Below are 71,892 nucleotides of genomic sequence, written 5' to 3'. Positions count from 1 at the left end.
TGCATCAGCCAGAGCTGTGCTCCTGTGCTGCTGGGTGCGCAGGCAGTGGGGCTGTGAACACTCATTCTCTCTGATTGCTTCAGAAGGGAAAGAAGCAGATGAAGCTCCCAGGGACTGGTTTATGAGTTGGCTGGTGCTCAGAGAAGTGTGTTGCTTATAGTCTGAGCATGTGCTCTGCCTTGCAAAGGGAATCAGCTTTACTCTGCTTGGGAACATCGACTTTCTTGGAAGAAGGAAACAGTGAGATACATCAAGAGCTCCACTAAGACCCTACAGACTCACAACAGAGAGGTCATCTTGGAAAGAAGTGAAAGAAGTCCTGCAAAGAAGGCCAGGGATAGCACACACTGATCAGTTTTCTGAGTGAGGAATCTCTGACACATCTTAAAGTTTGTCAGTGCTACAGTCTGGGAGAAGGTATCTGACATGTGGGCTGAAACTACTGCACTAATTGATAGAACAATCTGTCAGCTCAACATCAGCTTGCTAATGTGTCTGGACTCCTGTGGTCCTCTGTCTCAAAATTATGGCAAAATGAGCAGAACAGTCACTTGATCACCTCACATGTCAGGAAATGGAGGAGCAGATGGAGGAACCGATTTTCTTTCTTTTAGCACACTGGGAAGTTAAAAAGCATTGTGTGCGTTTTAGTTGAGGGGGTTCAATAGAAGACAGGCCAGAGAAGATGATACTGATATTTGGCTTTGATGAGTGGATAGCCACTACACACCAGTGTAGAGCATCTGTGCAGATCCCTGTATGGCCTTCTAACTCATGAGAACTACCCCAAAATAAGAGAATCCAGGAGGTCTGCTCTGAGGGTAAGAAGTGAGCAATGGTAGAGTCAGAGCCTGCAGGAGGGCAAAGCCTCAGCTCTAGCAGTGTGTTCTGTTAAAGGTAGGTTAGAATAGAATACATAGGTTTGTCTTTGGAAAAATCAGGCCAATTTGGGCAGGTAGTTCTATCAGGAGATGGCATTGCTCTGCTTTGGTTATTGGTTACAGATTAGTGCCATTGCCCTTAATGAAGAAGAAGGTGCTCTTGGTTTCATGCAGAGCTAGATGAGGAACTGGCTCTCCAACAGCACAATGGAAAGCCTGCAAACTTTCTTCCTCTGAGACTTTATAGTCTAAGTCTTGTGTTCTCCTTGCTCTGAAGAAGGGCTTACTAGTGCAGGCATCAGCCATATGGGACAATTGGTCCCTAAAAATCTGCTGAAAATTGTGTCATTGCCTTCTTTCTGTTCTTCATCAGCTGAGCCATCTCTGAAGTCATAAACTTTGGTAAGAATCTAGCTTGCAGTAACTGATGAATTGAAGAAGGGCTTGTTTGCTGTTCTTACCTAAAAATGTAAGCTTTGAAAGCTTCCTTGGCATTTGTTGAGGTGTGACTGGTCAGTTGAGTGAGGGGTATTTTTCAGTTCCTGTAGCATGGAGCAGGCATTTCTGTGGGAGCACAAGAGCATTCCTGATGAATGTGCCAGTACTGCAACACGCATGTGAACTCTGACTTCAATACCTGTCTGGATTTTTTTTTCCTTTACAATTTAGACAGCCACTTTCACAAGTCTTTTAACTACCTAATCATTCTAATATCCTCCAAAACAAGAACGAAGTGTTTGTGAGTATTGTTGAAACAAAGCAGTTTCACAAACACAAATGTACCCAACATTTGCTTTGTATTATCCTCACTGTCCTCGCATTTTCCTCTTTACAAGTTCAATTTTAGCAGCTCTGACCTTGTGGAACCTTTTCTCAGCCACAAGTGTCAGCAATCAACTTCTAGGCTGTCTCAAAAAAGCTGTACAATGTAGTCTGTCTTTCCTGCCAAGCATCATAAAGTGCATTGATACCTTCTGCTGTTCCATCCTCTAGGCAACCACACCTCATCTGCATTTATTGCTGCAGAGAGAGTGGGGTGATGTGACCAACACTTTCTGCAGGCTGGATGGGATCTACAGCTAAGGATTTGTGCAAGTACCAGAAGTGCAGAACTTTCTGCCTCCCTTTTGCAGACTCAACTGAACAATCACTTTTTCATTTTTTTTTTTTTTTTTTTTTTTTTTTTTTTTTTTTTTTCCTTGTGAAGAAAAGTAAATCTTTTTAACGATTTGCCAATCCTCCAAATAAGAAACTTTGAAACTCCAAAATTAAGTAAAGGCAAGTTTTGAGATATTTAACAGCTACTCTTAGCAATTGTAAGCTGCCAAAGATTGAAATTCCTTCTACCAGACAGGTTGGATATAATGAAAACAGAGAGTGATAAGAAGGAAACTGTTATCTAGTCAGTGCAAACTGTTAACTAAATCAATAAATGACAGACTTGGGAACTTCTATAGGCTAAATTATTGCTGAATTACTTCTCTGGAGAACTACCTCCAATTTTAAAGTTCATTTACTTTTACAAGATATTGGGTAGGAGTCTGCAAGGAGAATGGAGCCACTTCATATATAACTGAAGGAAGTTATAATGCTGAAAAGAAAAATTATGAGTAGTAGAAGTGCTGAGCAGTATCCACACTTCTTACAATGTGCAATTCCCAGTGTGAGTGCAAAAGTCATGACTTACAGAAGTGATTTGTGTTTCTGGGATGCTCCTTGGAATTACCTTACAAATCCTCACTTTCGGAAAGCACTGAATGAAACTTCTGAACAATTAAGCTCCCACACCAGATGTCACAATGAACAGTCAGTGCCACTAGTCATGTCTGTGACCTCAGCCTTGCTATTGCCAGTAAGTGTGAGATCAGTTCAAATTCCCCACCCACTTTCCAACTGGAGGATTATATGGAGTGAATGAAATAGTTCTTTGCTGCCAACTTGATTTTAATTATACATGTCCTAACCTTTAGAAAATGTTTTTAGATTTTAAAATAATAGTCTGGGGGAGAGTGACACAGGAAATATATGCATGAGCTTACTAAAAGACAAAAGACATTTTCTCCAAGTGATTAACAGATGTGAAAAGGACAATAATACACATGAGCTCTTGGAACAAAAGAATCATCCAGATGAAGAATATTACATTTCTGCAGTAGTTTAATCCTGTATTCCTTAGGTGAAGTTTTGATTACAGATTAATATGATATCAGTGAGGCCTTTATCACTTGTGGTGCTGAGATAAGATTAAGTGACCTGCTCACAGTCATGGCAAATCTCTGGTAAGACTGAACCTGACCCCATACTTGCTTCCTGACTCTTTGTTTTTGTAAAATTTCAGGTAACAGCTTTTGCCTTTGTCTCAGTCAAAGGGCCATGAAAGGAAGGTGAGAGTGAAAGGACCCTGAGGAGAAGGAAAGAATTATTTACATCCAAGTGGAACAGGGTTGGGGGATGCAAATAGGAAACCTGCAACCTCTTGCTCCCTAGGTGTCACGATCAAATCCCTTCCTTGTGTGGAGCAGAGATTTCCAGATCACAGCATGCACTCAGATGAAGCTTGTACACAACTGAAAATACTTACACTGTGTCTGCAAAAGGGGAGAAGTTGCTTTAGGTCATTGTGGCATTTCACCTTGAACACCAGCAATTCAACATTGACAAAATTGGTATCCAATTTGAAATGTTTTGCAAACACCTTGTATTTTCATAATTTTTATTTCCTATCCTTTCTGTGCATCCATATCGACAAAGACTCCACATGGGGTGCTCTAAAGCCAAGTTATTTGCAACCAAGAGAAACAGGTTCAGTCCCTGAAGCAGGAGGTGAAGAGCAGGCAGAAAAGCCAGCTTGAGCATTTGAATCCATGGCCATCACTTTTTCCATTCTTGCTCCCACCTCTTAGCCCAGTGGTGATTCACAGCATGCATGCTGAATCAGGATTCCCACTGGTACCCACAGCCTCTCACATCTGAGAGTATTTCTCTCCTCTTGACTCTAAGTATGGAGATCTCTCTCCCTTCTCATCTTAGCTGGTAAAGTGCACCATGTGGCCCTGACGTGGAATCAGGACAGCAGCTGTTGACTTAGAATCACAGAACCATTGGGTTGGAAGAGAACTTAAAGATCATCTAGTTCCAACATCCTGCCATGGGCAGAGACACCTTCCACTAGACCAGGTTGCCCCATCCAGCCTTGCCTTGAACACTTCCAGGGTTGGGCCATCCACAACTTCTCTGGGCCACAAAGAGACAGAAGATTTTTAAATGCTGCTCTCGAATGCATACAGTATCAGAAATCTGTAGTACATCTGGATGGTCAACTCCCATCCTTCAGCCACAAAAAAATGAATGTATAGCTGATGGAATTGCTAGATCCCAAACACCAGATGCTGAGGAAATACGGCTGCCTGCTTGCAACATCTGTATCCTCTTCCTTCTGTGTCTGGCTGCCCTGGAGGACTCAGGGACTGATGGGGGACACAGCTCTGATGTGACCTGGCAAAGCCATTCCTCAGTCCTGCTTTGAAACCACTCTTGTAAAACTTACAAAATCATCATTCTTTTTAAGGGAAAGCAGATCTTCAAACTGGGATTGGAGGACAAGCCCAACAAATGTGAATGCTGTTTGAAGCTGGATCCAACCACTCCAGCCAGCTGCCTTCAGATTTCGAAAGTGACTGACTTTGTTTTATGTGACAGATATGAGGCAATCAAGAGCTGGTCTAATTGCAGATTTCCATATGGCAAAAGTCTTTCTTTGAAAAGGGCATCAAAAGGAAAATATTAAAACATTCAGAATCATGTGGAAGGAAAAGGAAACAATTATTTGGAGCAGATCTGGCTTCAGGGAAGCAGCAAGGCTGAGCCCTAGCCTGGCACTGGCTGAGGATTTTGTCCCAGATCCCTTCACCTTGCACCCATTCCCTGTGCTCTCCAAGCAGCTTTGTTTGTTTGCTATCATCCCCACACTTTTTTGTGGTTGTTTTGCTCTTTTTCATCACTCCAAGATGGTTTTCTGATGGCACTGAGGAGCATCTTGATATAAATGTGAAGCCAGAAGTTTCCATATATGCTAGCTGAATGAAAGCTGAATCAGTAAGAAGAAAGAAATGTGAGACAGAAGAGCTCCATCACATTTCAAAATTTGATTTTTATCATCCTCTGATAGATGAGATTTTCCTTTGGCTTCTCCTAGAAATCTCTGGCACTAAGTATATCAGAATGGTCACCAAAGGTTCAGCTAATGCAGGATTTTTTCTCAAAAAGTGGCTGAGGGTGGGTGCCAGATAAGCAGTAAGATGGAGTCAGGTATGCATTGATAATCTTCCAACCTCCAGAGAACTAAAGCCCTGTGAGGTACAGTCCCCTGCCTGCTGTGCCCCAACACCTGCCTTCAAGAGATGATCAATCCATTCTTTTGGAGACTCTCACAGAAGCACAGAAACAGTCCCCATAGAACCCAAGGACAGCATCCTCATCTTCATTATTGCTAGTTCATTGTAAGAAATACCCATCCCTTGGCTGAGTAATATAAAAGAATCATGGAATTGTTTAGGTTGGAAAAGACCTCCAATATCATCAAGTCCAACTGTTAACTCAGCACTGCCATGTTCACCACTAAACCATGTCACCAAGTGCCAGATGTACATGATTTTTAAACACCACCAGGGGTGGTGACTCCATTTGCCTGGGGAACCTGTTTCATTGTCCTCAAAACCACTGTAAGGGATCTTACTGCTCCTAAAGCTCTCCAGGGGTGGCATTCATCTGCTGAGTTCCCTCACTGAAGTGGAACGGGGCAATTTTTGTGGGGTGTTTATAAGGGTCAAAGCACATAATGCCAGATGTAAGGTATTGTGGCTTCTGGTTTGAAGGACTGAAGTGTTCTAAACCATCCCTGTTAGACTATTAAATTCTCTGGGACATGCTTTTGGGTAGCTGGGCATTTGCTCTACGTGACCTGAGGATTTGACAGGACTTCAGAATGCTTTTCCAGAGATGTCTTATTCTAGACAGAGCTTCATCTGCATCCACAAAAAGCCTCACCAGTGTGATGACACAGGGAGTTCTGTGCAAACCTCCCAGGGAGCACAGTGTGCAGGGGTGGCTCTGGCAAGCTTTGGAGGAAACCAGTGCAGGGTTGTATCCACCAGACAAGAAGGAAGGTCACTCTGACAGTAGATCCCTACATCCTCCTCTTTGGAGAACCCCTCCCCCTGGCACATTGCCATGTCTTGGCTCCTTTCCAGAACTACTTTACAGCATCTCAGCCAGGGAAAATTTGTACAGAGCCCGAAGGGACATGGGGAGCTCTGTAAATCCTCCAGCCCAGACTGTTTCTGTTGATCCGTGGCAGCATGCATTGTACATCCTGGTATCAATGTGATGAATGTTGTGCTGACTTCTGCATTGTGTGTGCCTTGTACTAAATATTGTCTGCTGGAAAGTAAATAACAGCAGATGAGCAAATGGGGCTGTGATGACATTTCAGTGTCCATAACGTTTCCATCCGGAAAATGCAGAAGTTATGCATCATTTTAACAGTAGGAATAGATAAGCAGTCAGCTCTCTGTATCCAGAAAATCAAAAAGGAAAGCAACATTAGAGGAAATAGATAGGCAGTGGGTGTTCAAGGGCAATGAGTCATCCTCGCCACAAATAAGGCTCAGAATGAGGAATACTAATAATTAGGCAGCATATTTCAAAAGTTCAGCTCTTTCCTCCTTTTCCAAATTATCTTTTATGCCCTGGGGATGTTTTGCAATGACAGTGTCTGCTTTGGGATGGAGACATGAAGAAAATCCATTGTGGGAAGAAATGACCAAACAGCAGAGAAAAATAAAGTTGAGCTGTAAAGTTTCTTTTTCCTGGAACTCAGGTGGTCCCTCCAGAGGAAATTGTCATGATGCTGGACAGTCAACAGAACCAACACATCCCAGGGAAGGACGATTCCTGTGGCCACTGAACTCAGCACTTGCAGGAAGCATCAACAGCACCTGCTTTTCCCCTTTCCCCATGGCACTTAGTCCCCTGAGCTTGCTCCGTTCTGCTCTTGTTCAGGGAATGAAACGGGTCCCTCTAGTGGGTGAATCCAGGAGGAAAGAACGTGCTTCCCGTTCTGGTGCACTGTCTCTTCCCCTCTCGAAGTTCACACCTTCTGTTTTCCTGAAGCTGCCTTAGGATATTGACCCTGAATCAGGCTGGGTCTCACCCTAGCCTAAATTCTGGGGTGTCTAAAGTTGAAATTTCCAAAGAGCAAATTTGGAGAAAGAATACTGATTCCACTATGAATGCCAGTGCACTGGCTCCTTGGAGGATGGAAGCCAAGCTAAACAACAGGGGTTGTCTTCACTTGGGAGGATTTGTAGGAAAGAAGACCCTTTGAAACTACAACATTTCTGAGTGTGAATCACAGAATAAATAAAGTTGGAAAAGACCTCTAGGTCATTGAATCCAACCTGTGACCAAATGGCACCATTTTCAAAAATCATATCACAAAGGGCCATGTTTACTTGTTTTTCAAATATTTCCAGGGATGGTGACTTCACCACTTCCCTGGGGAGCCTGTTCCAATGCCTAATCACCCTTTCTGTGAAAATTTTTTTCCTAACAGTTTCCTAATAATGACATAATTAATATTTAGCTCTCAAACCTCTGAATCACAGAGATGTTTGGGCCTGTCCTAGGTGGAGACTAATTCCTTTCTGAACCGGAATAAGCCTTGAACCAGCAAACATGAGTTCTTGTGAAACCATAGGGCTGCAGTGTCATCTCTGTTCCTTCCCTGCTTCCCTCTGCTGCAGAGCTCTGATTGCAGCAGCCTGACTTCAAGCACTGGCAAATGTCATCACTGACACTGCTGTGGTGGGTGCATGCCATCATTATAATCTGTATGCATTTAGCCATCCCAGCATGATAAGAGAATGATTAGGAGAATAGTTAGAGAGTAAATTAAAAACTCCCAGCAGTTTCCTGTGTGAAGGTACTAACTTACAGGCATATTTTTTCACAGCATTACTGAAAAATGCCATTAGTTATACCTGTGAATACATGTTAGATTTAAACCCCTGGTGAGAATTTTTATTAACATACAAATATGTTAGGGCTCTTATGCTGCTTAAAATGTAATTAACCATCTTCTGAAGATTAAGGGTGCATAATCATAAAAGAAGTGCACTCTTGTGCATTTAATTCTTCTAATCTGCTTTATGTTGATGTTAGTGTGGAAGAATAATCACTAGTTTGCCTAAATAGTTTGGGTTTGTGCTGTAGGAAGAAATTGTTATAGGATGCACTTCTAAACCTAAAATTTGGTAGGCTTACAGTGACGGAGGATGATGAAGTGCACAGAAAGATTAGGAAAAAAATGCTTCTTTTATTCTTCTGCTGCCGTTGCAAATGCCCTGCAGTGATAAAGCTGTGTCTCTGACAGTTTCATTCAGCAGACAAAAAGGAGGAAGGGACAGGCACACCCAGCAATGACAAAGATAAGAGCAATAAACTTGCAGTATTCTCCTTAAGTACTAATTTAAACACAGAATGTGTCATGTGGGGATTCAACAAGATTTTCTAAGTATGTGGAAAATAAGCAACCAACACAAGGCGGAGAGACTTTTGATTTGCTGTGTTGTAGTAAGAGAGCTGAGTTTGTGAGATGCACTCTAAAAAAAATAAATTAATGATTTTGTGTTGTCATTAAAACCTGCTATTGGAGTAGTCAGGAGTGTCACAGTCCCCATGAAATGTTGATCAGGTTTATTTGAAAAGTAGTGAAAACCTTCAGGGCCATGGAGTAAAGGTCTTCAGGGGCTGTTTTTTCTTAGCAACATGACCCACAAAATCATTAGGTAACCTAGAGAGCTCCACAGAAATATGTTTTGATCCTCTTCCCTCCTAGCAGGACTTCTTGCAAACTAAGAGATAAAGAAGGAACAGTGAAAACTGTGGGATGAAGACATTTGCTGATAGTCATGACTGCATGACTACATACTTGAAGTTGTGTAATAAGTATGCAGCCTGGTCCTAGCAGAGTCAGGGGGCAGAAACTCCCATGAAAAACATGGCATGGAGAGCCCATGCCACTCCTGCTTTTGTGGAGGAGTCAGAAGGGATGGAGACTGACTGTTGATCCATGAAGACCACCAAAGAAGGGAGTTTCCTCCTCATTTGAATAAGCAAAGGCTCTGCAAGGTGCTGTAGGAAAAGCAGCTTCCAACACCAATTGTAAACACGGGAAAAAAAATTGCAAAATCATTCCATACTTTTTTTTAAAGAGTAATTTATGTTTGGGGGGGTCCTTTAGCACTCAGTTCTTTGTGGGGCCAATAACATTTTGCAACTCCTTGTGGGCAAGTGGATCCTGCTCCAGGGCAGGCTGGTGACAGGGAACAGTGACACACAGCCCAAGAAGGGCTCCTTGGCTGCTTCATGCTTGTTTTCATTATTTCCAAGTGAATGCAGAGGCATTATTGAAAGTTGCTTGTTTTCATTACAGCTTCCTTCTGACAGGTGTGACAGGCAGCATGACAGGTTGCTCTGGGCCCTCCGCCACGCCGAGCTCTTGAGGCAAAGCTGCTTTCTGTGATTCCCTAAAGGAGGCAGCTGCCAGGCTCCTTGTGGCCACCTGTGCTCAGGGACTGGCAGGCAGCATGGCAGGGAAACCCTTCCCGTGGAGAGCACACACAGCTTTTCTCCCTTGGTGCTGACAGGGAGCCACAGAAGCTCCTACTTGGGGAGCAGGGGCAGGGAAACTTCTGCTTCCCCAGTCAAAACCCAGCACCACACTGTTGTGGTGTTTTTGTGGTCCCAGGACAAGGTGAGAGACGGGCATTGACTCCAAGTTCTCAGAAGGCTGATTTATCATTTTATGATATATGTTATATTAAAAGAAAAGAACTATACTAAAGAAAGTGAAAGGAGACATCAGAAGGTTAGCAAAGAATGATAATAAAATCTCGTGACCGATGCCGAGTCTGACGCAGCTGGCTGGGATTGGTCATTAAGTAAAACAATTCACATGGAACCAAACGAAGATGCACCTGTTGGTGAGCAACCTCCAAATCACATTCCAAGCAATCAGATAATTATTGTTTACATTTCTTTTCTGAGGCTTCTCAGCTTCTCAGGAGAAAAATCCTGGTGAAGGGATTTTTCATAAAATATCACAGTGACATGACACCATGAAAGTTCCCCCAGGTTTTCCATCAGGCCCACAGACCAGGATGTTGCACAAAGACCACATTGCATTTCTAGTCTTTAGCTGGCAGTCCTTTACAAAACTGCAGGGAAATACCCCAGGTTGTTAAAGCATGAATAGTGCTTCAGATCCATTTGATGCTTTGTCCCAAGCTGATATTCCCCACTGCCTGCTTCCCCACAGCACTGGGTGCAGGCTGCATCTCTATTTCCACAGGTGCCAGCAGCACCAGCACAGAGCTGAAGGGTGCTGTCAGATCTCAGCAGGCTTCAGCCACATGCACATTCTGGCTGGAACCTAGGCTTTTCAGAGAGGCATTAGGAAGGTTAAATCTTAAAATCTTACTTAAAATTGCTGACAAGTCGAGCGCTCAATTCCCTTAGGATTTTTGAGCAGGTGGAATATATATCCCAGCCAGTGGAAAGGACACCAGATTCCCATTCCTAGCTTAAGGACTGCTAGTGTGAACAACCTTGGACAAAGTGCATTTGAGAATCTGATTAATTCTGCCTGCCATTCAATCTTGCACTAAATAAGACATGAAGCTCCAAACACAAAACCAGCCGTTCTTCTCTTCTAACAGTTTGCTGTCAACACAAGACAATAAAATATGAATATTTTAGATTCATAATGCAGACAAATAGGAAATAGGAGCTGTATTGTGCTTTACATGCATGGCTAACTCAGTGATAATGCTAATGTGATTATCTCACTGAACTTTTGTGCTGTCGCTTAAGGGTAACTTTGCCTTGCTTAGCTGGGATATACATATTTGTTTCACACAGGCCTAATGTCTTTTCTAAGTTTGTAGAAATACAGAAGCCTGATTTCCCTCAACTGTTACAAGGTAGCATCCTTTTTTGGCAATAAAATCTTGGACATAAAAATCATAAAATGATAGAGTTTTTGGTTCGCGGAGAAGTAAAAGATGGTGGCTGGCAGAACTGCCACCCTGGACTTCCAGGCAGCAGAATTTTCCTCTAAGAAAAGGAAAGAGATCGATCCTTTAAGAGATCAATTCACAGAATCCTTTGGGAAGCAGTGCCAAGGAGTTCAGGAAGGGCAGAGGAGCTCAGGTAGGCTGGAGATTCCTCAAGAAGGAAATCTTAAAGATGCAGGAGTAGGCTATCTCCAGGTGCCGAAAGCTGGCTGAGACTCAGAAAAAAAAAGAGAGTTCATGACCTTTTGAAGAAGGGGTAGGTAATTCAGGAAGATCACAGTGATATCATGTGGTTATCAGGGTCAAAATTAGAATTGAAATTAGAAAAATATAAAAAAGAAAAAGCCTAACTGAAACTTAATTTGGCTACTACAGTCAAGAGCAATAAAAAATGTTTCTGCAAGTACAAAAGGAGAGCTAAGGAGAATCTTCATCCTTCACTGGATGTATGGGGAGACATAATGACAAAAGATGAGGAAAAGGCTGAGGTTCCTAATGTCTTTTTTGCCTCAGTCTTTAATAGTAAGACCAGTTGTTCTGTGATTACCCAGACCCCTGAGCTGAAAGACAGGGATGGGGAAATGGTCAGCAACATGCTGCACTACTCAGGAAGACCCATGTCTATGCAGTCAGATGGGATCCAGAAAAGGGTAGTGCAGGAGCTGGCAGAAGTGCTCCCTGAGCCCCATTCAGTCATTTACCAGCAGTCCCAGATAACCCAGGAGGTCCCAGGTGACTGGAAGTTAGCAAATGGTACACCCATCTACACGAAGGGCTGGAAGAAGGACAGTGAAACTGCAAGAAAAGAAGAAGATCCCTGCTCAGCCAAGTCACCCCTCTGCCCTGCTTGGCATTTCCTTCTCCTGTGATTTCAGGAGATGGCTCTTCAAGGGGGATCAACACTCATGGAGCACAGGACCTCCAAAAGCAGGTTTCCAGGGCACTTTTTGGGCTTGCTCCTTCAGCAGAGTCTGTTCTCCCCACATGCATAGTCAAGTTTTGTTGGCAATTGTAGGGACATTTGACAGAGGTGTTCCACACACTGAGGGAGTGATGGCTGTCTGTATGTCTGTCAGATAAATGGGGAAGGTGATAAAGTGCTGGGAAGTGGGAGAGTTGGCATGATGTCAGTGCTGTGGGTTAAGGAGTGGATATTGTTCTGGTTTCAGATGGCATACAGTTAATTTCTTGTCAGTATCTGGTCCAGTGCTGTGGTTTGGATTCAGTAGACAATGGTGTTGGTAACACACTGATGTTCTGGTTGGTGCTAAGTGTCATGTTTATCCAAAATCAAGGTATTTTTTGTGCCCCATGCTCTGTCAGTGGGGAGGTACAAAAAACACCAATCCAAAAAGCTGCGAGGGAGGAGCATAGTTGGGAAGGTGGCCCAAACTGGCCAAAGGGATATCCCATGAGCCATGATGGCCAGTGTATGAAATGGGTGAGTTACCTGGAATGGGAGCTAATGGTTGTTTGGGAAAGGGTCCAACATTGGTCAGCATGTGGTGATCAACTGAATGGTGCATCACTTTTTTATCACTCTTCATTCTTATAAATTCTTCTAATTGCTTTTTATTATTAACTTATTCTTATCATTTTGCACTTAGATTTCACCCTCAGATTCAACTCCAGTGGGAAGGTAAAGGGGTTTAGGAGTGTGGGGACGGGAGTGGGGAGTGTGGGGGTGGGAATGGGGGTGTGGTATGTGGGAGCAGCAAATTTTACAGTGCTCAGTTGCCAGCTGGGCAGCACCTCATAGCCTCTTTTCCTGAGCTGCCAGCAATGCATCACAGGCAGCACCAAGAAGCCAGCAATGTCCCAGAACTGCCATTGTAGCAAGGCAGCCCAGAGCACAGGTCCCCATGGTCCACCAGTCTGCTCCACAGCCTTGTGTTCCAGCTCCTCCAGCATCCAAGTCACCTACTGGTTGAGGAACTCAGAATGATGCTGCATGTGCTGGTGTGTGTCCTCATCCAGCTCATCGTTCACCACCTTTGCACTCTGGAAGATGGTCTTCACCAGAATGACCAGGAACATTAGGACAGACGCAGCCTTCAGAAGGACAGAGAGAAGGGTTTGACAGCTCTGCCTTTGTACTCCATCTCTCATTCAGGGCAGTCTCCAGCCTGTGTGCACTCACCCTCTCTCAGGCTGGACTAGGACAGCACTGCATGCTGCCCTCATTTATACCTGCCCCTCATTGTGATGTCCCTTGTGATGCCACTGGCACCAGAGACATCACAGCCAGGCCAGCCCTGCCCTTCAAGACCACCATCTCAGCTCAGACCCTCACAGTGGCCCCAAGAAACCTGAGTCCCAGCACCCAACAAATGCAGACCCACTGCTCTGGAATGGCCTCCAGAGCCTTCCTTTACAAAGCAGGACAAAGCTCCCCCAAACCCTTGGCAAACATAAAGTTGGATGATGAGATTCCTGGGTGCTTTATTCCTTGAGATCCCTTGTGGTTAGATGGGATCAGTTCCCTTGGCACCTATCCTTGTCCTTCTGGGAGTGCTCTTGGGGCCTTTGTGACACCCCTGTGTGTGGGGTGCAGAGAAGGACTTGGGGGTTCTCGTGGATGAAAAGCTGGCCATGAGCCAACATGCACTCACAGCCAGAAAGCCAGTGAAATCCTGGGCTGCTTCCAAAGAAACCTGGGCAGCAGGTTGAGGGAGATGCTTCTGCCCTCAGGAGGCCCCACCTGGAGCCCTGCATCCAGGCCTGGGCACCTCAGCACAAGAAAGATGTGGAGCTGTTGGAGAGGGCCCAGAGGAGCAGTGGGTCTGCATTTGCTGGATTTCTTGGGGCCAATGTAAGGGTCTGAGCTGGGGTGGGCATGAGGGGCAGGGCTGGCCTGGCTGTGATGTCTCTGGTGCCAGTGACATCACAAGGGACATCACAATGAGGAGCAGGTATAAATGGCAGCAGGAAGCAGCCCTGCTGCAGAGCAGCCTGGATGACATCAAGTGTGCTCACATGGCCAGATGCTGCTCTGGATGAGGGCAGGACCACAAACACGGGCACCCAAGAGAGTGCTTCCAAGTCTGCACCCAGGGCCCAGCCCCTCCCAGGCACCCCTTGCAAAGGGCACAGTGCCACCACTGGGAGTGGACACAAGCTTTGCTGTCTGCCAGCTCCCTAGCCCCCTCTCCTTCCTGCCTGCTGTCTCCCATCCCTTCTTCCCTCCCTGCCAGCTCCCTTAATTTCTCTTTTCTTCCTTCCCTCCCCTCTCAGCACCGCTGCACTCCTCTCCCTTCTCTTGCAGGTCAAAATGCTCATACTATTCCTCCTCTGGCTTGTGCAATGCCTCCGCCATTTCATCAATGTGTACCTGGATGAGGACCTCAACCAGCAGAGGACTGAGATGATGCAGGAGTTGGCCCACAGGACTGTGGAGCAGAATGTTGGATCCTGGGGAGCTGTGCTCTGGACTGCCGTGCAGCAATGCCTGTTCTGGGCCCTTGCTGTATCCCTGATGGTGCTCTTGGCACTCTACTGGTGGCTCAGGGAAGGGGTCCGTGAGGTGGACAACAGAAGGGACTCAGAGAGTGAAGAAAGTGAGGAAGAAAATCCTGCTGAGAGGAATATGATCTGGCTCTTTTCAAGACGCTTCCAGCTGTCAGTGCCGAAGCTGGCTTCTAGGAGACGGGTGGTGCAGGAGCTGCTGAGTGACCTTCTCCGAGTCTCCCACAATCTCTTCTCAGACAGCTTCTTCCCAGTGCTGGAACCAGTCATTGGGGTGGGCAGTGCCTGTGAGGGATGGAGTCCTCACAAGGAGGAGGATGTTGTCTACTGCATGTTTGTGCCCCTGAAGCCGCCCCGTGGGCATGCCTTCCACCTGGAGCAAGACTCCACAGGGGAGATGCCACAAACGACCATGCGTGTCCGTGTGGAACTGGTGTGCACCTGCACTGGGGACCAGCCTGACCAGAACATGCTCTGCTTCCTCCACCACTCTGAGCAGGAGCTGAAGAGAAATCAGGTGGCCAGCCTTCTACACACCCTCTGCACCGGCCCTTACCTCGATGGGGAGAAAATTGCCCTCTGGTTCCAGACGTTTGTGATCTCAGCCTGGTCGATGATGCCTCAGTCCCGTCGCTACAGCATGAAGGTGCTCCCCTCCTGCCGCTCCTGCAAGATGAAGCTGATGAAAGCCTCTGGGAGAAGCCTCTTTGTGGAGACAGTATTTAGTGTGCAGCAAGGTGACTCGGACATCTTCCTGAGCAGCCAGCCTACAGAGGCCCAAATCCCCCCAAGCACGACGTGGCTGGAGAGCTATGCCGTGGCAGAGGCAAAGTTCTTCAGGCATGTCGCCATGCACGCCCCACCCCGCAGCTGCCACCTCAAATGCCTGCGGCTCTGTGCTCGCATTCTGGAGGGCTCAGGCCTTTCTATCTATGCCTTGAAGACCACGGTCATGCACCTCCTGACCTTGATCCCTCTGTCAGAATGGCAGCACAAGTATCTCCTGATGAGGGTGGATGACACCATGCGCTACCTGCGCTGTTGCCTAGAGGAGAAACACCTCAAGCACTTCTTCTTTGACAATGAGGATATGCCCCGGGAGATTTCCTTGCCCCCAGCCTTCCAAGGAGCACAGCCCCTGAACCTCTTCCAGCACCTGGCACAGGATCCAGCTGCTCAGACTGAGGCATTGAAGAAATTTGATGACCTGCAATATCACTTCTACTTTGGGTTCTGAATGAGACAACTGTAGAATCACAGAATCATAGAATCATAGAATCATAGTACTGTAGAAGAGTAGAATTGTTAGGTCTACAGGAAAATACTTCCAATATCATTCTAACCCTACTTTGACCTTCTGGGAGCTTTAGTTGATGTAAAGTTTACAACAAATGTTGTGTTTGAATGAACACTGTATCTCTGAGCGTCCATGCATCACCTTGGCATGGAATGCAGCTGCTCAGCTACCACAGAGTTGGAAATTATTTGGTATAAGACCTGAGGTGGTGGGCTCTGGTTTCTCTGATTCCCTGACTCCCACTCCCCCACTGTCCATGTTTCTGCACTGGAGAAATAGGAATATTTTGCCACCCTCTACAGCTGTGCTTACTGCCAAGTGGCATTTAATGTTGCTGCCCTCCAGCAGCTCCTACAAATTCCCTTTTTGAGAGAGTCCATTCCTCCTGTGAGCTCTACTGGGTACAAAGATGGCAATAAATAATACATTTGTGAAAACACTTCATCTGCGAGTCATCCTGGAGAAGAGAAGGCTCCAGGGAAACCACATTGAAGCTTTCCAGTACTTGGAAGGGATCTTATAAGAAAACAAAAGAAAGTGACTTTTTACATGGTCAGAATAGTGTTGGACAAGGCAGAAAAGTTTTGTACTAAAAGAGAAGATTTAGATTGCATGTTAGAAAGAAGCTCTTTACTGTGATGCTGCTGAGGCCCTGGAACAGGTTGCCCAGAGCAGCTGTGGCTGCTCCATCCCTGGGAGTGTTCAAGGCCAAGCTGGATGGGGCTCTGAGCAAGCTGGTCTGGTGGAAGGTGTCCCTGCCCATGAACTTTAAGGTCCCTCCCTCCCCAGCCATTCCAGGATTCTGTGATCTTGGATGGTGTCTTTTGACATGGGCCTGAGGGAGGAGCAGCACCCTGTTGCCGTGGGGTTCAGCATCCTGGGGCAGCTGGCACAGGGGTGCCAAAGGCTGCCTGGGCACAGCCATGCACAGCAGAGCTGGGGAAGTCTCTGCAACACAAACCTGAGGGAGCTGGGGGTGTGCAGCCTGGAGAAAATGAGGGTCTAGGGGAACCTCATTGCTCTCAACAACTCCCTGAAAGATGGTTGCAAGGTAAGGTTTGGCCCTTTCTCCCAGGTAACAAGTTACAGGACAGGAGAAAATGGCCTCAGGTTGCGTGGGGGGGTGGTTTAGATGAGAAATTTGGGAAAGGTTTCTTCCTGAAAAGGGTTGCCAAGCATAGGAACAGGTGTCCCAGGGATGTGGTGGAGTCACCATCCCTGGAAATGTTTAAGAAATGCTTCAAGTGCCTGGATGTAGCACTTGAGGACCTTGGTGAGTAGTGGCTTAGGTGAGGGCACCGGGCTGGTGGTTGGAATTTGTGATCTTAAAGGTAATTTCCAACTTGAACAACTCCATGATTTGGTACTGTTTTTGTCCAAGGAACTGTCACTATATATTAAAATACATTCATACATTCATACTGTATATGATAATCTCTGCTCCACATACAACATTTCCTCTTGCTTGAGGCAAAACAGTTTGCAGGGAAGTTACTTTTGCCCTTTGCCTCTTCCTGCATCAGGTAGGCACTGGAGCAAACTGACTTTTTGCCATAACATCTGATGTCCTCTCTTTATGGGATGGTATGCTGATCCTGTCTTCCACTTTCCAGGGCCCTCTGCATGCCATTGCCAAAACAATTACACAGATTTTTTTTTTTTTCCTAGTGAAGAACTGCATAGAGCTCCCAAACTATGTTCCAGCTGGAAACATGCTATTAGTCATCACATGAGATAAAAGACTGCTTCCCATATGTCTTCTGATGCTTGCCTCATTTACAGGTGTCTTTGCCTTGGATGCCCACGCCTTCTGTAAGAGGAGAAGAGAAAAGTGGGCCTGATGTTCTCCCTGCAAATTTGTAGGTGTAGCTAGCCAACACTGAAGATAACCAAACTATTCCAGGTTTGAAATCTCTCACCAGATCTTACTGCTCATGAAACAAAGGAAATATGCAGCTTTCTTATTAAAATGAATGAATAATAACTGAATAATGTATATCTGTGATTAAAATCCCCAGTATCACAGCCCCATCTATTGGACTGGCTGAAAGATATTTAAAGGACCTGCAAAAAGTCTGTCTCTTCTCTAGCAAAATACGTTCTCATGATAAACAGGACCCTGTGGCATATTAAACTCTTAATTATGGCACAGGAGGCATTTTCTCTGAAAATTAAAGAGGTTGCAAAATGGCTACAGCCTCTGGAAGGCAATTCTTAGAAGCAAAATGTAACTCAGTGTTAGTGACTCCTTTATCTACTTCCTTCAGTATTCTCTTGGCACGGATTAATGTGGAGAGGGGAGTCTCCATATTTCTTAGTCATGTTATCATTATGCCAATGACTCTGGAATGCCATAATCCTACAGAGCAGCACAGGCCCGAGGGAAAACACAAGGAAACCACTGAGAGAAGAGAGATATCATTTAATCCAGGCTTCGTTTGCTATTGTATGTTTGAGACCTTTTATTTTTTAAATTTATGAAAAAATGGCAGATGTTGTGTGGCTCCCAGAGAAGTGTCTTGGCCTGCACAGTGTCAGTCTTGGGGAAGACCAGCCCTGGGGCTGCCTGTGCCCTGTGCTGTGGGATACATCTCTGTAAACCTTCCTGATCCTAAGCCTGCTTACCAGGCTTTTATGTCTCATAACCAAAACCTAGTGGATCAAACCTCACTAAATAGGTGCTGGCAGCAGGATGAGTTTTACATGAGTCATGAGTTTTACATCCTAATCCAGAGCTCCTGAAGTGAAGCAGGAGGAACATTTTCATTTCAGTGGGTGATGGATGGAGTAAATACTAGTTTCTAAGAGTCTGCAAAGGTGTTTTAGACACCAGTAATTTTTGTGGTACTAGGTCACTAGGAACCTAGTGCTTCTAGTGCTTCTTCCTTGGAGCTCCTTAGCTTCTCCATCAGTGGCAACTGAAAAAATACTTCTTCCCAGATGACTCAGAGCTCTGAGCCTCCATCACACTCAGGAGTGCTAATTAGGCACCTTACTCCTGGAAACATGAAGAATTAGGCAGCAGAAGCTCTTAATAAGTGTTCTCATCCTTAGAGCCCACTCTCTTTTCTCTTTTGAAGGTTTCCCATCACATTACTCACACTGTTAAGAAAAAAGCTCAAGAAAGATGTCTTAAGATGTCTCCTGTGTTCCTGAGACTGAATGCCCAGACACAAACAAGGACTTTTTACTCCAAATCCATAAATCACTGCTGTGCTCCACAGGAGTTCTGAGTTGGGTGTCTGACTGCATTATTTATCACACACTGTTACCTTAGGGCCTAGTATGGACTTTGGGAAGTGGACTCTGCAGGCCCCATAAAGCCTGGTGAAGGAATAACTGAAGCAGGAACATCTGTTCCTCTTAAGAGACTCTCTCAAGTAAATCCTTACTTCAGCCAAGTTCATTTTGGAGGAGAGATCACTACAGATGGAGAAAACGTGATTTTCTATGCTGACCATGGGTGCCTGTGGGGCTGGAATGACATGGTGTAAGCATTAATCTTCTGGATGCAGAACTATTTCAGCAGCCACAAAAGTTCCCTCACCCTGACCAAGTGCCAAATTCCCATTTGAATCAATCTTCTTGCTGGACCTATACACAAGGAAACACTTCAGGGTCCATCTGGGACATGTTTTAGCTTGGGTTGATGGCTTTGCCAGGAGACTGACTCTTCTGGTTTGGATGCTTCACACCCAAGAGGCAGTGGGGTCCAAGAGGGCTGCTCCAGGGCTTGGGCACTGCAGTGAGCTGTATGGTCACAGGAACAGGGCCTGCAGGTACAGGGGGCTGTGCCAGGCTTCAAAGCCACCAGTGCCTGAGCTTTGTGTCACCTCCTCCAGAGCCACCACAAAACAGGAGCAAGAAAAGGCAGATGGATGACACCACCCCTGTTAGTGACCAGCACTGTCTCTCCTTAATTCCACACCTAGAACAACAGACTCAGCTCACTGTAAGGTCATTAGGGAAGAGGAGGCTGAAGCAGTCAGGAATTCTCTGTGGGGTGAGCCCCAAATTCTGGCCCTGGCTGCTGCATCGTGGCAGATGCCCCACTCTGGAGCAGTCATCAGAAAACAGGGGCATCTAGTGGCTGTGCTAGAAAGTTCAATAAACACCACCACTCTCTTGAAAAGATGTGAGAGTTTGCCTTTCTCCTCTCTCAGCTCTACAAATAAAAATATTTTATGCCATAACATTACCTGAAGAGGGAGGGAGAGGCACAAATCCTCACTGGATTTGATGCTCTTGGAGCAGTGATTCTGACCCACCTGTGACTTTAACAACAGTGTAACCAGATTGAATGAAGCTTTTGCTGGTGTCTGGTGCAGCTGCTGCTCTGGACAGCCAGAGCTACATCCCTGGGACCCGAATCCCCTGCTGATTCAGGGCAGGAGAAATGTTGCCTGTTTCTGCTCTGACCAAGGTGCAGTTTGGCCCCTGAGCAGCAGCTGTGCACTGCAAGCACCATCTCTGTGTGTGACAGCCACACTGGCCCGGGCTCCTCAGTGCCTGCTGCTCCCCAAGGATTGCATTTGCTGGTGACCATCCCCCTGTACCACTGAGCTGTAGCCTGGGTGCAGCCAGGCCACTGGAGCTACCCCTCACCACAGTGAGTTAGGGACAGGGAGGGGAGTCAAGAACTGAGGTCTGTTTTGCTCCTGTGGCTCGGGCTGCCCAGCTTCACCCTCTTAGCTGATGTCCTCAGAGTACAGTGAGGCACTGCAGCAGCTCCTCCATCCCTACTCTGGGAGGGGACCCCATGTTTTCCTTCTGGACAGGCACCTTCCACACCCCTGAGGGTTTTCCCCTGCAAGGAAGAAAAGAGAGATTGTCAGAAATGTAAGTGAGGAATTATTGTTTGGTTTAATAGCAGAGATATGTTACAGCTCCAGGTATAATTCCCTTATACAATGCTCTGAGCCTGCATGTGCAGCCATTGCACACAGCACTTTTCAACCTTTTCACATCCTAGGAATTGCAAATGGGACTATCTGGTCACTAATTGCCCCTGGCAGTGATAGCTTTCTGTCCCCTCTTGCTCTGTTAGGTTCTCATAAGTGTCACTGGCTTAGTGTGATCTCAATTTACCTGAATTCTCCCTAATGTGTGGACAGAGCTGACATATTGCAAAGGGACTGTCATGCAGGAGAGTTCCAAGTTTTCCTATTCAATGGCTAAACAGAGGACAGCCCAGTCTCCTGAGCTGTCAGGCATCAATCAAATGCAAAATTCATTATTTTGTTAAGCAAAAGGAAAAAGGGAGAAAGCACAAAGCAAAGAACTGAAGGCTGAATGCTAATAGGACTATTGCTATTATGCAATTCTCTACAGAAAATCAAGAGAAATGATAGTACTGGAAGGGCATATTATTATTTTATAGGCTTAGTCCCAAAGTGAGAGGAGGAGAGAGAAAAACATGCACAGCTGTTTTTCCCTTTTCTGGCCACTTTGATGCACTTACAGGATACATAATTTTGCAAGATCTGTACGTGCTCCCTGAGTCACAGCTCAACTCACCAATAAACTTCAAAGCTTGCATTCCCCAGACAAGCTGTTTTATGCATAGATGTGCATTCTCTGTACAAATACTCTTTATTTTGGTGAATTTAGCAGGCTGGCAGTCAGCTAAGGAAAGAGAGGTTCTGCGAGGTGGTTACTGCTGTGACTGCAGTTCAGGTGAACATAGACAAAGCTCAGCTCAGGTGAGTACACATCTAAACCCAGCTGGCAGTGGGTCCATGCAGAAGAGAGCATGGTGACCAGCTGCCCACAAAGGCAGGGAAATAAATCAGTCCTGAGCCCATGCTCAGCTGTTCTGGTTGCAGCAGAGGATTAGGACTTAGCTCAGGTGTATCATGAGGAGTTGGAGATCCTCCTTTTCTTGCTCTGCAATAAGCAGACTTATCTCCACTTACAGGGTGGAGACATATTTGAAAATCCTGGTTATCTGCTGTCTTGAGGGGTTTTTTAATGCCCAAACCCACAAACAGAGGGGAAAAAAAAAAAGCACAGAGATATGATGTGCCAGATGAGGAAACACTGGTAACAATTTTGATAGCAAAGCTTTTGGCTAAATGGCTTTTAAATGGAAGTTCAGCCTTAGGGTCAGTTACAGAAGAGTTACATGTAAACAAGGACATTTTTATTTGTACCCCTGTTCCAGTGTGGAAAATAGCTACTGTGATGGCCTCCCCTTGGTGGGCATCAGAGGATGCCATGTGGGCACAGACCAGCCCACAGAGAAGCAGCTGTCCAGATAGCATTTCCTTTTCCATTGGCTCCAGCCAGCTGCATGGATCTGGTCATCTTTTAATACCTTTAATTCAAAATCTGAGAAACCAGCACACAAATGTGAAAGAGAAATTGGCTCTTCTGCTCACTCATTGTGAGAGGAGTTGGAGAAGGTCAGTGCAAGACCAGCAGGGCCCTGTCTCACTGGAACTGTGGTGTGGGCAGTGTTCATTTTCCAGCCTTGTCACCTCCATATGTGACACCAGGGATTTGCTGCTGAGTGTCCAGGTGCACCTTGGCTGGAGAAGACACGTGGTGTTTGGGTTTGTCTCCACTGGTTGCTCTGAACTCACCTTGATCTCTGCAGTTGTTGACCTGACATAGTGCTTGATTTCCTTATGAGTGGAATAAGCTAAGCAGCATTCTGATGGTAGAAATTGGTCCTAGTAGGCAGGGACTGCTTCTTGCTCCCTCTTTTTCCTGTGCAGCAGTGAGAATGTGGTGGCTCTATTCAAGATGCAAGCATCCTCTGCATAGCCTCAATATTTAAAAAAAAATAATATTCCATGAATGGCAATATTTACTGTAGTGAGCTTAAAACCCCCTCAAATCCATTGTCCTGGAAAGCAGCTCCACCTCTCAGGATAGCTGCTCTCCCCAGCCAGCTCCAGAGCTTGGACAAGAGCTTGACACTGGGACAATGGCAGAGAGCTACCAGAGATCACTCACAATAATTAATTCTGAGACCACACTTTTCTCTTGGCAACCACCCACCAACACAGTCACCACTGCTCAGGTGACAACTCTGCCATGTGTTCAGCTGCAGGAACCCACATGTCTGTCTGAGCTGCAGTGATATGTTAATATTTTAAACATTTTGATCTATTGCTTATCCTCAAGCTAAACAAGAAGGTCTTTTTCACCTACTTTTAATTTCTTTTCATGCTGCTGAAAGCAGTCGGCATCTGCTGAGGTAATGAACGACCTTGCTGAGCCCATATAAAAGCCCACAGTTCTTGGTAGTCCAGTTCGGTGCTGCCTGGTCTGCTTTCTTCAGCAAGAGCTGCAGGCACTCTGCTCCAGTTCCTCATTGATCATTGCAGATACTAGGGAAAAACATCTCTTCCCTCTGGATTCAGTCAGGAGCTGCCATGTACTTCATCAGGTGGGAGACTGAGCCTGGAGCAGGGAAGCTTGTGCTCTGCTAGGAGTCTCTTCCATTTGTTTCACTTTTCCAGCTCTTTGATAATGCTCTCAGGGCAAGGATCTTTCAAGGCCATCACCCACTGTTCTCTTGGGAAGCTGATCCTGGTCTGTCAATGTGACAGGAGAGGCAATGACAGTGTGAGGACCCTTACAAAACCACAGCCTGCAGAGTCTGAAAATCTTGGCACTCTTAAAAAAAAAGACACATTTAATCCCCAGGTAACAGAGATGCAAAGAGGGCATCCCCCTGTTTGTGGGAAGCTCACAAATCTGTGTGCCCAGCAGACAGTTCAAAGTTGGTTGTTTCATTCCTAAAATTTAATGAAACTGTGAGAGAGGAAAGGCTTCTGGCTTTCAGCAAAGAAAGGATTTTTACAGGCTCAGCTGATTAACATACACTTATCTCTGTCAGTTACTGAGAGAAAGCAAGGTCCTGGGGTTCAGGTGTGTGCCTGGGATGCTGGAGCTTTGCAGATTTTTAATGGTTGAAGCAATCTTCCTAATCACCCTAACTTTCCACATGACAGAAAGAAAAAGAGCTGCCCCAGACCCTCTTCAGCAAGGATGTTTAGTTACACTGTTGGTTTATCTTCCAGAGAGAGAGATCTTTGCTGAAATGTTTGAAATGTAGAGCTGTGCTTGGTCTCTAGCACTGGCACAGGCTAGAGAGGGCAGTTCATTGATTCCCTCCATCCAGGTCTGAGCTGGGATTCAGGAGTTCTGAGGATGGTGCTGTGTGATACAGCATTGGTGCCTTGCTCTCCCCTGCATCAAGTGAGGTCTTACCAGAGTGCGATCCTGCACCTCTTTGGATCTCAAGCCACAGCACTCCCCTGCAGGGGAAGGCAATACTTCCTGAAAAAGGGATGGATCTCATGGCTCAGAGCCTTTAAACAGGCTCCTTTCCAGGAGCCACATCCCATCCCCTCTCTCACGCAGCAAATGTGTCTTGAGGGTGACTTGCTGCCCTGCGCCCCTATGATCCTATTGTCACAGTCATATTTCCTGGAAAAATCCCTTTGCCCAGGATTCTTCTCCTGGGGAGCTGAGAAGCCTCAGAGAAAAATGAAAACAATAATTATCTGATTTGCTTCTCCTGTGTTTTGGTGCTTTGGAATGTGGTTGGACATTATTTACCAACAGGTGGTTGTTTCATGGGTTTCATGTAAATTGTTTTGACTTATTGACCAATCACAGCCAGCTGTGTCAAGGCTCTGGAGAGAGTCACGAGTTTTCATTATGATCTTTTTAGCCTTCTGTAAGTATCCTTTCTGTATTCTTTAGTATAGCTTAGTATAGTATTATTTAATATAATACAGTATCATAAAATAATAAATTAGCCTTCTAAGAACGTGGAGTCAGATTCATCATTCCTTCCTGCCACTGGGCACCCCACAATCTCCTATGACTGTTAAGGCTTTGCTTTAATAACAACAAATTATTGCTCAGTTTTAAGGTCCAAAACTACTTGCACAGGTCGTGTGAGTGGAACAGGGCCCACAGGCCAAGGGAGATGACAGCCAAGAGTAGGTAAAAGCCCTTTTGACCATCATCTCTCAGATTTAGCTACACTGGTAGAATGGTTTGCAGCACAGGCCCAGAAATCTTCTTTAGTGTTAAACAGTTTAGTGCTAGAGCACAGTGCAAATTATTAAAGGTTTCTGTTCAGACAGGACTTTGATTAGAATTTTGCTCATATTATTACCAACTCCCATCCTTCACATCCTTCCCTGGCTGCAGAGAGTTCAGCCAGGGCCACCTTTGCCGCATTTAATCAGCCTGGGCATATTAACTACAAATTCCTGCAATCCTTGAAACACTTAGGTCTTAAATATGTGCCCATAACTGATGATTACTAATTTTTTTACTTGAAAATTTATCAACAGGATTGAATAATCGTTCATTTCCCCACTCAGGTTGGTGCTGGAATTAATTACATTTATTCCCAAAGTTTTGATAGTGACCTGAGACATTCCCCTCAGTGTTGTATTAAAAACCAAGCTAATTCAAACCATGACAAGGGTTTACTGTAAATGTCAATGAGGTGCAACAGTATAATAACCTCATTTTAATGAAGAAAACTGAATCCTGATATTTTCAGCCCCAGACCAGCAATCCAGTTTGCTCTTTTCCCTGTGCTTTCTGCACAGACTTCACTCCAGTCATGGAGCTGAGGGACTGCAGTGTTAATTTCTGGATTATTCACCCTGTTACACATTGGTAGCACCTTTTTCACCACCTGCTGAACATGTGTTTCAAAAAATGATGTTTCAATTGAAGTGCTAGGGGAATGCTCCCGGCCAAATATGGCAACGTTCATGCTGGGAATTAAATCATTTGACCTCAAAAATGTGACACAGTTTCATTATGGCAGGGCAGAAGGGTGGAGATCACAGTGGTCTAAACTTGCAAAGTCGTCACTCATGTCAGGTGTCAGAGGTTTCGAAGGTCCCTCTTGAAATTCCTCCAGGGTCTAGCAAGTGCTTAGACCTCTCTGACAGTGATGCCTTGGGATATTTCAGGTTGGTGACTGCCTGGGGAAGTGCAGCTACAAGATTCCCCTGTAGCAGGGAGCAGAATTACCAAGAGCTGAACCAAACTTTGGCCAATGGCTCCTAGAGTAACTAAGCCTGAATTTTGCAAGAGTATCTCCATATAGTGCAGAAAAAAAATTTGGAGTGTAGTAGGGACTGGATCTGTCTTCAACCCCTGGAACAGTTTTGCACAGAGCTAATTTTGAAGCAGAGGGATATACGACTGTGCACAGAGTTTCTCCAGGGGGAAATAAAAATAGTCTTATTATGTTAGTGATAAAAATGTCTGTTTCTATGTGTACAGATCTTTGAAACTCTTCTAGTAGAAATTTTGCTCTGCTTTTGTCACCACTTCTAACACTCAGCTCTGACAAATACTGAATAGCTGACCTGTGTCTGCACAGCCTGCTTCTGTAATTAAAGAGGCTGAAATAGTGGCTATAGGGTCAGAATTTTTTAGAATATTCTAAGAATCATGGTGGCTAATCCAGACATTCATTGCTCTAATCCCATAAACACTATGGGCTATCATGCCAAGAAGGGTTCCTAATTTCCATACCAGCCCTGCAGCAATAAGAAAAGCACTAAATATTCCTCTCACTGTCTTCACTCATCTCCCTCTGACGATGTTTTTAAAATATAGTCCTGCAAATATGTTGAACTCAGAGTTGTGTCAGGACAGCTGCTAAGCATGTGGCAATAATGCCTTTTCTGATGGATGTTTCTGTTATTACAATGGAAGTTTTGTCTCTTGAAATTAAGAAACAGTAATTAACGTATTTAGCGCCATGGGCTGATAGAATTGTTTTGACACTGGTTCTTGAAGAAGCTGAAGTACTCCATCTTCCCTCCCAGCACTGTCTTACATGGGGATTTCAGGAAAATAATGAAGAATTTTAAATCATCTGGAGCTATGGCTTGATTGCATTTGAGGTGACTTTTAAGGGTGAAGACACATCTGGCACCTTTTAAAAAGCAATGTTGGTGAAGGATGTAGAGAAAAAAGAGAATACTGGCAAGAGGTGGTAAATATACAATCACGATAAAGGCAGAAAATGTGCTGTGGAAGATTTTTGTTTGTTGATATCATGAAACACTCAGCATCCCTAGGAAAAGCTGTTAAAAACAGACGAGTGGGGTAGCTCTGAAGGAGCAGGTTGGAGATAATCCTTCAGTCTCAGGTCTGTGGATTCCCTTCATGATCATGACAAATAACAAAACTCTGCCCTAATTTTTCCTCTTTAAAGGAGATTAGCATTGAGATGCTGCAGGGCTTAAATCTCTCCTGTGTGTCGATAACACACAAATAGGTGCAGATATATGTAGGCACAGTATTTTGGGGTGGCTCAGAAGTAGATGAAGCAGAATAGGCCAGGGCTACTTGATATACTTGATGCAGGCTATGACAGCAAGTGTTTTTGCTTCTGGAGAATAAGGAACTTCCTCCTTTCTGAGTCCATTTTTTTTCTCCCTCTCCAAAAATAGCAGGAGTGGAGCTACTAAACTGTAGCAGACTTTTGTCATCTTCAAGGTGCAAGACACAAAGCTGTCTTAATTTGCCCTGGAGAAGCATTTAGAAAGTGGAACATTTAAGTGACCAATTCCTTCAAAAACACTGAACTATTTAGGAATCGTCTTGATGAAGGGGACTCTGACCCAGAAAATCATCTTCTTTCAGGATAATACATATTAAGTGTTCATCTAAGCACACTTCTCAAAGCTGGTGCAGCCCGATCAGAAACAGCAAGAGAGAAAAGAGCAAGTGGTTTTGAGCATGCAGGAGAATCAAAGAAATAATCAGCATGGCCCTGTGGTAGAGATAGCACTGGAGATGGGGGTTGGCAAAATGATAACAGTGAAAGTACCAGGCTCTGGGTCTTGTGAGCCTGAGAGGAGGTGACAGAACTGTACAGAGATACAGCTGGGGTGTTACATACATGGCACATGGAGGATCTGTCATTTCAAGAGAAGCTGTCAGGTTGAAAGCTTCGGTTGGGGATTGTTTTTTTTTTAGTTCAGAGGCTGTGGATATAATTATGACAATTTGCATAAAAGTCAAGCCCCTTGTACAATTTAATGGGGTTTGGCAGGAGGGTTTGGGAACACTCAATGTGCTGGAGAGGCAGAGAAGAGTTGGAGCAGGAGCTATTCCTTGTGGGACACAAGCTGAAGCTGCCCAGTGGGAGGGCTGTGCCCAGAGCAGAGGAGCTGGGCTAGAGGCAGCAGAGTGACAGCCACAGCCACAGCCTGAGCCTCTGAAACAACACCTGGGCTTTCTAATGGAATATTTCTAATTCACAGTATATCTGAGGCCCCACCTTCAGAGCCAGATCCCACTGGCAGCTCTGGAAACCTTGCCAGCTTCCTTAAGGCATGGAAGAGCCCTTCTGCAAACTCCCCTTCCACTGGGATTTTTGGAGCCTGTGGGGCTGAGTGCAGAACACAGTCTTGTCAGAAGTCAGTGTGAGCCACTGCCACCTGCCAAAAGTGGGTCTCATTCCTCTGTGGGTTTCCTTTTGCTGCCCCAGGTTTTGACACCCAGGAGGGATGAGCAGAGAGGGTCTCAGCAGGCTGCCTCTCTGGCACACTGCTGCATGGTGCTCAGAACTTCTCAGCTCCATTATCAAGGGAAGGTGGTGACTGAGTCTACACCTCTCTGTCACCCACGGGGAAAGAGCCAGGCTTGACATGTTAAGGGAGTTCATGCCCTTGTAAGATTCCCCTTCTTGTCTGGCAGGAGGGAAACCAAATATATCTTCTAATCTATTGAGGGGTGGAAGATTGTCTGGGGTTTTGCTTGTCTGTGTGCTTGTCTGGGCTGCAGGTTTTCTGGTATCTGTGAAAAGAAGGTGTCAGAAAAAAGGACTTGGGTCAAATTTGGGGTGAAGGATTAAAATACAAGCTTCTACTATCCTAAGCCATTCAGAGCAAGATAGGGACTAAAGCATGCAAGTGGATGCTGTGGTTTTAGTATGACCATAATTAAAGCAGTGGGCAGTTGTACAAACTGGAAATTGATTTGAACCATTGCTACATAAGCACCTTGACATGAAATTAGTACCTAATTCAGAGCCCCCAAGAGAGAAAATTCTGGCTTGTACTCTGCCTACATACATTCAAATTAATGCATAATGCAGCAAGTTTCTTCCTCTCTCTGCCTGTCCCTTTCTCACACACACAGACGTACGCATGCAGCTGAACTCCCACACAAGTTCTGTGGGGAAATTACAGCCTGCTCATGTCACTCCCTTCTTTGTCACTGAAATAGTGCCATAGGTCTGGAAAGTGCTGTCTCTGTGCAGTACCAAACTTTTTCCAGCTCTGGAACATCTTACTTTGATAATACATAAATTTGAGTTTTCTGTGTAAGTCAACTAATTGATTTTTTTTTTTTTCCCTCAAAGGTTGGATTGCACCAACACAAGCCATAAAGTAGCTTTCATGTTTGCAAATTTTTGGGAGCTAGGCATGAAGAACCAAACTTTCTGTTGTCAGGTCACATTAGCTCTGGGGTTTCTCACAGGCAAATTGTGTCTTGAACACTCTGCATGATTCACAAAAAAAAAAAGGCCCTTCTCCATGTAAAGCATCAGCTTCCATTAAGGAGAACAAATAAACCAATGCATGCAAAAGATGTGAGCACGTGGCTTGTGAACAAGTTTAGAAAAATCACCTCAGAGCATGGCAGGCAGCAGTAACACTCAGTATCTCTGATCCTCTGAGAGCAGAGCAAGTGGCATCCTCTTGGTGCTGAAAAGAGAGCACAGCTATGGCTCTTATCAGTGGCAGTGGGAGGGAGGTTTGGGGCTGTGAAGCTGCAGGGAATCTCAGTGGTGGAGGTGAGCAAGGGGCAAGAATGAGCATTTTTCTCATTGCTAAGCAGGAGCCAGGGCAAGTGGCTGCCATGGGGCTACAGAAGAAACATGGAAGGTGGGAGGCAGTGTAGGAACTATGCAGAGATGGGCTTGAGGAAAATTCTATCACTGTAAACCAGGAATGACTAACTTTAGGGAGACAGAGGCTATATACCCATCAGCATAGACCAATGGCTTAAAACCATCAATATTTCATGAGGAGCCTTGTGTAAATACTCCTGCTCCACTCCCTTTCTCTTTGCATTGTGGCAGAGATGAGCAAAGTCACAGCCCAGGGCATCCTTCCACACTAATAAAACACATTCCCTTGGAACTATAGGAAGGTTGCTAATTTCCTGCAGTCTCAACCAGAAGCCTCCAAAACAATCACCTTGTTCTAGTAACAGTGGAGGTCCAGTACTTGCTGCCATCATACTGCAAAACAGAAGACTTTGCCCATGTGCACCAGGTGTCATCTACTGTCCTGCTAGATGTGTGCAGCATTGAAAAAATCACCTGCCACAGGTGATGGGGACATAGTTGTGGGTCAGGCCCAGATTAGAAGGTTGTGCCCCTTAGAGAGGATTAAGAGAAACCCTAAGAAACATCCTGGAGTGTTTTCTACCCTTCACAAGGCATATACCCCCAATGGTTTCTGTGAAAAGAAGGAGTCAAAAAAAAGGACTTGGGTCAAATTTGGGGTGAAGGATTAAAATACAAGCTTCTAATGTTGGAGTTTATTGTGGCTTCTCCCATCAAATGGATTCTGAATGTTAATGACTCTACTTATTTGAGGCCCCAAGCAGGTATTTCTATCCTCAGCTCTGTGCCTTTTGAACATCTGACTGGGTCTCTTGTGGTTTCTCAGCCTAGCCTGAGAAATTGGAAGGGTACACCAACATTCCCAGTGTGGACTTGTAAATCTCAGATACTTTATTCCTTCAACAACACAGGGGAAACTCATTATGCACATAATTTTGGGCATGGAAAATATCTGACTTCACCATTTTTCTTGACATGGAAACTCAGAATGGTTCTTCCAACTTTTTCTTCGGGATATTTGGGAAGGCACCACCAGAACTTCACCTGAGAGCAAAACTCTAACAGCAAAGAGATCTCAGCAACACTGTCAGAACCCTCTAGAAGGTCTTTCCTTGGCCTTGTGGATCAGAAAATAACAGCATTCAAACATTTGTGTGCAGATGAAAAATGAAAATCAGTTAAACTGATTTTATTCAACTCACTGCAGCCAAATTAAGTAGAAAATGAAATATTTTAAGAAGCATCCTATGGTAAGTGAATTTGAATTAGCTGCAAACATGGATGATTTTCTTCCAATCACCAGACCACACAGAACTGCTGCTTGGATTTAACTCCCCCTTCATCTCACATATGCCTCTCCTTTATTTCCTGGCATAGATAGATGTGTGATTAAACTATCACTTTTGATATCCCAGAAAGCTGAGGAAAGGAGATTACACTATAAATCATACAAATCTTCCTTCCCACCTGTTTATGAATTTTAGACAGCTTTAAATTTTTTTCTGTTGTAATAACAGCAAATTGTAATAGAGATAAAACATAAAGTGTTGTAAGTATTTTTTAGAGTGTTGGATTCATGAGATCAGTTTATAGAGATAATTTTGTCAACAAATGCAAAGTCATTTAGGGGTTTTTACTTGTTATGAAAGCTGTTAGATTAAAATACTGCTTAAACTTTTTACTTCTTTGTGCTAACACAAGTGAAAAGATGGCACCCCACTGAGCTGGTCACTGTCTTATTTTATTTTGCCTTTTTGGGGTAGGATATCCCCAAATTCAGCCTCCATTTGTATGTGTGCTGCATCTTCCCCCACAATATATCCTGCATATCCAAGTCCAAGACCACCAGCAGCACTGGAACCCCTTGGGTGTCAATGGAAGCTTTGCTGTCAGATCCTCTTGGCTCATGGGGAGTTCACAGAGGATGAGCCTGAACATCTGTGCTCATGGGCTCAGTCCAAAAGGAAAGACTCGGAAATGGTAGGATTTGGATTGAGTTCTGGACTGGCTTAGGGTGGATCAGCAAATGGACCCAGAGCAAACACAAACCCAGTGATTGGGACCTGACATGTACATGGGTCACTTCATCCACTGCTGAATTAGAGGCACAGTGAGGATCTCAAAAAGTTCTGCTGTGTCTGATTAAATTTTACCTGCTGAAATAGTACAGCCTTCTTCACCTGAAGGACTAGAACAGAGCGTCAGTCAGGTGTGTTGGATCCCAGGTTTCTCACAGTTTGCAGGTGGGTCTGTAGATGGGGCCCAGGTGGGAGCAAGCTCAGGTGCAGTCAGGGTAACCTCACCAGCCAAGAGTAGTTTCCATTCAGCCAGTCTGGACATAATTGTGGACTAGACACTCAGTGTCCCATGTACACTTTTATTTGTGGCAGCATGAATGAAGAGAAGAAATATAAGCATCAGCTTGCTGATGGGGAAATATTTCCATAAGGGAAAAATATAAATATTTATATTTATATACAATGTGGTCAACCATTAAGTGCTGCTCCCAGCTTCCTCCTCCACTCCCCCACAACTTGTGGGAATGCTGTGTCCATCTGTATGCCCTCCATATCCACACACTGCTGATCTAACCTTTTCAGTCAAACTAGGAGAACACTGATGACCCAGCACAAGGAGATCTGATGAACATGGTACAGGGAGAGATGGACATGGACACATACACAAGGCATGACCTTGGCACTGAGAGGGTAAATGGCATTTCAGGGGCTCACAGAATGGTATGAGAGTACATTCCCAATGAGCACTTCAAACTGGATGAATAATTCAGAATAACATTTATACTACTCACTTTGCTTGCTTTAACTGTGAGTAAATGTCAGATGTTTTTTTGAGATGCACTAACCTCAAAACCATTTATACAGTCACTTCTCTTTTAAGCCTTTCAACCCCCAAACCAAAGGACTACTCACAGTTGTATGAAAGATCTGCTGGCTCAGAACCCTTGGGCCCAAAATAATGATGCAGTCCATTGGTCACTAGAGCTCTGTTTGCAATAGTTATTTGGGATTTGTTCAATTAGGTTCATGGGATAAATCTCAGGAGGCTATGAGTTGGTAGCTTGGTTCAGAGCCATAAAAAAGTTGTCATAACTGTAATGCAACTGCAGACATCAGCATCCTTGCTCTTACATTGTTACTTTCTCATCTTGCCCTTAGTCAGACCAAGTGCTCCATGGGCAGCCCCCGGCTTGTTGAAGATATAGAACAAGCACAGGGGCAGTGCGTGAAGGTCTCTCAACAGAGGGGTGAGCACCCACCCACTGAGAGCTGAAAGCCACACAGGATGAAGATATGGGGGTCTCACTTCTGGTATTTGACTGTTAGCACCAGGACAGGGCTGCCTGGAGTGGGATTCCATGGGATAGAGAATGTATCTACACCAGTTTGTCCTGTGGAGCCATGTGGATTTGCAGTGAGTACCAAGTGAGAGCTGTGTGTTGTTGCACTGGAGGATCTCTCTGATTATACAACAGTTACACTTTCTGGTACTTGCAGTTATCATTAAATCTATAATCAGCCTATTCCCCACATGTTTGAGAATCTCTCCCCTGCTAATACAATATAATTAAAACAGCCCCTGTTTCAACAGTATCTGCATTAAAAAGGAACACCAAAGAGATCATAATAGGTGGAGAGAGGTTAATAATAGGTCATGTGGTTAATCTTCCAGTTACAAGGGCAAACACTAATTACAGGACTGGGAAGGGAAAGGGCAGCCTGATTGCAATGTGATTATGGTGACCTTGTTAAGGAGTGATCCAAGTCATGATGGGTCCTCAATAAATAAAGATAATAATCCCTCAGCACCTCCCAGTGAATGTCAGACAAATGCTGAGAGCAGCATTAGCCCTCTCTGCAGGCCGGGTGGGAGGTTGGATGCTGAGCTGTGTTATTCTCCAGCTCCATCCTCAGCACAGCGGGATTGCTGGCTTCTCCTTCTGCTCACTGAGAAAAACAAAAGCACTGGCCACTGAAAACAAATATATCAAGTTGATTTCTAAAGGGCTCTGCAGTACAGCATGTTGCAAATTAAAGCAAATTTCAACATGCTTGAGCTTGGGAGGTATGGAAGAGCAATGCAATTCACCACTTTGTCAATGGCGTGGTGGGAATTCCCCGGGAGATGCAAAAATACTGGTTATCATCTTAGAAAAATGGTAAAATCTCAAGCTTTTTCAGGTCTTTTTTTAACCAGAAGCATAAGCTCCCCTGCTCAGGAAAACATGTCCTACAGATTGTATAACAGTTTCATTATCTCAGCAGAGAACTCACTGTCTGTTCTGCAAACTGGTCCATGGAGAAATTAGCAGGCTCCCAAATTTAATTAGGGCAGGACTCAGACAGGGAACACAGTGAGGTTAACACAGATGTCTGTATGTCCCATCATTCTCACATCCTGTAATAAACAGGCATTTGGGGACCAGTATCAGCCAGGGCTGGAACCAAACAGTCCTGCATTATAGACATGAGGCTGGTGCCTGCTGAACGCTCATAAAACCACTGGGCCATTGGTACAGAAAGTCTTCTGTTACCCCTGATGGTGGTGGATGTTAATTGAGGATGGAGTTAATATGACAATCAGTGTCTCCAGACACATCAGGGCTATGTAGAGCTCTGTGGTCTGGCAGCTTCTGTGCTGGGTGTGAGCAGGGCACGGGCAGTGAGTGGAGCTGTTCAAACTCTATTTCTGGTTTTAGAAAATGAGCAAAAATGATGTCTACTTTGGATTTTATCTTTTCAACTGTACTTTCTTTTATATAAATCTATACTTTGTTAAGGATAAATGTCATGGTAACTGACAAATGCAGGAAGAAACCATTAAACCTCTGTGTTTACTTGTGCCTATAAAATAAACTTCTGGCTTAGCCACATAAAGCCCTGCTCTAGGGTGTCCAGAAGGTACCAGGGTTTTTCTTCAGCTGCCTGCAATACTGTTGTGAGAGTTTGCTGGGCTGAAGGGTTTGGATAACCATAGGCCACCAACTAAGGCTTCCAAAACCAGAAAGAGCATTGAAGTCCTGAAGCTGCAAAGGAAATCTGTGTCAGCTGTTCTTGTGTAGGTGTGTGTCTGTGTGCAAAAATGCAGAAAGCAATTAAACCTTGACATTTTTCTCTGGGATTCCACTCATGAGGATTTCCTATTAAATATTAAAATTAACTCAAATTAATTTGTTCCATTCTATCCTTCCAAGTTGTCTTGCAAGTGCTGCTGGAAAGCAATTTCACAATGATCCCAACGAAAATACATTTCCAGGGCAATTCCACTGACTCCCATTCTACCTTCTGCAGTGCCAATTACCTACCTTTGAAACACCCACCTGGATGTTAGAGAAAGCCAAAACAAATGTATAAGGATAGTAATTTTCTATTCATGCTCTTTCTTTCTACTGTTACTTTTGTCAGGTTAGAATATCCCAGGAGCAGAAATGAGTTTGCAGGAGAAAGGATCAGGAACCTGGTGATTTTCCAAGCTTGAATTTTCAGTTTCCCCATGCTGAAAGGTGAGTTGCTTTGGGAATAAAAGTGACTCCTGCAAGCACCTGGGGTGGGCATGAGGTAGGGAAGGGCCCAGGAGCTGAGATGCTGCAGGGGCCTGCTGTCACCTTGGGTAAATTTTGCTCCTTCTTCAATGACACAGATTGATATTTTACAAGTTTTGAGAAAGCTAATTCTGCAAAGATGGCTAAATTGAGCCACAGTGCCCTAAGGAAGGCTCAAATACACCATTCTGGACCATGCAAGCTTTGAATTATCGCTGATTTGAGGATTGAACATGATTACATATAATAAAACAATTTATTTCTTGCGATAAAGCAAGGATTTTGTCTGGGTTGCTAAGGGATACTCTACCTTGTCTTTTTTATTTGAAGACTTAGTTGTAAATAGTTCTCCCTAGAAGCAACTTAATCTGTGATTTTTCTTTGCAGAGGATGATGTTCTTAGCTCAGCTCTAGCTGCTGCTCAGTCCTTCTGTTGCTACCCGAAGTTTAAGCATGACAAAAGGAAAGATAAAGGCTATGAATTTTCCATTAGAGCAAAATGCTGCAAAAAGCCTCCCCATTTAAAGCATGTTTTGAGAGAAAGAAGAGTATTATTCAGTGTAGAAGGGATTCAGTTGATCACCATGGACTCTGAGCATGCCAGCTATTTTTAGCTTTATCATCCCTAATGAAAGCCTCAGATAGTACCACTGGGCTTACCCAAGGATCTGGTGTATTAAAGCAATCATAAGCCTCATCAGGGCTGTGAAAGCAATGATGAGTCTAGAGAAGCAAGCTGTGATGTGCTACCCAAACAGCCACAAAATGAGAAAGATTATTTGGAACAGTTCTTTGGCAAGTGGAAATATTTATTCTCTACACTCTAGAGAGTAAATATTGTGATATATTCAGTCCTCTAGCTGCTCACTGAAAGGTCTGACCTTGGTCCCTTTGTAAGTGAATGTTGTGCCAGGATAACACTGGACAATCGAGGAACACTGTAGAGCATTTGAATACCTGCTAATATTTTTGTCTGATGCCTGAAGCACATGAGTTCACAGTAGTTGCAATCCCAAAATATCTGACTCCCTACAAGGTCTGTGGACTGGTAATGGAGTGCCCTTATTATCCACTTTTCCTGGACATGGAAAGGTCTGCATGAACTAGAGAGGACTTTGGCAGGTGAGATTGAGAATGAACCAGAGGAAACATTCAGGAGATGCTGTGGATAAGATCTGGAGGGGGAAGTGTACAAGTTTTTGTAAATTGTAACCAACATAAAAAGAATAAAAGATCTGATTTACCCATCTAAGCTGTTCCTCTGATATGGTTTGAGGGAGTGCTGGGATTCCTTTCATTCAGCAGGTGCCCTACAAGCAGTTTTGAACCTGCAGGCCCTTGAAGAAAGGAGGGACATGGGTGACAGAGATTAATTGATGGGCTGGGTCTGAGTGATAGTGCCATGTCATTACTGAGCCTAAAACTGCCAAGAATTTGGTCTTTTTTTCTGTGTGGCATGTAGATACTCAATCACACTGAGGTCTGCAATACCTGTGGGAAGGATGTGTGGGTTTTCTGTCAGGTGGGACCCTCGCTGTGCTGATGTGAGGAGCAAAGGGAGAGGGAGAGGGGAAGTTTCTCATTTCTTCAGTCCCCACAAATGTGGCTTTACTCAATATTTGCATGAAGTGCTTTTCATGGACAAGGTAAAACTTGACTTTGAGAGTGCTAGAGTATCAGAACAGGCTGCCCACAGAGCTTCTGGAGACTCATTCTCAGGAGATATTCCAACCTGCCTGGACATGATCCTGGCAACCTACCTAGGGGAATCTGGTGGAGCAGGGAGATTGGACTAGATGACCTCCAGAGGTGCCTCCCATCCCCAGCCATCCTGTGACGATGTGACTGAATTTTTTTTATTAGGATGTATGTTCTTGGGCAAGCTGTGTATCCCAGAGGGACTTGAATGAATTAATCAACCCACGCACTCTGTACTACTGCTCAAATGCAGGAGAGTAGCAGAAGGCCACATGCAAGCAATTTCCTGGCAGATGGGTCCTATCCACCATCTTTTACTTATCCAATTTAATGCTCAAACCCACAAGCAAACTAATTGAAAAATAGCATTACACACACATGAGCCCTCTTTTTCTTCTTTCATTCCCTTCACACTAACTGAATAATAAGTGGTAACTGATGTATTACAGAGCCACACTGCTTGCATGGAGACTAATAAAAGAATAACTTTGATCTGTTTTGACAAACACAAGTACAACTTTTGAGTCTTTAATAATTACATTAGTCAAAGTCACTGATCACGACATGCAGCAGTGTGTTATTTAGAGAAAGGGAAACAGGTATTCACGTCACCAGGGTGGCTAACTAGAGTGTGAAGGTGGTTTTTACCTTCTTTTCTCCCACTTCCTTCATGGGAAAAGCAATCAAAGAAAACCAGGGCCAAAGGGAGCAGTGTCCAGTCCCCAGGTTCAGTTCTTTGTTCCTTGTTGGAGCAATAGAGGCATTTGGAAAATACTCTTGGGGCACTTGGTGTGACTTTTGGGATGGTTCTGTTCTGGGCCAGGAGTTGGACTCGATGATCCCTGTGAGTCTCTTCCAACTCAGTTTATTCTGTGATTCTGTAATATTATGTACAGCTAATCATTTGCTCACACAATATTTGAAGATGTTTTGTGGATGTATTGCCTGTAAAAATGTTCTTCACCACCCCGCTTGAGTGATGCAAGTCAGCTGAGCAGGTGAGAAGCCTGACTTCAATGCAGAGGAAAGCAGGGCTACTGAAAACACTTTAGCAGGGCTTTCAGCTGTTCTGCTTTCCTCAGGCTGAAGGGATCTCAGCATGGCCACTTGGTGTGTTGCAGCTGAAGGGTGGTACCTCCTGGAGCAGTTACTGCTTTTCCTCCCGTGAACATTCACTTAAAGCTTCAGACCATTGAGTTCTTGCAGGGGATCAAGCCCTGGCAGATGCTGTGCAAAGACAGAAATGTCTGACTAAAAAGCTTTTTGTCTAAATAAGAGTCAGTAGCTGGAGACAGACAGACTGACTAGGAGGAAAGGGAGAAAGCAAGAAATAAGGAGACAGTATTGGTCAGGATGGCGGCTGATAGTCTCAGCATCTCAGCATACTGACTGATGTCAAGCTGAGAACCTTGGCAAAAGGCCATCCTAGTTCAGGAGGGAAAGAAGGCAGCAACTGGAAATAAAATAGCAATATATAATAAATGGAGGGAAAGAAAGGAAAGTAGCTAGCAATCAATATAAATGAGAAGTTAATGAGGTGCAGAAAAATTATAAATGTATATAAAGGCACCAGAGACAAATCCATCCCTAAGAACATTATGAAGAATTTTTAAAGAAGGGCTGCCAGGAAGAAGAGAAAAGCAAGGACTGGGGTAGGCCAGTTTCCAGAAGGAGGTTTGGAGATGGGTATTTGTGGCCCAGAACAGACATAAATGTACCATGAGCAGTGTTCTGTTATGAGGAGGAGCTGGAAGATGCACCCTTGTCTCACACACTTGACAATTTTTTTTTCTATTCTAAGCTAAGCAGTATCCAGACAACTAATCAGTTAAGTTATCATATGAATAATTAAAATATGACAAAGCTACCAAGAAATATTTATACCATGCAGAAGTGTTAATATAGTAAATTAAAGTATCAGACAGTCATCAAAGCAATCTTGTTTGCTTGTTGTTCTGGGGTTACTCAAACAAATAGAGTTTTATCACAGAAAGGTGCAAAATCTGAAAACACAGAAGGCAGATTAAATTTATATGGAACATGCCAAAACTATATGCTGCAAAGCACTAGTTCTGACAAAGTTGTCAGATTCATAAGAAGAGGCAGCTCAAGTGTATCACATCCTGCACTCCAAAAGATGTAGTGCCTGTAAATTTTCTAATCCAATCTTTAGCTGAAAAACCAGGACAGTGGTGAGAAGAAGTGGAGATTTGTTCTCCATGCAGGACACTGAAATCCAGTGCAAAGTGCAGCGCTAGGACCTGCAGGCACTTTTTGGTGTTACAGCTTCCCAGAATTAGAGTGAACTGTGGAAAACACATATGAAATGATGGGATGGCTCCTGAAAATGCCTGTGTATCCAAATTCTAGAGGGATGGAGGCCTCGAATTATCAGAAAGAAAGATGAGAGTTGATTGTAGTATGTAGATGTGCTACTGGAGAAAAAACATGGACCACTTACAACAGTGAACTGAACAGATGAAATGGAATGCCCTGAGCCCTTAATGGGAAGCCAGATAACAGGATTTGCTGGCTGCTCTTGGGTTTAACGTTTGTGAGTCTGTAACATCTGTGGGCAGTCAGAGGGGGTGGCATTTAGAGGAGGGTGATATGTAGCTGTGCAGACAGCACCACACAATTCCTTTTAATGGGAAAAGGTAGTTCCATAAAAAACTCCAAAAGGACTCAGGTGAAAGTATAATGTGAAAGTAAAGGAGAATGATCACGTAAAAAAAGGTCAGACCAAACAAAGGAAAAAACTTGAAGCCTTACCACAAGAAAAGGGAAAGTTTTAAAGCAGTGGAGAAAATGGAGCCAATGGAGGTGAAGAGACATCCATCTCAAAGTGAAGAGACAGGGAAACCACAGTTTACAGCAGCAGTAAAGTACCTAATCCAGAAAGAAAACTGTAAAGAACACAGAGAAGGACATTGCAATTCCTGAGTTGTGATTATCAGCCAAGTGTCTGAGCACTGCATCTTGAAAGGCAAGGCTGTACGTGGGATGTGCTCAGGAGAAGAGATGGGGGGAGCAGGAGAGGAGGAAGAAGTATGGAGCCAGGGATGTTTAGGAGCTGAAAGAAGTGACAGACAGGGCAATTCTTGGTAAAGCCTGGTTTTTGCTGCAATGCTCCCAGCAGAAAATTTGCAGATGCTCTGAGCACCACTGCTGGGCATTGCACCCTCCCAGCCATTGACCTGCCTTGTGAATTTAGGTTTTCTTAAAATAGATCTTTTTAATTTACCTCTTCCATTCACTTCCAGTGCATGCCAGAATACCTGAATTTCTGCAAAACCCCAGCCCTGTGTGACAGGACATGTTCCACAGGGAGCTCAGAGATTAATGCAGGAAATTTTTCAACCATCCTTCCTCTCCTAGCGGGGGATCCTGAGAGAGAAGGATCAGCATTATCTCTTCCCATTCTAGCTTTGAAAAAGAAAATTCAGTTGTAAGGTTTCTGAAAGCTTCTTCTGCATTTCTTTGTGAGAACAGCTTTGGGAAGATATAAATATGAATATATATATATATATAATCTTTTTTACATTACAAGAAAGAAAAATGTCATTGAAAATGTTGTTCTTTGTCATGTATTTAAATTTCTCTTCACAAATTTAAAAAGTTTGCTTAAGCTCTTTTTTTAGAAGGAATGAAAATGGAAACAGTTCCATCTAAACATCTATGCCATCAAAAAGTCTTTTCTTTTAGTTGAAAAATATTTAAATGGTAATTTTGATGAGGATCATTATAGAGACAAAGCCAATCTGAAAAGGAATAGGAAAAAGAGGCTGCTTTAGCCATTACACAGAGCTCAGTGTCAAATTCCCAGTTTGGGGTCATATCTATTGAATTGTGAGTCTTCCCTCTTCCCTTCTACTCTGGAGAAACCAGCGGTGGTCCTGTGCCAGGCATAGCTGTGTGGAGCTGCAAGGAGCATGTTCCCACTGTGAGTGACAGCCACTGATCCCCAGGTAACTCAGTAAACGCTCCTGAAGAAGTACAGATGAAAAGGCACAGGAGAAATGGGTGGTAAAGCACAGGAGAAATGGAGGCAGGAGAGGAATAACAGCCATAGGGATGGAGGCAAGAGGGGATTTTCTCCAGATGTGAAGAACACATAGCCTGGCTGCTTTCCCTCACACAGGGACCCCGAGAGAGAGAGGCAGGTGCTGCAAGACCAGTTGTACTGATCCCATGGTCTGACCCTGCCCAGCTAATCATTCCCAAAACGCTGAATGAAACAGCAGGCTTGGCACTGAAAATGTCTTCCCCACACATTGCACTGCAGGGGTCAGCCAGCAATTCCTGGAAATGGTTAATTGCTGGCCAGCTTTGATCTCCTTGAAATAGAAATCAATTCTCATGCTGGCAGTTTCTCAAAAAAGGGCATGCCTCAGCACTCAGAGACATCCTGCACTGGTGGATGTATCTCCTGTCTCTCCATCACTCCCTCTCTGGCTCTGGGGAAAACTGTGCTTAATGGCAAAGGTGATGGAGGGAGTGGAGCATGGAGCCCATAGAGCTACCTTTTGCATTCCTCTGAAGGAGGAACTCTAGCTAGGGGGAGGAAAGCTATCAGACATTTCAAGAGCAGAAAGCCTGTAGATACAAGCAGCAAGACACAAAATCTGAATGTTTTCATGGGATCATGGGATTCAGCCTCCAGGGCTAATCACAAACCATGTCAGCACAGCCTCTGATGTATGTGTGAAGAGAACAGAAGAACTTGTGTTGTGACCAAATGGAGCTTGTCTTGTGACCAAATGTAGGTGTCCACTGTCACCTGAGATGTTTAGGGTTATCCTATTTGACCTCCAGCTGCTGTCCCAGAATGTCACAAGTCCCACATCATACCCACCAGCTTTCCCAGTATGTCTCAGGTAGCTCAAGACATGTGAACTGGTTCCAAACACCTCAGTGGCCCCAGAGGAACTTGTGGTGGTTTTCTCATCAGGGTGTGTGTGTGTTAGGAGATTGCAGCCTGCAGCACACACACATGTGAAGCTGGAGCACCTACATCCCTGTTACAAGAGGTGTGAAGCAGGGGAACCCACATTTCCAGGGGTCCTGTTTATTCTCACCTGGCCTAGGGGGTGCTTACAACTCAGTGAGGCTGTGGCTACAAAACTGGGATTGGGGAATTGATTATAGATGAGTATTTAGAAGTCCACAGTGTTATATTAACCTTGTATAAATGTATAAACATTCCTATCGTGTTTTTTTTTTGTTGTTGTTGTATTGCTAATACTAACCCTGAATATATGGTTCATGGATTGCTGAATAATTAGGTTTTTAAAAACTAATATACACTTACTGCTTAACTAAATCTTAACTTTAGTTTAAAATGCATGAATTAATCAGTTTTGCAACCCTTGCAACCCTTATCTTTGTGGTCAGAGAAGCTTGGAGAAGGATTCAACACAGCCATGGTAGACACAGTGCATGTTCATCTCCCTTGGCTCTGCTGATGGCATTGACCCACTTGCCCTGACTGGAACAGCAATGTAGGCAGGTAATTCCCATGTAAACACCTCCACTTACAGGTATTTTAACCTCAAGCTAAGCCATCTAATTTTATCTGTCTGAAAATGAGCTACTTCTTTGAAACTCCTGAGACTGCAGAGAAGAGGAGGTTTTGCTAGGGGGTCAACCTTCACATCCTAAACCAGGCATCTGAGCTGAGGTAAATCCCCTCCTGCAAGTGCCTGGTTCCCTCCATCAGGTACAAGCAGGGGATTCATCTGACTCGATGCCTGGTGCAGTGGATGACCACTGGGTAGTGACACCAACAAACATGGGTTGCATCTAACTGGGTGAACAGAGGGGCACAACAGCAGTGACTCACCACAGCAACACGAGCTGCAAAATTCTTCTTGTTGGCTTGGAAGTCTCTGCTTCAGTCTCATTAAATGTTACCACTACTCTGAGGAAGGGGAGAAATAAAGGAAACTTATTGAGAGTCTGGAAACTAGAGGTAGATGACAAGTGAGGGTATTGGTGCCTTTGGCACATTAACAAATAAACTTTCTTTTAAACCCCATTTGGGAAAGTTTGGCTCTCCAAATAAGCACTGAAGTTAGTTTCTCATCATGTTGTATGCTAAGTTAAACATTAGCCTCTCCTACATTCTGTTGTAGCTTAGGGTAATGCCTTTTAAATGTATTTTCATTGCCTTCAGGAATAGTTCAGAACATAATAGCCTGTTTCTCTTTTGGGCAACACAACCATCCTTTCCTGGAACAACAAAGAATGTATTATAACATCTAACAGGAAAATCAATACATTATTTTCTTGCCTTATATTCATATATGCCCTCTTGCCATGACATCCCAGTGGGAGAAAGATGATTTTTCTCATGAAAGAGACTTTCATGCAACATCATGCTCCTCTTTTCTCTATTCCTCTGCTTCCATTACAAGCACCAGGTCTTGTCATTCCCAGACTTTTCCATTCCCATCAAAGCCTTCACAAACAGTAAGGTCAGAAACCTTAAATGTTTGGTAAACTTTTGCATAATCCAAAGAGTTACAGAAAATACTCTTGTTTCAGTTTGTAAAGGAGAAACATTTGCTTAGTCAAATCACTTTTCAAATCACCCTACATAATGGGATGAAACCTGTCAAGTTCAACATACAACTTGTTTCAAAAGTCTTAAGATGTTGCTCCTTCCCAAGGATTTGAAGAAGTTAGTATTATTTTCTTACCTTAGTCAACCACTGCCTGTATCCATATGTAAAATTATTTAGGGAATTGCCTTATATTCTACTTGCTATTAAAAGCTCCTATTTAAGCACTAGAGATTTTTTTATTTTTAGGCAGACACTGTATCATTAAAAAATCTCTTGTATCAATCAAATTATCTTATGTGTGTCTTTAGAACTTGTTCACAGTTTTACTTTTATAGTTTTTAAGCACTTTTCATCAGGAAGTGATTGCTACAGACACTTCTCAGGGATGCTGCTCCTTCAGTGCTGATAGAACAACTGTCCTGAAATGAGAGCAAGTAATGAACAGCAAACCCATCCTGCCTGGGTGAAATTCATTCTCATCCCTCCCCTCCTCTTCCCCCAGGACCAGTATTCTCCCTACACTACACTTGAGAGCTCAGAAATGGCTGAAGTGGTTTCTACAGAAGTATGCAATGTTTTTGAGCTCTCTTGGGGGCAGGTTTTGTTCCTGAAGAAAAGCCATTTCAGCTCTCTGTTCATTGAGGATAGATATGAGGTACATGAACAAAAACAATCTGAAGAGTCCTTGGGGATGGGGGAAATAGCTGTGAACATTTTTTCCAAATCAAGCAGCTTGGTTCTATGGGAGACCAGTGAAATGTTACATCCCCTCACTGGGATTTATTTTTCCATAACTGGCCCTGGGAAACCAAGATTTTAGCCTCATCCTCTGGAAATGCCCCTCTGCAGATTTATGCTCTTAATCCAGCTTCATTGCCTTTCCAGGTGTGGGAGTAGCATCAGCTTCTTATTTGTAACATTTAGATGCAAAATCTCACAGCTCAAATGATCACAGGGCCAAAATGGCAAGGAAATTTGAAAGAAAGTAAATTAATTCCCTGTTTGTGTGCATGAGTGTGCCCAGCTCATACTACATGGAGACTCTTGTCTAGCCATGAACATTCCCTATAACATCATTCCTTACCCTGAAAATAAATAAGAAAGGAGACAAATCTCTGATTCATTAAAGACTTTAAGGCAAGAAAAGGAATTAATAACTAGCTCCCCAACTCATGAATTAGACCTGTCAAAGCTACATCTTGAACTATTCATAACATTGCTAAAGGAGTTTTAAAAGGATAAATACAAAAACCCATTGTTTCTAGTTCATAAACAGAAAAGCAATCTATTTGACATAATGCATGTGATTTAAATTAATATGTCATCATTTAGTAGTTTTATTTCTTGGGAATAAATTGTTTTCCCTGTTAATGGACCTGGGCATGTTTCACCATCAATAGAAGAAATATTTGTAAATTTACCCCACAGGAGTTTTTGAATTGCAGTGTTCTAATCTATTATAAAAATTTATTCTCTACTTTCACTAGAAACCCTGAAAGACATAATGAAATAAGGTAATATCTAAGCTCAGGTGAGGGACATCCACTGAGTCACACTTTGGGCTGGCTTGTGTTTTTCCAGCAGCTTCAATGTGGGCCAGGGTATGACAAAGTCCAAGCACTGCTGGACCTGTAAGGTCTGGGTGTAGTGACTGAATTTTTCTCCTTAGAAAGTAATTTCATCTCCAAGAAAGTGAGGTGTCAAAAGGTTGGTTGTGTGAGGCACAGTAAATATAAACTAGACAGAAACACAGACAAGTGCAAAACCACCCACTAATACCACCCCAAGCCCAGGACCCTTTTTCAGACACCTGAGGCATTTGGAAGAAGGTCCTAAACATCAAAGCATAAAGAGATGTTATTTTATAGGCCTTGCACTCTCAAAGGAGATTCCAATGTGCCCATTAGAATAATCCCTGAGATAATAATTAAGTGGGCACAATGCCAGATAGGCATTTTATAGGTACCTTTTCTGTGAATTTGCAGGATCAAGATGAGATTCAGAATAATGATAGTGTGAAAACAGTGCAGTGCTCCATTAGAGGGTGAGTGTTGTGTTTAATACACTCCTATAATCCAGTAAGCACATAAGCTCCCATGTATTTAAAATAGAATATCTTCAGGGTTTTCATAATAAATTTAATACTTCAAAGACACATTGACTAATGGCTTTCAGATATTATAGAGCAGACTCTTCCCTATATGAAATCAATTAAAGTTGAATCTTATTGATTTTTACCCATTTCTCCATACAGTGATAAACTAGACTTTGAACTCTCTTTGGATATAACTGCGATACTTTATTCTCCTCTACAGCTGAGGTAGAAGCAATTTCTAAATCTGATCAGATAAAATAAAGGAAATATTAACCTATTAGTTTCCTCAGTTTTAAAACTCAACAACTTTTCTTCTACTTAATCTACTTGAGGTGAACCAAGACAAATTCCAGGGGACTCTGCAACACCAGGAGCTGGAAAGAGGAATTATTTGCAGATGCTTAAACCTGAAGGCTCATATGGGACCAAAGTGACAAATGGGCATGGCACTGACTCTCTGCAGTGAGCTGAAAGTAATTTCCAGCCATCAACCACCATTTGCAGAGACAGAGTGAAGAACAGGCTTGAATCATCCTAGGAAATACACTTGATGGCCAGCATCTCTATCAGTCTCTCATAGTGGGTTTTTTATTTTATAGGTTAGACTATAACTTGCTCCAAATAACTTTGCCAGGTTAAGTGGTGGCTACTCCTCATCTGTGAAGATGCACTTCCCTTAAATTTTGATTGAGCTGGCCATCCAGTCTGAAAGAAAGAAGCACTGCTGCAGGGTAGTTCATCTGATGTGTGCCAGACATCTATTTTAAGGGAGGTGATTCACATCATGCTAGTCTTCATTTCTCTCCTCTGACCAAATAAGCATCACTGATGACTGATGCATATGTAGGTGTGCACTGCAGATGTCTAAACCTGGGCAGATTAATGCTGCCCTGTGTACCTGTGTGGAGGGAACACCTTAATCTCACTGACAATAGCATAATGAGATTTTGTAGCTGGATGCTAAAGACAGATAAATTCAGGTAAAGAATAAGGCAGAAATTTTCGACCATTGATTTTATTAGAACAATTTAGTTCATGAGGTTGTGAATTCACCATCACCTGAAGAACCTAAATCAAGTCTGGATTGCAAAATACCCATCTCAGCTAAAAACTTTGGAAATGCAGAAATTGCTGTAGGAGAGAAGGAGGCTTTGGCATCTATCAGAAAATCAGTGAACACAGTTTCTTCTGGAGTTCAGGTATTCTCTTCTTACTGCTCCAGTTCATACAGAAAACAGCACTGGAGCAAACACTCTGAGATCTGATTTGACTTCCGTGGCAAATTGTAATGAGCAGGGAGATGAGAGGGAAACAACATCTCCAATCCAAGCAGCATCAGCCTTTGCTCCTGCCCTCACCCCTCTGCAGACTTGTGCTCTGGTCTCTCCTGGCTGAGGGCACAGGGAAAGCTGCCTGGACATACCCTTGATATCACTGGCTGTCTTTGGCTGATGATTGCCTTTTTGCTGTCTGGAAAATCACAGTTCTGGATTGGCAGTCTCCCAAAAGCCCTGTAAAATGCCATCCAGAGACCCACGTCTGACCAAAATGCTGGTACAAGGACTGAGCAGTCATGGCATGGACCTTCCCACTGGCAGCAGGACTAGGCAGAGGTAGCAGCTCACTGGTAAGGAAGAATGGCCACGTGTCAAGCCCAGCATAGCAATCCCCTTAGGACAGAGAACCACAAGCTGAGCATTCCTGCTGAGTATCTCTCTGTGAGGATGGCCAGCACAACAGAAACCAGAGTTTGGCCAGAGCACTCAGACAAGGGCTTTAAGTCCAGCTAAGCTTTGCCTAGCACAAGTTTTAAAGGACATGCAAACTAAAGATGATTTAAAACTCTCTTGTTCTCTCAGAAAGCTGAGGGGTTATTGGCTCCTTATCACATATTAGAGCACTTTCAGGCCAATTCTCATTTACATCAGCAGAAAAGGGCCCTCTGGCTGAATACATGCACTGGCAGAGAATGGATGGTTGGTCCAGACACTCTTGCTGGCAGCTCTGAGGACAAAGCAGGAACAGATGCCACCTCCCTTTCCCACTGGAGAGAGGACTGCAGATCTGTCTCGTTGCTCTCAAAACTTTGGAAATAAAATCAGCATTGGAAATAAATTCCAGAAGCCATTAATCTGTCTCGCTTCTGACATGAAAGGATAAAATATAGTTCTGTTAAAAATAACAAAAAGCTGTGAGCTGTATATTTTCATTTTCCAAATTACTGAAAGAGCAGAACATGAATCCTTGTCTGTCAGCCTGAGAAAATATTTTATTTTTCCTGTGAAGGAGATGCAAACACAAGCAAGCAGCAGAGAGGATGCAGAACTGCAGTGTGCTGCAGCCATCAAAAGACCTCAAAGATTGGTGATGAGAAACCTTTAGTAGATTTTAATTTATTTTTTTTTTTAATTTTTGTTTTCCTTGCTTGAGTTACTATGTCATTGCAGTAGAATGATTTTACACAGCAGGGCCAAGAGGTCTGCACTGCCCAGCCTTATGGAGGGCAATAGTTGGGATGGTATTGTCATGGATGAGTGATTTAAATCCTTTCAGGAATTACCACCAAAGGTATTATTAGCAGAAGTGGTTTAATATGAGTTTGTGAAAGCACAACTAACAAAGTTCAATGGCAAGGTTCACTTTATTATTTACTACATGGAAATAACATACACAGGAAAATCAAGTTAGAATCGAGCTAGAATTATTATTAAACAGAAGATGAAGATGTAAAAGGGTAAGTGAGACTTTCCTGTTGAGTCTCAAGGTTCAGAGTGAAATCTTGTGCTTTTTTAAACTCCTGATAGAGCTTAGGAACATCTTGAGCCCATCTCATTCTCAGGCTTGGGCATGGTTTATTTCTAATGGAATTGGCTCTATGGATTTCTCTGGTGTGAATTCAGCTTGCTGTCAGTCACTCCCCAAGGACCTGTTGTGAGTAAGGGGTCACTGCCCTCAGCTAGGAAGGATCTCGGTCTCAGAACAGGAACATCAAATCCTGCTCAAAGGGAGACTCACCTGGCCTGCAGTGCTGCTGCAATTTAGAAAGAACTGGATTGGATTAGCGCCAAGATCTGTTATTAGTAGAAGGTCACACCCTCAAGGAGCAACTTGAGAGGTGTCCCAGCTCCAGGCAGATCCCCACCATGCAGCCCCACTGCCTGGAATGGAGAAGGCTCACTTAGGCTGTCATATTTATGGAATAAAGTGGTTGGCCTGCAATCAGATTGCATACAATGGGAAAAGTATGCATGAAACTCCTTGTACCCACAAATTGCTTTGTTCCTTGATAAATGAGTCTTGGAAAAACCGCTCTCTATTCATCTGTTAATTGCATGATTGGTGTTCCCAGCTCATATGCATTGATGCTCAGGGGTCACTCTGTTCCTCTGAGAGTTTCCTGGAGGAGTTCTTGACCCATCTGTGGCTCAGGCCTTTATCCCCTCTGGAGCCTGTACCAAAGTGGGGTGAGGGGTGTGCATCCATCACAAGTGTGGAGTGGTACACAAAGTCTTCTTTACAGATCCTCTGTCTTTCATTTAAAGACCTTTCACTATCTTTTTCCTCAAGAGAAATTAAACACTTTCATTTTTCCAGTGTGTAAATATTAACATCTTGACTAAAAGCAGGCAACTGTCTCTTCTTGAAGGCATCTAACTGTAACAATGAAGGGTAAAAAAAAAAAAGCATGTTAAGGTATCAAAAGTCCAGATTAGAAGAAACCTCTTAATTAAAGATGATTTTAGTCATGGAAGTTGTAGAGACATAAAATATACAGAAGCAGAGAATGGGAAAGCAAAGTATAAGTAGATGAATTTATAAACAAATGAGTCATTGTCTCACTCCAAGTGGCAAGTGGGAGGCAGAGGGATTTAATGAAAAAAGGAAGAGTGACGAGGAATAGGAAGGAAGGTCACACTTTATCACATCTAGCCTTGGATCACTGCCACTGGCTGTGAGGCAACATGTCTGCAAGGAAGCAGCAGCGGGAGGGAGTGGTTGTTGTGGCCAAGAGTGGACTTCTTTAAGGCATAATCCTAAACTTGCATCTTCTGATTTTCAGAGGCGACCTCAACACAAAGTTTGGATGGCAGATGCTCCCCCTGTAGCAATTTCTATTTGCTCTTCAGCCTCAAGGAAGGACTGAACCCTCCCTAAGCTCCCAGAGCCTGCCCATGCTGTGGGCCCAGCATCACCTGGAACTCCTCCTCTAATCAAACCCAGCTCAGGTGCCCCTCTCTAAGCTGCCCTGGGCTCCAGCAGGAGCTCAGGACCACTGTGCTCACCTGATCCTGGCTGAGCAGCTGGGGTGTCCCACGGGATAAAGCCCTGCAGAGGACATCCCTGCAGGGTTACTGCCTGCCTGGATGGTCAGTGGGGAGGGAGGACATGGTCTGAAACAAGGTGTTCTCAGCAGGGACCATGTCTGAGAGGACACAGGTATCAGTTTGGTGGCTGCCCCAGATGTTTGCAAGCATCCAGACATGCCATGTATTATTTGGTGTTCACATGGTGTATGAGGATGTTCTGCAGGCATGTGCAGCACCAGAAGGAACAGTGAGCTGCTTCTCTGCCCATCTTTTTCCTTTGCACGTTGTGTTTCCCATCTTGTCTTCACTAATCCTTATGCCAGAAACAAGGGAACCCTGCTGGGAGGTGATTGCATTACATTTTTCTCTTTCTTCTTGAGTGTGTGCCATGCTGTGAAGAGAGGAGTGGCTCAGCATACCTGCCTGCAAGGGATAAAATCAACATTTCTGACATTCTCCTTTTGGCTACCCTCCATACACAAATTGTCTCCTGAAGTAGAATATATATATATTTTTTTAGAGGGCAATGAATACCAGTCTTCCAGTATATCATCCATATTAAAATATTTGCATATAAATATAATCCAGAAAGGCATCTAGAATTAGTAAGAGAAATTATGATCTAATTTAATTTCCTGCAAAGCAGTAGCTGCAGCATTTCTCTCTGTGATTCCTGTTTTATGATTTTACACAAAGAAAATTCAGGCCTGAAGGTTGCAGAAGTTTCTTCCAAGCATTTACTTGCTTGGTGGAGTTGTTTTTTTTCCTTTCTTCTTCCTCTGTTGTGTTCTCCTCCACTGCTCTTGGCTGAAAAGCATGAGAGAAGCACAGGAAGAGGCTCTGTGTTCCCTGTTCTCTGACCCCAACAGCCCCCTAACTGGAGGACAGGGAAATGCCTTTGTTGTGCAATTAATACAAATTAGCAAAACTCTTCCAAATGCTTTATTGAGCCAGGAGAGTGTTGTAATCCTATGTGAAGGAAAGACGATACATCCCAAAATATTTAGCAAACTAATAAAGTGGAAGGATGGAAGGGACTAATTTCTATAAAGAGAATTAGGAATGTCCTTTATGCTGTAGCAAAACAGCCTGGAAGCAGGAAAAGGAGTCAGGTTGTGATTTACTGACAGGTCTCAGGGCTCATGGTGGGCTCCTGCACAGGTGTGGTTGTGGTGGGACACAGAATCAAAGAATGTTGAGGCTTGGAACTGACCTTAAAGTCCATCTAATCCCAAACCCCCCTGCCATGGGCAGAGACACCTCTCCCTAAACCAGGCTGCTCAAGGCCTTATCCAGCCTGGCTTTGAACACTGCCAGGGATGGGGCAATGGGTCATGGCACAGGCCAGCCAGTAGCAACCATTCCAGGAGCCCAAGGGCCAGAAACCTGGCTGGAGGGTGTGGATGTCAGAGTTTTCAGGGATCCAAAAGGCTGTTTTGAGGCAGGAGGCAATAATCTCTTCCTCACATCCTGCAGTGATAAGGCAGGAAGGACAGGGCGTTAAGGCACAGCAGTTTCCTGCAGCCTTAGAGGATTCTGCAGCTGATTCTCATCTCTGGGAGTTCAGGGATAAAATATCAGAAGAAAGAACAAATGATGCAGTTGTCTGGAGTGTTTTATGGGATGCCTTTACAGCCAGCTCCTGGTACTCCTGGGTGAGGAAGGAAGTGGAGAGGAAAAAGAGTGAAGGCAAAACCCTGAGCAGAGAAGAGGCAGTGCCTGCCTGTCAAGGAAAGTGGCACACAGCTGAGCGGGGATGTGGGGCCAGACAGCCCCTGTGAGCCTGTCATGGTGGGAATGGGGCCCCATCCACTGGTGCCTGGCTGGCACTGATGGTCAGGCTGGCTGTTTCAACATCCTTGGCCTGGCTTGTCCAGCCCTGAATAAGGAGGAGCTAGTGGCTGATAGAAGAGCCCTCAGCACCCTCTTTCCTGGAGCCATCTCAAACAGGAGTGGCAAACTAAGCAGCTCACCCTAAAGAACCAAGATTTGATAAATGCAGGCATCAAAACTCATGGCACATCTTCTGCCAGGCTGAGGTGTGGTGGGCAAACATGCTGCTTTGAAATCAGTGGATTCATTTTATTGGGGTGCAACAAAGTGGACTGCATCTAAAGGCTGAATTTTGAGGGTTTTTTTAACTCATAAAAACCTATTAACATGGCTTGTGGTTTGACCACATCCCTGGTTTATGCTGGTGTAAAGCCAAGCATGATGTCAACTTGTTGTTGCAAACAGGAAAGTCAGAGGGAATGTAACTTTCAGGTAAAAAGCTCTTTAGCAGCTGAACAGTTAAAGATTATGTTCACTATGTTTTCCTGCCTTGCAATTTCCTCATTCATAATGTATGAGTGAGATCATTAAAAGCAACATATTGGCTGATACCATCACAGCTGCTACCTAACATTAACACTTCATAGTGAGGAATAACATTTCTCTTATGTGTGTCTTTGGAAAGGGAAAAAAAGAGTTGTAGCTGTAAGAACAGGGTAAAATGTTTAACCTCATAGAAAAATCTTCACATGTTGGGCAATTGCACATTTGCTGGGAATGCTTTTTAAATGAATAAAAAAATATTAATCTCTTTTTATGAAGTCCTTTCACCTTTTGCATCTATCACAACATGGCAACATATTTTTCCCCTGCACAAAATCAATATTACATTAACTTCCCTAATAAAAAAGCATTAACTCCTACAATGAACACAAAACTTCATCTCTAGCCAGGGAATTTTAAATTCTACAATACTTGACTGTTTAGAAACATAATGATGATTGTATTATGGCAAGGATGGGATGTGTCAGTCATATCAAAGAGAGAGAAAGATGTCTTAGGGCTTCCAGGCATAAGCTCCGTGGTTGGTGTTTCATTTGTAAGCTGCCCGGGGTGCAGATCTGGTTAAATACATTAAATAAAAGTGCATTTAGGTTGACTGAAGGTAACTCTTTCAGCTGAAGAAAAGCACTGTCCATTTTTCATGGATAATCTGAATCTTTACAAACTTTGGGCCTACATTTTTACTTTTGAGGGAGAGGAATGGAAAGCATCTGCTATATAAAGCTGGCTTTTAATTTCCAAATATCCTATTTCATATTCCAACCTGAGACAGATGCTTATTATTTATAAATCATGTATCACCTCTAATAGCTCTGTTCCATCACAAAATCGAGAGTTTCAAGGTGGGGGGGGGGGGGTGGGGGGGAGAAGAAGACCAAGTCCAAATCATCATGAAAAATGAATTAGCTGCCTTGGAAAGAGAGGGCATTCCCTCTGGGTGTGTAGCAACAACTCTGAACTAATCCCAGGTGGTTGGTCTCACTCTGAGCCACCTCAAGTCTGAATTTGCACATCCATGCCCCACGCTGAGGTGATGCTCTCCCTCCCCTCACCCAGGCTTTGCACCATTCCAACACCAGTGGAGAACGGGGCCCCACGGGTTCATTAGTTTTAAACTTTGAGTCAAATAGCTAAAGCTGGGATGAAAGACTTTCCTTCTGTTGCAAATTCATAATTCATTTTAAGTGTGGCACATGAAGCAGAGGCTATAACATGGTCCTTTCTGAAAATCTTCGTTCAGGGTTTTAATTGTGTCTCAGAGGAATAAATGCAGGAGGGTTGCCTTCCTCCCTCCCACCCCCCTTCTTCCTCTGATAACAGCTTGGTTTTTACTACCATCACTTATGTCTTTTATGGTTTCCAGCCTCTGACAGAAGTGCTCCACTACCCTTTCCTGTTCAATAATGAATGGACACATTTGAAGCTGCACATATTTGCACTTATGAGCTCATCCAGGCAAAAGATATAAGAAACGTGACTTATCTAAACACCAAAAGCAGCCAAGGGATCAAGTAAATCTCACAATCCCCATTGCTGTTCCTTTTCCCTGCCTCCTTGGTACTGTAACTAAGAGAAAGAAGATGACATTCTTGCATCATATTTTCTGCTATTTCTTCCCAAGCTGCAACAAATATCTCAAAGGGAAGTTACATCAGGTGTGCCCAGTTAACCTGATTGCATCTCAGATTCTCACCTTTTACAGCCAGTGGAGAGCAAGTGGCATTTTTGGCACACAGTTTATTTAATTAAAAGGAAGGTGCCCAGAACAGGCCAGCCAAAGCTCTGTCCCTGGGAGTGTCTGTTTCCTCCAGGGAGCTGTGGCCATACTATAGGTGAGTGAGGAGGAGGAGGTCTCCTCACAGGGGACAGGCAAGTGCATCTCGGGACAGAAGATCATCTCTGTGAGTTTGGCCAGAGCCTCAGAAGGAAACCAAAAGGACTCCCAATCTTGAATTTCTTTGTCAAGGCTGATGAGGGTGTGGAATAATCACTCTTTAAGTAACCACAGAAGTAAAAGTTTAGTTTAGCAGGTAACAAGGAGTCGACACAGAAAGTAGTTGGAAGGGTGCACTTACAGCTCCTCTTTAGGGTCACTGAAAAGATGCAAAATGATTGTGTGCAGTGCCTGGAGCAGGACAGACTCTCCCTGTGGTTAAAGCCAGGGTTATGCCAGAGGAAGCATTTTCCAAAAGATGTCATAACTTTGGGTGCTCTTAAAATCCTCACTACTCCCTAGGGTCACTAAAAGACCAAATCAGTGAAAAATCAGGCGTCCACCATGGCTTCTTCCATTCAAAGCACAGAGTTTGCTCTTTTCTTATAAAACACAACCAAGAAAAACACTTTTCCTTTCATCTCTGTCTAGACTTTTATCTAATAGTCTAAAAGGATGTACCTCCACAGCAGGAGAATCAGGAGAAATTCTGCTTTTCACCTGCGGTGAACCAAGCTCCTCTTTTCCACCTCACAGTCAGGAACCCCAAACCCAGAACCTGAACATGAGGAAGTGCTGGCTGTCAGCTGAGACACTCTTCTGTAAGTCAGGGATCTTGGTGTGTGCCTGCTTGGGCAGAAGGAGGAATTAAGTGGAGATCCCTCACCTAGAGAGTGGATTAACACCTAGCCTACACCAAGAAGAGAGCAGACAACATTGGGAGCTCAGGATAGCCATATGTGCCAGGTCTGCCCTGCAAATGTTCCCCAGCCCTGAGGGGGTCTGAGGCAAAAAATGGGTTTGAATCCACATGGGCCTTTGGCATACAAGACACACCATGCTGATGATGTATGTCAACATCTTTCCTGAAGGACCTTTTTCATGGCATTCACCCACTTTAAAGTTTTATAAGAGGGACACCTCTGGGGTTGGCTGCCACCAGGGGCACTGCAGGGGGCCAGACATGTTTGGGTACAGAGCCACAGGAGTTATTTCTGTGCTTTATCTCCAACCCCGTGCTTCATCTCCATCCAGCCCCAGGTCTGGCTTTCATTTCCAATCCTGGAGGTGACTTGCTCCTTAGAGAAAGAGGAAGAAGAATATGGAGGAGCTGTTGCCACAAATGCCCTCAGAAATACATCCAGCAATTTGGGAGTGTAATGCTCAATATTCACATGCCATGTGCCTTAGGTTTGTAAAGTGAAAGCTTTAGAAACCGCTTTTGTTCAATCAAAAAAGAAAATAAATCACATTCACTGTAAAAAATCAATGAATATGCTGCCTCTGGACTGCCTTTTGAATTCCAAATTTTCTTTGGGAAGGCATCTTTTACAGCCAAGGCTGAAATCCCCCAAAACTGGGTACAACTGGCACAATGTGCATGTAGTATCTGTAGTGCCAGTGGGCACTGCTGCAAAAACATGGCTGGTATTCATGCAAAAGTCCTCCTTTTTCTCTTCCCTCACTCAGGCAAGCATCAGGAGAGCTTGAAATGTAAAACACATTCCTATGTGACGATGAAAGAAAAATCACTTAGAAGAAGACAAGGAGAAATTGAAGTTACTCACTCAAACAGGTCAGGCTGACAAATTGCTTCTGCTGTCTTCATTCATCCACATAATGGCTCCCCCATTCCCTGGCCAGTTATAGAAGAATAATTATCTCTTTCAGATCAGCTGCCTTGGCTTCATCATAAATCATTTCTTTCCTCCCCTCTTACACTACCACTGCCTCCTTCCCATTTTTATCAACATTTCTTCCCCACAAGCCTTTCAAAGTCCAGCTTTTGATTGACTAAATGCACCTTATGACCAAAAAACCCCTGTGAACTCACCATTTTTTGTCACTCAACCCAAAATCCTTCTTTTCCAGCCATATGCTTGCCCGTGATGAGTTCATAGAGCTCAAATGAGAACAAGCTGGTCATGTGACATAAAGGATAACATGAGATTAATAAAATTGAGCCATGCCTGAACCTGCAAGGGGAACTTCTGGTCTTTTCAAAGCTCCACAGAAACCTCACACTGCTAATAAAGCCATGGATCTTCAAGCAAAGCATTTCTGCTTATGTGTAATCCCATTAAAGTTGCAGAAGTCCCTGCAGAATGAGGCAGGTGGGAGCAGCCACACCTGAGGAATTATCATGTAAGTTTAAGTTCATTGCTGGGTGTTGGCAGAGCACTTGGATGCCATCTAGTTTGGGATGGACTTACCCAAAATGGGCTGAACCCTATTAATTAGTAGGGCAGGAAATGAAGCCTGTTCCTTCCCCCTGTAGGACAGATGCTGTGTCAGAGCCAAAACCAGCTCTCTGCTTCTCTTTTTATCTTGGCTCCCCTTGGCACCAGTCAATCCCACACCCTGCCTCACCCAGACAATCCTCTGCTTCTGCCATCCCAAATTGCTCAGTGCTGGCAGAGAGATGCTTTGACCTCCTCCTTCTGGCTGTTGTAATTTACCCAGCTGACTGACACCTTCCCACTCTCAGTGCTCACCTCTCAGTCCCATTAGCCTCAGACCTTCAGCAGCCAAATCATGGCTCTGCTTGAGTCAATGACAAAAATCACACACTCCCAGATAGCCCCAGTTTCACTGGAGCTGTTATCAGAGCAAATAGCCAGAGGGCTGATGCCCCAGTGATGGACAGAGTGCCTTCATGCTGAAATGCCTTTTTGTGCACAGTCCATTGGCTTCATATGATTCCATAATAAAAGCTGTTATCCATTTTTCTGTCTACTATTGTGTGAGGTTTTCTAGTATTATTACAGTATCTTGGCTACTTGAAAGTTTCAAAAGGCCTTTTTAATACATTAAATGAGCGGGTAAAAATTCTGTAATTTGCTGACAAGAGACAAGAGGAAAATTATCCAGGAGTAGCCACTGTGGATTTCCCTTTTCTCTCTTTTTTCTCATTCAGGTTTTCTAGAATGCATGTGGTAAAGCCTCCCTGCCTGAAAAAACTGGACAGAGCAAGAATTCTTAGGGGTCCTGGTGAAAACAATGCTGGATGTTCTCAGCAGAAAACTCTAACATTCATTTAAAAACCAAAAGGCCAAATGGCCCAGTGGCATTTTTTTCTCTTCATTTATTTACACATTCTGGTTATCAAAACTGCAATAAAACAAGCTTGACACCCTACTTGGGCAATAAAAATAAGCTCCCACTACTGAGTTATGAGTGCCTGAAAATAAATTAAGACAGACATGTATTATAACCCTTTACAGTGACAACAGCTCATAGAGAGTGAGGTGAAGTTTTTTTCCCAAGGCCAGGTGCTGCAACCCTCAATCTGTAAGTTTTGGGGATTTCTGTGGTTTTTGAAGGTCCTGATGCAAAGCCCTTTGTTTATAGTGTGCATGGCCCTGGTTAACAGTAAAACACTGCTTACAGGAGGCACAGCTGGCAGCCTCCAGAAGGGCTTTGAACACAAGAGAGAAGGAAACAAGCACTTCAAATTGGAGCTGATGGATGCTGCCAAATCCATTTGCAGCACCTTGGCTTGCTTCTCCCTCTCTGATTTGACACAGCCTCTTTCTGCGGGGTGTGGTGGGGGCACAGTGGGCTGAACCAGCACCAGGCTGCAATCAAGGGGTGCTCACCCATTTCCTTGGTGTCTTGGTTAGAAAAGACATGTGTCTGCTAAGGAAGGCAGGAGCCTTCCTTGAAATGGAAAATGTAAACCCTCTCCCTCTGAATTAACATAATTTTGAAATTAAGAGGCTGTCAGGCAAAGATATGAGAATGGGAATAACAGTTTTTTACTAGGATAATTAAAATAAAAATGCAATAATACAAAAAAAATACTGAGTCAGAATACAACCTGACACCCTGTTGGTCAGCGGTTGGCAACAGTCCCACTCAATGGTGGCTGCAGCCCTCCTGCAGTGCCAGGTGTGCTTCTGTAGAAGGGTGGAGTTTTCCTCTGAAAGTTCAGATTTGGTTTTGATGGGCCTGGTCTTCATCTGGGAATTCAGTAGAGAAGAAAGTTGTTCCTCTAGGAATGCAGTGGGAAACATTGCTGTGGCATTCCAAATCTCAGTTTATATCCAGGTAGGAATGCTTGGCCTCTCCCCTGGGCGGAGCATCTCCCAATGGGATGATGGAATTTTATCAGTGACACTCAATGGCCCATTAGCAGAAGATATTTCCAGGAGGGAGGATGGGTTGTGGAAGAGATAAACTACCCAATTAACAGAAGATAAAGAAAACTGCCCCATTAACCTCTAACTGATAGCAAATAGAATACACACCCCCATTAACATCTTTCAGCCTAAGACACTTGGAGAGCCTGGGATGATTGCTGCTGTGGGGAGAGGGATCCACATGGACTTGGGAAGAAGTAGAAAGGTAAGAGTTTAATAACCCATGTGATAAACTCCTCAACATTACATGCAGGTTTCAGATGTGTATATTTCATGCTACCTCCTTCCTTCCTTCCTTCCCCAGTCCCTGCCTTGCTTAATTAGATGTCCCCAGTGAGAACAACAGGTAGATTCATTGTGCTTGCAGCTGAGGCAGGAGTAATTACATTATTCCTTTTCCTTGTCACCTGAACATATATTCTAGCCAATAAGTCATACATGAGAGATAAATCATGAAGGATATTGCCATGTTCCTTCCCTCCATTGTTTCTTTCCCTTGCATCATGAAGAGCACAAGCAGCTCTATTGCTGCCTTCAGACACAGCTCAGCTGAGGTACTTCTCCCATTCTCCCTGGATTTTCTGAAAGAGTAGATTTCTCCAATTTTATTTCAGCCGCCTGTGAGGAGAGGGAGGATAGCTCTACTCCTCAGTGTGGCTGGAGAGCATGAAGCTCCTGCTTGTCCTTCTGCCCACCTCACCCACTTCTCATGGTAGCTGCCATTTCTCCAGACATCCCTGTGTTTTCCCCTGTGAGGGATGTGCCAGCTGCCAGTGTGACTGTCTGCCTCCAGGAGCTTTTCAGGTGATGTGTTCAGACCCCAAGGCCACCATGGATCGTGCAGAGTGAGTGCTGGGGTGGCCTCATGGCAAACAGGCCCAGGCCTTCCCTTCCTGTGGGGGGTCAGGATCAGGCCTTTCAGCTCTGGAGAGCCAGGCTTTACTGAACATCAACTAAATGCTTGGTTTCTGAAATAGAAAAATGGCACAGACAGTAAGGCAGAGCAAAAATAAAAAGGATTTATAGCCCCATCTCTCTGTCTGCCCACTGCATCCCACCTTCCAGGCTTGCACTCACCAAGTCCCTCTGGCCCCTAGGAAGTGCTTTCCCTTGCATCCTTTGACTCTGTTACTGCAGAAAACATGTGCTTTTCTACAATGATCTTAGAGCCTTTACTTGCTCAGGAATACAGCCCTGCTCCTGGATGCTGTCTGCATTTGGAGAGCTGAGATGTGCAGCAGTCTTGTGGGAGACATGCAAAGCTTAGGGCAGTTGTTGGGGCCCTGGCACGACTTCCAGCAAAAAATGCCCATCTCCATCAACTAGATGTAGGGATTTAGGCCTTCAGACTGAGGCAGTCCGAATTAAAATTCAAATTTGTGCCAAGAGCAGAGGAGAAACATCCAAAAAGGGGAGCAAACACTGTAGTTTCACATTGAGGGTTGGTTCTGCCCCTTCTGCACAAAGCCAGTGGGTGAGACAACACGAAGCAGTCCACAGCACTGGGTAAAACTGGCTGTAGGGCAACTTCATTACCCAAGAGGAGCACAGCATTTGCAGATGAAGGAATTTGATGGCTAAGGAGATAATAATTAGGGCACAGCTAAAAAAATTGGTGTTTGGATTTTGTGGGTCCTTTAAAAATGTCTCACAGAGTGGCCCCGAACGGAAAATTGGACAGAAATTGCCACACTCATAGGCAGGGACAGGTCTCTGACCTCAGGAGATGCTATCCTGCTCTCTGGCTGTCCAAACTATGTCAGGGGATGGCTCTCAAACCTTTGCAACTCTTTCTGTATGAATTCCTGATGCCACAGACTCTGATTTTGTAGCTTATGTGCAAGGAAGAGATTTAACATCCACTGCATTTTTATTAGAAAATTGTCAGTTCCAATTTTTAGCAGTAATATTGAGACCTAACCTGCAGCTTTTAAAATGCTTGAATAGGGAAGAGTTGAGGAACATAAAGCTGCAGCACAAGGCCACATCAGAATATCTGCAATTCTTAGTGTGTCTGAGGAACAAGGGTACAGCTTTGGGTATGTGAAAGAGGTGATCTACAACTTGAACTAAGTAGCCATGCTTGGAGATAAAAGACTTGTCCAATGAGAGATAAAGAAATAAATTTGTCTAATCCAACACAATAACAAAAACCAACTGATTTTGTTTACTGAGGTTTGCTAACCAATTTCACCCCATGACCTACAAAACAAAGCTGGTATTTAAAATCCAATTCTCCGCTCTGCTGCAAAAGAACAATTAGGAAATAACTCTGCAATAGCATTGGATGTACCAGACTGAGACATATGCTCTTAATCACAGATCACAACAATATTTATGGGAGGGTGGGGTGTTGATATAAATTGCCCTATAAAAAAATCACAACCAAAAAAAAACCCCATTCTGCTTAGAGAGTTAGTGAGAGGGAAGTATAAATAGGATTTGAAAGAAAACCACCAGCAGTTCAGCTAATGCTTGTGTACAAAGAATGAACCAGAGCCAAGCCAGACACATTTGTGAAAACTGGGCCATGTGGAATTAGACATAGTGCTGATAAAACTGCAGAAATGTCTACCAGCTGCAAGAGAGACTGGGTGGTGTACAAGATGCTGGATCCTCACACCGTAAGACAGCAGACAAAATAGCCTTCCTACTTACAAGTGGAGATAGAAAGGAAATACATTCCTATTTCCCTTTTACATCTGAAGAGTTGATGGGTGAAGAGTTGATGGCTGCTTCTTTAAATAGGTTAAAACCTCTTCTCTAAATTTTAGAAAATAGTATAGCTCAAGCCCATGCTTTTAATTACTTTTCTCTCCAAAATACAGTTCCAGTTAACACAGCAGGAACCCTGACAGAGCTCAGGGGATGTTTGGACAATGTTCTCAGACACGTGGTGTGATTCTTTGGGTATCCTGTGCAAGGCCAGGAGTTGGACTTCATTGATCTTTGTGAGTCCTTTCCAACTCAGGATTTTCTGTGATTCTATGGGATGTCTCTCAGTTTGGAGAGACACCCGAATTGTGGCTGGGCAAGGCTGGGAGAGGCTTTCTGGGGCAGGCTGGACCAGGCCAGGAACCAAGTGAGAACATGTTTGAAGTTCCCTGTCATTGTCATCCTGGTGCACACAGTTCCTTTGTCAGTATTTGAAACATCTTACAACAGACTAAGCCCCAAGTCAACAGCCAGCAGGAGGCTGCTGATATTCCTCAACAGACCCTCATTATGCTGCTTTTATAAAGGGAAAAAAAGATAAAACATAGCATTTTGCCTGGAGCAAGACTACAGATTTTGGTGTCTGGCCCATAACTGTCAGCAAAGGGAGGATGTTAAACTGAGCCCTGCTCCCCTGCTCCCACCCAGCTTGGGTGAGGGGGCTTACATGTTTCATCATGCCACTTTCATATTTTATTTAACTGAGAAGTCCATAAAGTCCCTTTAAATAGAAACAATTATTTGAATAATTTATCCAAGAGTAATTTCCGAGCCTGCTGAGGCCAGTGCTGCCCGCTGCTGGGAACTGGCACAGGGCACGTGCTGCAGGCTACCAGGAAACTCAGAAGGAACACAAACCCCCCCCGTGCCCATGCCAAGCCTGCTCCTGGGCTCCTTCCAGAGCCTGAAGTCTCCCCTGACCTTGGGAGCAAGCCCTGGCAAAGTTTGCTGGGGGCTCTCACAGGTTTGGGGGGTGGCCTGGCCCCTCTCTTAGGAGCGGCAGGGAGGAGCACAGGGATGGGGAGCAGAGGCTTCCCTGGCTCAGCGCCCACCGAGCAGCTGCACCGACCTTCACAGCCACCCGGGAGAACAGCTGGGAGCAGGGATGGATGGGGAACTGCTCTTTCAGGGGCAGTCAGAGCTTGGATGGAAACAGCCAGGCACAGGTGTGCAGCCTGGGTACTGAAGCTGATGGTGGGGAAGGCTGTGTTTAGCAGGGTAACAGCCCCATTGTAGGAACCAATTAGCCAGCGCTTTCAATGGCTGTGATAACACACAGTGGAAAAACAATTAACCACGGAAGTCAAATTTGCCAATTCTGGGCCCTCAGTCCTGAGCCTCTTCCTTGAACAAATAGAGCTTTTAGTGTCATGTTAATTCTGCACAGCTTGGGGTTATAAAGTGCTCATTGTGTGCTATCTGGCAGAAAAAAAAAATAAGGACTAATGAAGAGGAATTTTTATTGCTGTGTCATGGTTTGTGCTGAAAACTGACACTGTTACCAAAGAACAGCTTTTCTAGTATTTTCTATAATCAGATGAAGAATGTAAACATTCTTTTAGCATTGGCTCCAGCTGAAAAATCTATCTGTGGTGACTAGACCTGAATCTTCATTTTAGCTGTAAAACAAGACACAAGACTCTTAAGACACATAGATATTTTACTTCAGGATAGAATGTACAGTATTCACCATCTCATAATTTATCTTGCTAAAGGCCAAAAAAATGCAGATTTGGTTAGGTCTTGAAGAACTGTGCATAATCCAGAATGCTCCAAGGAATAGATACAGCATTACTTCAGTCCCATTTGTGATCTTGAATAGATAGCTCTTCCTTTTGCATTTTTTTCTGACTTAGAAGTAAAAGAAGGGGCTTATTTTCAGCTAATTAGACTCCCAGAGATTGCCTCAACTCTTCAAGAACTACTAACGTATTTTTTTTACATCTTTCTTCTTCAATCACAGAGAAAGCCTTTGTGCCACACTTGTTTTTTCTCTCGTGAAGTGATTATTGAAACATCTAATGATTTTGCTCCTTTGCTTGTTAAAAATATTTTGTAAGTTTATGATAAACAGGTTTGTAAATTAAACAGATGATCACACATCTGCATCAGGTGAGGTGAGTGGCAAAGTGTTTTCCCAAATGGCTTGATCACTGTGAGAACAAAAATATTTGTTTATGGTGTATCTTGAACAGTTTGTGTTTTCCCAGTGTCCTGCACCAAAAAAAACCCTGTGCTCCTTGATAAAAGTTCTTGATAAGATTTTGAGGATGGTAGAAGGGCTGGAAACCTGGACTCTCAAGACAGTCCTATAGACCTTGCTATTAGAGCACTGCACAAAAGGGACCAGGGTACCTGGGGTGGGCTGTGCTTGTGGCATCACATCACTGATTCTGAGAGCACACACAGCAAAGGTGAATGGACAGATGTCACCTTTTGAAAGCTGCTAAGGCCTTGTAACACCTCATGCTGCTTAAATTTTATGTCATTTACAGCTTCATCCAGTTTCAGGATCATTTTGTGAAATACACTTTGGAAGTCACTACATTCAATTTTAAGGGTCTTAAATGTCTTCAAAACCCTGGTCCTCAAGGGCCTGTGCCCTACAGGATCCCTGCTGAGGGATGAAGTCTTGGCTCTGCCACTTTTGATGTCCCTGCTTATGGTTTTTAAGGATGAGCTTTAGTAAATGAAGTTGCAGCCACCTGAGGTATTGCCAGCTTCTGCCACTTGATTCCCCCAGCTGCTGGCTAAGCTGGCCCAAAGCTGGATGGGAGGTTGGGTTTTGGATCCTCTGTTTGGGGCTTCATCAGCAGTACAGTCTCCATCACCTCTACCTGAGACACAGACCCCTGGCAGAGGAGGGAGACAGATGCTGAGAGTGAGGGGATCTGCCTCTGCTGAAGCCATCAGGACTGGTCTGCAAGAATGTGGTGACATTTTGGCATTGCAGGGCTCTGCACAATCATGATCAAACACTGCTGCAGTCCTGGGCTGTGAGAGACATGCCTGAACTCATGCAGCAAGTCAGCAGCACCCTGCAGGGAAAAGACACTTTGACTCCCAGCCCAGTGCTCCATCCAAAGCCTGGCTTTGTTTTTACCCAAAAGCATAGCTATTTGTATTCAGTGAAATAAATTCCATTATACATGTCTCTTTTTAAAAAGAACATCAGAAGTCCTATTCATAAGCATATGATTGCCCTTTTATTTCTTCCATTTGTATTTCTTTCTCCCTGCATTTGTCCTGAACACTTTAAAATAAATGGCAAGATCCCATTTCATTAAGATGGTGGGAAGGTAACTAATGGAACACTCTGGCCAAACAAAGACCATGAAAAACATCCAGAACATTCAGGACATTAATGTTGTCAACACAGAAGTACAAGAAAGTAGGATGGGAGCCAGATGGGTCAGGTTTCTCACTTGTTCTTGGTTTGAAGGTGGAACTTTTGCATAGGTTAGAGGGAGCCATAGTAGAACACTGTGTCTCTGTGGTGAGCTAAAGCTGCCAGGAGGCCACTCCAGCCAGCACTGCAAGTCTCTCCCAGCAGACATCAGCATCTTTTATCACACTACCTGAGCTGCATCCTTCTGGTTTCCTGGTCCTGTGGAGCTTCAGCTGAAGTGCAGGAGCCTGTAGGTCCCCTCTGGATCATTCAGTTTTGTTTGTCTGTGTTTGCTGCACATAGAGTTGTAGCTCTGCTCATGCTTTCTTTCCTCTCTGCTGGAAGATTCCCAGTAGCAATAATCTCCAACTTTTTATAGATTCTGCCATGCATGAGGTGACAGTCTGCAGCTTCCTCTCCACTGCAACCTCCTCTCCTAGATCCAGGTGCAGTCAAACTCCAACAGCATGTACCACATTAGGCATGATAAGCATTTCTTTGGTGTCTAAACCTGCTTAGTTCCTCCTGTCTGGCAAAGGCCAAAAGGAGACCCAAAGTGGCACTAAGCAGCTTGTCAGGCTGCATGCAAAAGCCCTGGGGGCTGCTGCTTGTGCTTGCATTTATGGATACTCATCTCTTGTCAAGGGACACAGGTGAAGGGTTGCTGTTTCACTCAGGCCTAGCAACATCATCATTTTTTTGAATGATGCAGGAAGAGATGGTTGTAATCTGGTCCATGGTCAGTCTCCTGTCTCAGAGGTGGTTTGTTCCCTGAGATGAACAAATAATATCTTAAATACCTGGTTCTACCAGAAAGTTCCATCCCAGGCCAGATTTTTTCTCTGTCACATACAAAATGAGGTGATGGTGATGGGCTCCATGACATCAGTCACATTCTGCCCTTAGAGCAATGCTGCATCCCCTGAGGCAAGCCAGGTGAATGCATTTCAGAGACTTGTGCACCATTTCTGGATTAGGAACCAACATTTCCTCTAAATATAACCTAAAGAGGGAAGCAAAGAAAGCCCTAAATGTGCAATACAGATGCCAATAACATCTCTGAGCACAAGGAATGAGCATGAAAGAGTGCCATTACTGCCAGTGGAGCTCTCCCAGCTGATGTGGTCCTCTCTTTCCATGCTACCTGAGCACAAAAGCCATGTGGAAAGGGATAGCCTTGAAGACTGCCACCACAGCCCTTTATTCACACTGGGCTTTGGCTGTCCCTGTGCATAATAATGAATGAACAAAATTATAACTCACAGTAACAGTGTGTATTGATGGGAATGGGTTTTATTTTGGTCAATATTTCAATGAGGTTCCTACCCTCTGGTGGGATTGCAGGTCAGGGAGGGGCTGGGCTGATGCAGCAGGAGAAAGGAACATTGCTGGGTGCTGATTGATGCTTTATTGGGCTGCAATACCAGAAGCTTCTGCTTGCAAAAATCAAATGTTAGATCTCTGTCTCTCAGGGTTTTATTTTGCAAGTACCTATGGGAACCAGCTGGGCTGGCTGCCTAGAGAAAAGACAAAGCAAGCTAGTCAGGAAGTTTGTGGTGATTTAAGCTAGCTGCTGATTAGTGGTTCACATTTGTCTGAATAATAAAATAAGTACAGAGAATGGGAGCAGTTTCCAGTATTTCTCTATTTCTCTCTAAGAAAAAAGAGAGCTGCTGTGTATAAGGTAAGGCTGAGAATTTTCCCACCGTGGCAGACCTGGTTTATTGCTAAGAAGAGAGCAATACCCCAGAGAGAGAGAGAGAGATGTTCAGTACTGTCAGTGTTAGAAATCCTGCACTGAGGATGTTTGTGTTGCTGAATTCATTGGGAGGGGAGGAAAAAGGTAACTTTTTATTTGAAACATAAACAAGAAATGTTCTCTCAGGGGCAAGCAGCAGGCTGAAAAATTTGGAGCAAGACCCCATGGGCCCCATGCTCCCACTGTGGGATAGCTGCAAGAGTTTAACACTTAAAACCCTGCTCTGGAGGGACAGGGCTGGTGCAATTTGCTCTCTAGATACAGCCCTACAGTGCTGCTTCTAGCCTGGGTCAAGAGATGAGCAGCCTCTCATTATCTCTTTTCTCTGCTAGAATTCAGTCAATTATGGGCAAATTCTGAGAAAAAGTTATTTGCTGAGCTTTATTGTGAATCTTTTGAAATGTGCTGTCTTGTTTCAATGAATGAAAGTACCATGATTTGACACCTGAAGCTTTATTTCCTGCTTTTAAAGCAGAATGGGTCATTTTTCAGCAGACAGTATCTTCTTCAAAAGACTATTGTATTGCAGAATTAAATACCCTGCCTCAGGAAACAGCATTAGAGACTCTGAACTTCTTAAGTGACTTCATAAAACTTGGAGGTTAGGAAAAGAGAGACCTGTTGGTTTTCAGCCTGGCTTGAGGAAAAAAAGCTTATTTCTGTAACAGAATCAGAAAAGTTCTGGAATCAGACTGAGGTTGGAGACCTTCCTTGCAGGCTGGTGCAATTTCTGGTAGAGCCAGGAGAGGTTTAACACTGAGGGGAGCAGAGCCACTGCCATGGAAGGGAGATTTCACCAAAGAGACTTTTGGGTTTGACCTGAAGCTTTCTCTTAGTGGCCAGAGGCACCCTGCTATTGAGGCTAGATATGTCACATCCAGCTGATCTAAAGAGCATCATGAGCTTTTCTGAAAGTCACATTGTCATTTGTTTCCAAAATCTCATTTATAGAGCTGTATGTCACACTGTATATTTTCAGATGGCCCAAATAGCCTCTAGCTTTCTTTTCACACCTGTGATTGCAGTTCTTGATATCTTCTTTCCTTCCCAATGATGAGTTTGGATATATCATCTCCTGCATGTATTTCTCTACCTTCCCTTTTCCTTCCTCTTTGTCCTCACCACCAAGTTCTGTCCTCTTTTCATACTTTTCCCTGCTTTAGGATTTCTCACCAGAAGTCACTGCTCATGTGAAGAGGATTTGTCCAAGCCTGGGATTTTGCTGCATGGTCAGAACAACCTCTAAGTGTCTAAGAGAGATAAATCATAATGGAAAATAGCTGCAGTATTCTAGGTCTGTTCACACAGCTCTTAAAATAGAAAGAAAGGACTCTTTGTAGGCTGCAGTTCAGATATTTGTCTGATGCCATGCTAGAAGGACATCTGACTCATGAGCCCAGTCAGATTTAGCTGCAGCGTTTAGAGATGCCACCATGCCTGCCCTCCCCTTTGACCAGTGATTATTGTTCTTGTACCAGAAATAGAATGAAATGGATGTCCTCATCTTAACCTCCCCATGCTTGTCACCATCCACAGCTCAGGACACTGGTGATGACAGGTTTGCTCTAAAGAGCTGCTCTGCCAGTTGAGGAAAACCTGCATTGTTTCTGCTACAAGGTCTCTGACTCAGACATAGGTGGGCAGAGGGCACTTGGGATTATGTGGGTTTGACTCCCACCTGCACAGAGCTGCCCATAACAACAAAAAAGTATAATTTACCAGGAGCTTTCTGGGCATTTTTTTGCATCTCTGCAGCCTGCAGAGTACTGAGGGGAGCAAGTCCCCATGAAATATAGGTGCAAGCATCCTGCATCCACCTAAAGTCATCTGTGTGAAGGCCAGAGGGCAGAATGGAAATGCATTTTGAATGTGAATTGGACTTTGAGATGATGATTGAATTTTTTGTTGCATCTCCACATGTGCAGCATTGTAAATGTAGGAATAGAATGGCAAGATGTTGTTTGTATCATCTGCAGACAGTACATACATGAACAGGCTCATGGGGGTGGCATGAGCAGGGTGCCCAGCCCTGGCTAGGGGCACACAAGGGGTGCATCACTCTACATGATCCTTCAGGCAGCTGTGTGTGGGGCAGGGGTCTTCTTTTTCCAGTACTGTGAATCCAACAACTTCCTGCAGCACTGAATTCTCTCTGCATTGTCTGACATAGATAAGAAAAACAGACATTAATTTGGGTCACAGAGAATAAATAATTCCAGGGTAGAATGTAATTTAAGCTATGTAAGAAATAGGGCTTCAGTCTGAATATGAGTGAAAAACCTTTTTAATTTGTCCACGGTGGGCTGTGCAAGCTGATACCTTGACTCTGTCTATCCACCTCTGCTGGACACAAGCCCTGGTCAGTCTGTCTGGCCTGCAGATTCTCACTTAACTCTTGTCTCAAGCACAGGATTTGGACAAGGTGGTGTCACACCCAGCACTGGGAAACACTGTGCTATGGAGCCTGGGAGGGGTGAGGAGCCTTTCTCCTGTCTGGACCAGTCTGTCCATGTAACCATGAGAGCTCAGAGGATGTGGGAGCTGGGTGCTTTGTGCAGCAAGAAGGAGAGTGAGGGGGTACCCAGCATATGTCAGCTGGCTGCACGTGAGCCATCTGCTGCTAATGACTTCCCCAGACTATTGCTGTGCTTTGGGTCTGAACTTCCAACCCAGAGGTGAAAGGCTCCTTCCCTTACTGGGCTATTAATTGTCCAAACCACCAGTCCAGTTCTTAAGTGGAATTAATGGGAAGCCAGAGCTGGAGGTTATAACTGGGAGGAGTCTCACAAAAAAGATTAATAAACAGTGGAGGAAAGAGCTTGGGAGGGCGTGAGATCTGGACAGTTCATGCACCCAGGCTGTTGTCACAAACTCTGACAAACAGCTGGCCCAGGGCAGAAAGTACCACAGGGTCTCTGTTTTAGTCCAAGATTTTTTGGCTCTTTTCTGAAGAGCAGTTTTCAACAAAGGGGAACTCTTCAGTATTTCAGTTCAGCATTTCCATCCAAAGCCATTGCACAGCCTGGATTGCCTCTGCTGTGAGAAGTCCACCAAGGCAACACAGCAAGGAACTTCACTGTGACATGCTTCAGCACAAAATCTGGATGTTCATCCTCAGGTTAAAAGCCACATTATTTATAGGAGAAAAGATTCCAGTGCAGCTTCTAGGGTTACCTTTCTACAATTTATATCTCTTTGCCATTCATCAGACCCCTTCTCTGTGCATAAGTAGGTTCCTTACTTACAGAATATGCACTGTATGCTCCAAACAGCAGGAGGAGGGGGCTGAAATGGGGTTTACCAGGGACTTACCCACACTGCAGATGTTTTATATGACACTAATCTTTCCCATCCAGTGAAATACACTCAAGTGAGCAGGAGGTATCTGCTCACTAGGGACACTGCTCAGATGCTGAGCCTGCTAGAGATACACGCATCTCTAAGATGCTGTGACACTCAATGCAGCCAAAATGTTTTAGAGGTGGGAAGGTGTTTGTTCAAATACTGCAGGATAATGGGGTTTTTTCAGCTCTTTAGGACTGTGGTGGTTATTTTCAGGGGATCTTTTTCTTACATTTCTGTTTAAGCACCAGAAGAAAGCTGTCTGAGTTGCCACCTAAGAGCAATAAATAGCATGAAGAGCCATTTCACAGAGGACCTTGCTAACCTGGTCAGCCCCATGTGTTTTGGATGGCTGCTGTGTTTTGGCTGTCATGCTGCAACCTTGTTTTCTCTAGACTTGAATGGTCCACTGTGTTCTCCACCAGGACAACCTTTGGGGGTGGGATTGATGGACACAGGCAGCTCCTGAGAGCTGAAAGTTTCATCCAAAGCTTGTTGACCCAGGGGAAAGATCCCTGTTTGTTGATCACGCTGCCTTCCCTCACACTTAATGTGGACACAATCTCTTGTCCATCTTCATGGCTAATTATTTTTTAACCAGGGGCAGCAGCTAATATTAGTGATATTTTGAGGTGCAGGATGTGCCTGACATGCTGGGAAAACAGGGTTGTTCAACACACAATCCATATAGATTTTTCAGCAGCTTTTTTTTTTTTTTCCAACATTACCCAGGCTCATGCATCATTGATTTCTCAAGTGCTCTGGAAAACATAACAGTGACATAACAGGAATAGTTTGTCCATCAGGCTCCCTCACAGTGGCAGGGTCATTGTTTTCAGACCATTAGAGCTGGTAGGTGCTGTAGCTGTGTTTAAGACCACAGAAGCTTCACATCTCCACCAAAGTGTTTACACGGCTGCTACAGACAGGGCACAGCCATCTGTAGTGTTAGTGCAAGTGCTTTTTCATTCTTTGCATAAATTAGGAGAAACATATTATTTTGTTTACTGCTCTTTGTACAAGTTTCGGCAGAGGATCGCAGTTAAAAATATATTTTTAAACTCTTTTTTTTTTTTTAATGCATGTGAAGTGCAAAGTAAGGGTTGGAGGAAAAATTCAACCCCAGAGTTATTTTTCAGATTGTGGTGGAAAACACATAATTTTACCAGCAATGAAGAGAATCCCTGGAGTTAATTATAATGGCACTTTCCCATAGCTGGAATGGAGCTCTGTATGTCAGCACTTCTGCTCCTCTCAGGGCTCTACAAATGGTGCCATTGTAGGTGCCAAGACACACACAAAACCAAGATTCAAGGAAAAATCATTCTTAAAGTTGTAATTTTGGAATGAAATGAATACCAAAATGTTGACCCGTTTAATGGAGTTTTCTCCTCATTGGCATCCAAAAAAGATCTGCCCTGGATAACATGTAGGTTAGCAAACTGGGGGGGAAATGCCATTAGCACATGACAGAGCCTGTTTTATTTGTTTATTAGTGGATGTCTCATGTATGTGATAAGACAGGAGGAACATTTCACATCTCTGGCCTTTGTCCAGCAAACCCCTGAAGGACATGCTTCACTTTGAGCATCTTAATCCTTTTTCACTTGAAATGAATGAATCCAGTCATGTGCTTGATACAGTCAGAAAAAGGGAGTGTGGAAGTTGGTGTCACAGGCTTAGGGAAATGTGATAGAAACCTGTAGCTGGAAAAGAAGGCCCAGTATGCATATGTATACCTAAGTTTTATCTGTATCAATCACATGCATAATTAATATTTTATTTAAACTGACTGGACCATTTTCTCTTTACAACATCCTCCGTTTCTGGGATTAAACAATTCTGTGCATCAGAACTGGACACTTCATTGGTTTATTTCTCCCCATTTGCTTAAACAAGAAGAAGATAAGCCCAGAAAGTTTCTGCTTAAAGATTTTGGAAATTCCATTGATTCATTCTGTCATTTGAAGTCATCAGGTAGGAGATATGACTAGGCACAAATGTTGTTTATGGTTTGCATGATATGCACATCTCTTAACAGGCTAATTCCTCACCTCTCTGCACTGCAGTAATCAAGGTGGAGAAAGTTTTAAGAGGTTCGACCCAGCTCCACCTGATTTGAGAACCACCACAGTTATTTCTTGGTCCAGTTATTGTGACTGATATGTTTAGGGGCAGACATCTGGATTTAGAGATAACTGGCATGTTTTCCACCTCCACAGTCATCCTCTCAATCTATTTGCATTGTTACCTGCTAAGCTTCCTCCCCAGCTTTGCTGGAGCCAATCCACAGCACAGTGAGGAACAAGCAGGTGATGCTGAGCCATGCCAACCCCCACCTCCTGAGGAGGTCACAAAATGCAGGGGAGATGTTACCAGAACTGGCTTATTCCAGATCATATGC

At 44.1% G+C, this 71,892-nt stretch overlaps 1 protein-coding gene and 1 long non-coding RNA gene across 2 annotated transcripts; one reads left to right on the top strand and one right to left on the bottom strand.

The window, feature by feature from the left end:
* Positions 1-11,598: 11,598 nt before the first annotated feature.
* LOC103826859 (inositol 1,4,5-trisphosphate receptor-interacting protein-like 1) lies at positions 11,599-15,719 on the top strand. The gene is made up of 2 exons (XM_030239937.2): positions 11,599-11,667; positions 14,283-15,719. The coding sequence occupies exons 1-2, from the start codon at positions 11,599-11,601 to the stop codon at positions 15,717-15,719; spliced, it is 1,506 nt and encodes a 501-aa protein (XP_030095797.2).
* Positions 15,720-22,972: 7,253 nt separating this feature from the next.
* LOC127059695 (uncharacterized) lies at positions 22,973-56,106 on the bottom strand. The gene is made up of 3 exons (XR_007777733.1): positions 55,977-56,106; positions 55,711-55,778; positions 22,973-23,323 (listed from the first exon to the last, which is right to left on the bottom strand). It is a non-coding gene; the product is annotated as an uncharacterized LOC127059695 (long non-coding RNA).
* Between the last annotated feature and the right edge of the window lie 15,786 nt (positions 56,107-71,892).

The sequence above is a fragment of the Serinus canaria genome, chromosome 5, assembly GCF_022539315.1.
Source record: "Serinus canaria isolate serCan28SL12 chromosome 5, serCan2020, whole genome shotgun sequence".
Taxonomy (NCBI): Eukaryota; Metazoa; Chordata; class Aves; order Passeriformes; family Fringillidae; genus Serinus; species Serinus canaria.
The sequence above is the reverse complement of the archived record's forward strand: the minus strand, read 5'-3'. Positions and strand labels throughout refer to the sequence as shown.

What these genes read in the sequence shown, in the direction of transcription:
- LOC103826859 (XM_030239937.2), top strand. Translation starts at nt 11,599, where the DNA reads ATGGTCAGCAACATGCTGCACTACTCAGGAAGACCCATGTCTATGCAG. An exon ending in CAGATGGGATCCAGAAAAGG is followed by an intron (nt 11,668 to 14,282) that starts GTAGTGCAGGAG and finishes CTTCTCTTGCAG; the next exon opens with GTCAAAATGCTCATACTATT.